Source organism: Spinacia oleracea, chromosome 5, assembly GCF_020520425.1.
Source record: "Spinacia oleracea cultivar Varoflay chromosome 5, BTI_SOV_V1, whole genome shotgun sequence".
Taxonomy (NCBI): Eukaryota; Viridiplantae; Streptophyta; class Magnoliopsida; order Caryophyllales; family Amaranthaceae; genus Spinacia; species Spinacia oleracea.
Window position 1 is genome coordinate 61,209,677 of NC_079491.1, and position 72,089 is coordinate 61,281,765.

At 36.7% G+C, this 72,089-nt stretch overlaps 2 protein-coding genes across 3 annotated transcripts; both read left to right on the forward strand.

The window, feature by feature from the left end:
- The first annotated feature begins 3,572 nt into the window (after positions 1–3,572).
- On the forward strand, positions 3,573–4,685 carry LOC110800016 (uncharacterized). The gene is made up of 3 exons (XM_056829693.1): positions 3,573–3,982; positions 4,136–4,403; positions 4,482–4,685. The coding sequence occupies exons 1-3, from the start codon at positions 3,573–3,575 to the stop codon at positions 4,683–4,685; spliced, it is 882 nt and encodes a 293-aa protein (XP_056685671.1).
- A 13,992-nt stretch (positions 4,686–18,677) lies between these two features.
- Positions 18,678–41,658, forward strand: LOC110800013 (uncharacterized). 2 transcript variants are annotated; one of them, XM_022005306.2, is made up of 10 exons: positions 18,678–18,930; positions 29,280–29,434; positions 29,521–29,655; positions 31,753–31,863; positions 32,117–32,398; positions 32,743–32,942; positions 36,169–36,463; positions 39,171–39,281; positions 40,307–40,495; positions 40,824–41,658. In XM_022005306.2, exons 1-10 carry the CDS (start codon positions 18,747–18,749, stop codon positions 41,169–41,171), a joined length of 2,010 nt encoding a protein of 669 aa, XP_021860998.1. In that variant the 5' UTR covers positions 18,678–18,746; the 3' UTR covers positions 41,172–41,658. The 2 variants fall into 2 exon arrangements, with proteins under 2 accessions (XP_021860998.1, XP_056684001.1); XM_056828023.1 differs by having other exon boundaries at positions 18,679–18,930; positions 32,120–32,398.
- Positions 41,659–72,089: the final 30,431 nt, after the last annotated feature.

A 72,089-nucleotide genomic window follows, 5' to 3' on the forward strand; every position in this document is an offset into this window, starting at 1 on the left:
CCTGACCCTCAGGGCCGCACTAGTTTCAGACCCGGTCAGGCTCATTATCTATTTGTTGGATTTGAGCGAGAGCCTCAACCTGACCTCCAGCCTCAGCCTGACCCTCAGCCAGAGCCCCATCAGTACCAGCCAGAGCCTCGCACCTACTTCAGGAGGGGGCGTCGAGACACGGGGAGGCCCCAGAGTGGCCCGGTAGTTCATGAGGATCAGGGGTCCATTGATGAGAGGTTGAGCAGACTTGAGCTCGGGTTCCGGGAGTTCGCAGCTGATCACCAGAGGACCATGTTCCCATTTTATGATCAGTATGCCAGGCAGGGCTATATTGCCCCAGATTACGAGCACCCTACCTGGTTTACCTATCCCGCAGAGGGATATGGAGCTCCGGGTTCTATGGGCACCTTCACACCCACCCAGTACGGAGGGTGGGGAGCGGGTCCTAGTGGGCATGGTGGCAGAGATGATGGTGATGATGATGGTGATGATGGCCAAGGCCATCAGTGATGCTGATGTTGATGATGAGGTTCGATACCCTTGAGCCAATGAGGACATTGTCTGATTTGGTTTGGGGGGGGTTTCACACTACTTGTACATTGTAGGTATGTCTTTCTTTTATTTTCGCATTTCTTTATTTTGGTGTGTTTATTTTGGTATGTTTAATGCTTTCTAAATTAGTTTATTGCTTTGAAAAAGAAAAAAAAAAGAAAAAAAATATACAAAAATACAAAAAATACAAAAATACGTTCCGATGAATACAATATCATGCTTCCCTGTGCCCCTTTGATTGAAAATTGTTTTGATTCTTGGTATTTGATGATGAGCAATGTGGATGCGTTAGCCATGATTTGATATTCGATTGCTTTGATGCCTTAACATGAGTCAACTCTGACCAACTATTTGTGGACTTGGTGCTTGACTAGTTGATTTGGTTAGGATGTGTGATAGCTTCCTGGTGTGTCATTGATTTTGAGTATTGATTTGCAACTATTAGTAGTGTTTTATGACTCATATACATGCACATTGTGGAGGACGAAGGCATTTTTCTATTTAGGTAGCCTTCAGATGAAATTAGATACATTTGTCCCCTCCTTTTCTACCCATGTTGTTGCTTGTGCCCTTTTATTCGGTGACTAGCCATATTACAAGCCCATGAAAAACCCCATTGGTTACTAGTCCCAAACCTAGCTTGGGGGAGCTAATAGTAGTGAGGTGAGGGAGTTGTAATGTGCTACATTTTGAGCACAAAGTAGGTATCGAAAAAGGAGTTCGTCTTATCATGTTTGTTGTTGAAAATGAGTTGAAAATGAAAAGAGATGAAAGAACAAAACAAATGTGAAGGTTTCGAAAAAGAAAAAAAAAAAGAGAGATTGAAAAGGAAAAGAAAGAGAACAATCTATTACTCTCATAAAAAGTTCAAAGTGTTGTTTCAATCAAGTTCTGCAAATTCATATCCTTATGAGTGATTGGTTACACTTGTGAAAAAAAAAATGCAAGAAAGTATGGTGTTGGCTATTTGTTGTTTTGTCATGTGTTGAGTGGGAGATTATGGTCATTATGTTGATTGATCACGGTTGTTTTTAGGATTTATGCTCCCCAAAGCCAAGGCTTTAAAGCTCACATTATACCCAAATTTACCGCACCTCTACCTAAGCCTATCATTACAAGCTTTGAAGACCTTCCGACCTTTGTGCATAGAGTCATATTGATGTGAAAGTAGTTGTTTATCAATGCAAGTTATGACATGACACATTCCGAGTCGACTACTAGGTTGAGTGCATGTTTTTTTTCTACACACACGAGTGTTGTGAGTTTGGGAGGGCATTGTACACATATATGCTGGGAGGGGAGCGAACGGGTACAATTTTTATCCGCCACATAAATGAGTGACGAGTGTGTGAGCACTAGTCTTGAATTCCATTGTACACTTGTGGTTCGCTTTGCGTGACGATTGTTGAGGTGGATTGGCGGTTAAATGAATTTGATTGGTTGACATTGATGCATGCTTGTTGGATTTTGCCTTGAATCGTATCCATTGTTTTAAGATGTGTTTGGGGTGAAGTTGATTTATGTATTCATCGATGATTTCTTTGCTTAGGGGCAAGCAAAGATCTAGCTTGGGGTAGTTTGATATATGCGTTTTATATAGAGTTTTTACCCCCGTCCCTTAATACTTTTATGTATCAAACGTGCTCTTAGGAGCCGTTTCTAGTACTAATGTGTATTATTGAGTGTGCCTTGAGTTTCAGGTTTGATTATGAGAAATGGGTCGTTTTAGACCCGTTTCATTGTTGATCAAGGCCACTATATGAGTCCGAGAAGTTCGGGACCTCCATCGTCGACTTTCGGGAGCCTTAGATGCTTATGGTTGAGCCCCGGGAGTTAGACTTGGTGATACGGGCGAGATACATTGAAGATTGCAAATCGCCCTGGAAGCTGAGGGCGAAATGCAACCATCGGGCGGAAGTATAAACAAGGCAAGTTCATCAACGCGCGCCCGATCGGGCGCAGCTCGCCCGATGCGGATCGGGCGGTCAATCTGGAGGCTTTGTGGAGATTTCACAATCCGCCCGATCGGGCGGATTTTGGCCCGATCGGGCCGACTATCGAGTGATTCGCCCGATCGGGCGAAGAGCCGCCCGATCGGGCGACGCCAACCCCTTATGCTTTTTCGCGTTTTTTTTTCTTTCCGGTTTTTGGCTTGTATTTTGGGCAAACTATAAATACTAGCCCTTTTATTTTTAGTAAACATCTTATTTTTTTCCAGCACAAAACCCTTAGTTTATTTCTCTAAGTTTTATTTTCTCTCTACATCAATTCAAACACTTAGTTCGATTTATATAAAAATTCAAGCTTTCATTATTCATTGTTCTTCAATTAGGTATTGCTTCTTGTTCTAATTTAGTTTATTGCTTTAATCATGTTTTCTATTATATTAATTGCTTTGTTATTTATTATCATGAGTGAGTAGTTTAATTTCTAGGGTTTAGGGGATCCATGAATGCATGATTGGGATTATATGTGGACATGATATTTGATTGATTGATTAATTTCTATAGCTTATTATTATTGCTCGTCAATTCTGTTCGGCCGGACTATTTTGATTTGAGTTTGATTAACCTTAGATTATGCGCCGAGAGGTATAAATCTGATGTTTTTGGTTTGTGGCTATTAGATAGGAATTATTTCTAGTACGTAGCGAGAGCCCGCTAGTTGTTCTATCCTAAGGAATTCATAAGATTCGAGAGATGCATGTTTTCCTAGTTATGATTGTTAATTGATTGTTATTGTCCGTTGTCCAATCCCGGTCTGCATTTGTGGTGAACCGCTGCCCTAGATTCCTTTAATATTGTTATCTTCCGATTTGATTATTTGCTTTAGTTTAATATACAAACCAATCCAATTCTTGTTACCAATAGTCTAGATTAGTCTTTTAATAGTAGAAAGAACATTGTTTCCCTGTGGATACGATCCCTGCTTCCCTTACTATATTTTTAGTTGGTGAACGTTAGGTTTATCTTTGATAGGAGTGCGATTTAGCCTGTCACACTCCCCTCCTGTTAAGCTATAAGGTGAAAATGATGAGAGGTGGTAGACCTTTTAAAATTTTCAATTACATGGTTGATCATGATCATTTTCTGCAAGTTGTGCAAAAAGGGTGGTCAGATTCTCACATAGGTTCAGCAATGATGAAAGTCTGGCAGAAATTAAAGGTTGTAAAGAAAGAATTGAAAACTCTTCATAGCAAGGAGTTTGCTCATTTAGATGATAAAATTGAGTGTTGCAGAAGAGATTTGGATGAGATTCAATCTACTCTTGTCTCTTCTCCAACTGATAGTGATGTACAGGAAGCTGAGAGAGGATGTTTATCCAAATTGAAATTGTTTCTGAAAGTGCAAAAGAGTGCCTTCAAACAGAAATCAAGAGTTAAGTGGCTACAACTAGGTGACTCTAACTCAAAAAATTTCTTCAGTGCTATGAAGGAAAGGTACTCTATAAACAACATTGATGTCTTATATGATGATCAAGGCACAAAACTTTTAGCTTAAACTGAAATTCAGGGGGAAATTAAAGCTTTCTATGAGAAGCTAATTGGCACTGTTGCTAATTCCTTGAATGGTATTGATGTACCTATTGGCAGGCATGGTAAGCAACTGAGTTCTTATGATGCTGAGTCACTTATTGTTCCAGTAACTGATCAGGAGATTAATGCTGCACTTAAGGGCATCAATGTGAATAAATCCCCTGGCTTAGATGGTTTTAATAGTTTGTTCTTCAATAAATCTTGGAGCATTGTGAAAACTGATGTGTACACTTCAGTTAAGGAATTCTTTAATACTGGAGTTTTGTTGAGACAAGTGAATAACGTTGTTATCACTTCGATTCCTAAAGTCCAAGATGCCTCCAATGTTAGGGGCTTTAGGCCTATAACAAGATTTTAAGTGGTGTATAAGATTATTTCTAAAATCTTGACATCAAGGATGTAGGGTGTGATTGGGAAGATTGTTCACTATGCTCAAGCTGGGTTTATTCCAGGAAGGAACATTGCAGATAATATTCTTCTGGCCTCTGAATTGATTAAATGTTATTCCAGAAAGAACATATCTCCAAGATGTATGATTAAGGTGGATTTGAAGAAATTTTATGATTATGTGGAATGGCCATTTCTACAGAATATTGTAGACACCTAATTCGTGTCTCCCCTAATGGGATAATGACAAAACCATTACCCTTGTTAAGTGGTTGGTACAACTCCATGCGGAAGTCCCAATCGCTATAATGTATTCCAAAATCCAAAGTCCAATTCCCGAGCCCGTTCCCATCCCGGAACTCGGTACAAAATTCAATTTCCAAAAATCAAATTCAAAATCCAAACACAATATCACCCAATGGACCTCTCCATTGGTTTTACAAGGCCATTTCCAGTCTAAATTCCATTAAACAATAAAAAATCGGGCGCCGACCCATAAAATTGAGCATTCCGGGCCCCGTCCCGTAAAACCGAGTCCAAAATGCGAAATACGAATACGAAAAAGGGAGTGTTTTTAGTCGCAAAATTCCTTAGCCTCCAAGCAAAGCTACGTGCCAAAAATCGTACAATTCGTACAAAGGTACAACACTACAAAACAATGCACAAGGACGGTGTCATCGTCCTTGTTTGGCGGAACCTGGGACACATCATCAGCGCCAGGCGCTGGCCTTGCGTTGGGCGCTGACGTGTCTTGGCGTTTAGCCGCTTAACCTCCTATTTAAACCCTCATTTACACACAAAATGGGGAGGCAGATTTCAATACAACGTCGTAATTTCAAAATTTCCTCTCAAATTCCAATACAAAATTCAAGTTTCCAAATTTACAATTTCCACTACAATTTCTAAAATATTAAAGCAATTGGGAGCACAAATCGGAAAACTAACCTAATCCTAAATAGGTAATTCCGAATCCCTAAATCAAATCATTATGATATTTTCTACTTTTCTATATTTCTAAATTCAATATACAATTCCAATGATGTTATCATTTGAATTCATGCTCACGATGAACTAGGAAACATGCCCAAAAGTGCCATCTTTGTGGAGGTTTTCACTCTTGAAACTCTTCTCAAATGATTTTCTAAGCACATTTTCAATATCAATATGCAAGATTCAAGCTTTTATTTCAAAAATGATTAGTAAAGTGAAGAACTTTCATACTTGAAAGGTTTCTCCTTTACAACAATCATCATACAATTTTGCAAAATACAAATCTTTTCAAAGTTCAAGGATGTTTGGAAAAGTGCAAACCCTTTTCCAAACTAGAACACATGAACATTCAACTTTCTATGTTCAAATACAAGTTCTATTTTCAATATTCAATGATGTTTAAATGAGATCAACTCCTCCTTAAACTAGAATCAATTTCAATTTATGGAGCATATTAAAGGTGAGGCCTTTTTCAAATTAAAAGGTCTAATCTTTAGGAACCAAGTCTCCTAATTTCAATATTCAAGTTCAATATTCAAGTTCCATGTTCAAGTTCAATATTCAAGTTCTATTTCAATAATCAAGTCAAGGATGCTTTATAATGAGCAACTCATCTAAAGTTGAGATTTTTTAGAGAATTGAATCCGTGTTGGGAACACTTATTATTAAGTAGTTGTTTGGCGTTCGGATCTCAAGTAAAATAATACAATTTCAATATCGTCATTTTAATATTGTCATTTAAATATCGTCATTTCAATACCGCACTTTCAATAATGCACTTTCAATATCACACTTTCAATAACGCACTTTCAATATCGTACCTCTATTTACATGCTTGCAATTTCTATTCCGCACTCTTTACTCACCTTTTTTTTAAGGTGATGTAGTTTTGTACGCATTTCGATAATTCCTACTATTTGTGATGATGCTTTACATGTTTATTTCTTTCATCACCCTACATGTTAAATACAATAATATACAAAAGGTTACATCACGCTTAACAAAGATAATTTTTGGACAAACCGGCCTTAGGTTCCCTTAATTAACTTTAAAGCAAAGTGACCACGTACAAGTAGCAAATACAATGTTCTAAATGCATGATTCAAGCCGCTTAAGTGTCATGATTAGGATTTCACGAAAATGATCCTTGTCTTGTGTTTGAACGTACTTTTCAAAGTTTTCCAAAAATAAGCGGTTCGTTCCCGTACCCGAGTCTCACCCGTTCGGTTTCAAGATTCAATGCTTTATCCAAAAAGAGTCATACTAAGGTCTTTCCAAACTAGACCTTGAAACATGTTTGGTGGCGACTCCTTCGAATTTCAAAATTTCAAAAGGCGTAGGGGAATCTACGGGAAAATATAAAAAGGAAACCCCCCTACAATCTGGCGACTCCACTGGGGATTTTTAAATTTCAATTCGAGTATGCGGGCATTTCATGAGCATTCTGCCACTGCTGCGCTCAAGTGCTGAGTGCCAGCAGTAGCGCTGGGTGCAGCCCCTGCGTCTGGCGCTGCTGCCTGCAATCAGCACAGTGGCCTACAGTGGCTCACTTCCCATCTTTGCTCAAACACTCGAGTGGGAGTTTAGCTCGGAAATTCTGAAATTCGAAGGGGACTTCCAAACTACGAGAACGAACGCCAAAGGGAAAACTTTTCAAGTACAATGTTCAAATACGATTGTGTTTTAGGCATATCATTGCATATTTTCGAAAACATTTATCTGTGCAAAACAAATTTCTACCTTGCCCAACATGAATGTGTTCTACATTCGGGCTAGCCCCGGGGGTACGGAATGGTCAGTCTCCAAACGGTTCCTGACCAAAGTGTCTGACCATTCCCGCGCCTACCGAAACTTGACATTTTCTTGATGTTCCTGACGTCAAGCATGGAGGTCGTTTGCCAACAAACACTTCCCATTAGGTGGATGTGAAACGGTTGTGGCCGGATCTGCTTCTTAGTCAAGGACCTTTCGACACCCAAGCCGACCACTTGCATCATACAAAACTTAGACCGACCTTAGGTTGAGTACTTTGCATGTCACATTCATATTCATGCTAGTGTGACAATGTGCTATTTGTGCATTGTGATCTCGGGGAAACTAGGTCGTTACTAGTCTCTCCTAATCAAACAAATTACCTAAACTAACCACTAAACACAAGTAAAGCGGTAAGCAAGGGTCGGAATCCACAAGGACTAAGGAGCACTAATCTATGTTAATCGAACAACAAGCTAGGTCGAAACGGGAATTTGGAAAGTCAACTAACTAACTAAAACTAAATCAACTAAATTAAGAAACCAAAAGAAAACGAGATTAGGGAATGGGTCAAACACCAACAAATCATGGAATGGACATAAAAGAATTTAAAACGGGGGAGATTCACAAGCACTACATGATAAGTGTTGAATTCACAAATAGCTCCAACCATCTCCCGATGCGCGAACAATTTCCCTAAGCATCAAGGACGAACTCCCGTTCTACCCTATCATACCTGGGGTGAGTTAAAGTCCTACTTCAACCAAATAGTCAAGTTTAGGTCTTTAATCCCTTTCCAACCCAACTAGCCTACCCCAAGCAATCATGAAACACTTAATTGATCAAGTTAAATGCAACATGTATTGGAAATGCCTAAACATGTAATAATTTAATCATGAAAATCCCTAATTTCCAATCACAAACACCCAAACCTCATACAATTAGGAACTCTAAATTTTAGGTTCGGTCGAACTTAACACGGGTTCGGTCGAACCTGTTTACTCTGGGTTTTTTTTCTCTGCTTTAGGCTGTGATTTTGGGCGTTTTATTGTTGTAATTGGTTGTGTTGATACAATGACAGTGATGATTGAATATTTTGGTGGTGATTAGATGTTGGTGGTGGGCTTGGTTTGATGGTGGTTGAGGGGGGAATGGGCTGGTGTACGGAGAGGAGGTGGCTGATTAGTGTTTGTAGTTGGCGAAGGAAGGAGAAGCAGTGTTGCAGGTGATGGAAGAGGGTTGGAGCAGGAGGTGTGGTGTAGGTTAACAAAAGGTGTGGTTTAGGATAGGGAAGATGGAAGTTTGAGACTCTTCAAGCCGTTAACTTTTCTTGACCGGCCTTTAAAGCTTGTATTTCGATCCCCTAACAACATGTACCTACACAAATAAAAAAAAAGGAAAATAGGAGAGAAACAATAATAGAAACGAAAATAAAACAAATAATAATAAAAATAATAATAATAATAATATTATTATTATTATTATTATTATTATTATTAAATAAATAAATAGGAAATAGAAACAACTAAATAGAAATTAATAGAAATAAAATAGAAAATTAATAACAAGAACTAACATAATTAAACTATAAAATTATAAAACAAATAAAATAAATAAACTACGAAACTAAGACCTAAAAACTAACAAAAATAGCTAAAAACGCTAAACTAAGCTATAATTAATTAAAATGAGAAATCGAGTAAAATAAAGACTAAAAATGCTAAAAATAGAATAAAACCGACTCAAATGATGCTTAAATCACTACCCTATGAGTGACATAAATGTCACTCATCACATAGTGTGGGCGTCTTTGCACGCGTGAATGGCTAACCTCGAGTTCTAGCTTTGCCAAAACCATTAGCCTCCAACTAGGAAACCTAACCCCTAGGAGCATCATCCAAACCTCATGCATTTAAAATCGCCGATATAGGGTCTTCTAGGAGTGTCACTCAATTTGATTAAAAGGTGGAGCGATGTGAATTTGGGCTTGGGCCTAGGTAAAGAAGTCCATCGAAAACATACGTGTAGTTTTTCCAAAATTAATTAAGGTAACTACCAGTAATATACATGGTCATTGTCAATCTTCACTACACTGATGGCTTGGTTGGTCATGTCCAACCTAATATTTGGTAATGACCATAGTTCTATAATTAATTGTAAAATCAACAGGTCTTATCGTATTTTCTATTTCAGCGCACTGTTCATCATCTTCTCCCTCATACTTTTAGTAGGAAGTAGCTTCCATGGCCTCAAAGTTCCGAGAAATAGTTGCAAATTCCAAAAAAAAATCCTAAGAAGCTAGACCTACATTACAACCTTTATTTATAGATATAAAACAAATACACGCTAAATTTGCAATACTTAGATCTAAATTTTGGGACAACCAAAATTAACCTCCAACCACGCAAATTCAAAGGAAATTAGTAGTGAGCTTCACCATGCAAATTGAAATTGTAAATTAAAAGCTTAAATTTGTTTCAGAAAAATAATTTGAGTTAAAAATACCTTGGGAAATTTTAGGAGAGGAAAATTGTTTGGTGAATTTTAGTAGAGAGAAAGTTTTGGCGAATTTTAGGAGAGAAAACTTTTGTAAATTTTTGTGAGGAGAGAGAAAATTTTAGGTTTTTAACAAAAATTGTAGATGGAAATTTTGGAGAATAGCCAAAATACTTGAATTTGAGGAACTTAAATTTGTTGAACCGCCAATTGTAAGTGCATGTAATTTTTGTCCTAGTAAGTTCAGGTAACTACCAACAACATAGATGGAAACTATCCAAAAAAAGATATAATTGACATTGTTGTAGGCTAATATATTGGTAATGTCCATATACGTTGTTAGTAGTTACCATGAATACTTTTTAGATCTAATTATTTCAAAATAAGTGTATTCCCCATTTATTTTCAATTAATATACTTCAATTAATATGCAAAACCAATATATGATTTACATTTCAAATCATTTACAATAGGCCGGGGAACAAATGAGTAGATACTTTCGCGTACTACTCGCAAAGAAGTTCGGTTAAAACTCATCTAAACTTGTTTGTTAAGTTAATAAGCAAGCTTGAACAAAAATGTAAGTTTGTGAAGTAAATGAACCAAGCTCGAACGATTCATTCTCGAATCATTAACGTTCTTCAACAGTTTGTTTGAATTCGTTTATAAGCGTTTTGTGTTTAAATTGAAATTAAAGTCCTCGTTACTATGAAAATTTAGCCATGGTTTTTATGTTGAAATATTGAAGAACCTTGCATTAAATCAAATGAAATATTTTAACAAACTTGATGAAACTAAGTAATTGTTCTAACTCTTGTTCTATAATTTAGCCTTGAAAACCCCTATTTACATCATTTTAAGAATATGATATGAAATGTCCATTGTTAAACATGGAGTAGAAATTTAAACATCAATATTGAATGGAGGAAGCATGTCACAAGTCAAAATAAGCTCAAAATCGTTCTCACTTGGCTCCCGAGCACGTACCTTACATATGATAAGCTGAGTGGAGAACAGAGAAAATTGAATATAAAACAAAATAAACTATAAAACACGTTATTAAAAGAAAATAAAATTTAAGAAAATAAAATAATTTAACTATAAATAGATAAAGCAAAAGAAAGAATGAAATAAATTTATTTTGAAATAAGTTTAGACATGGAGGTTTAATATTTTATTAAAATAATATAAAAATTACTCGCATAAGATGTATCCTTTTTATTTTAGAGGATAAAAAAAAGGCTTAAGGTAATTACCAATAATATAGAAGGACATTACTATCTCAAAATCCAACAAAAATGGCCATCTATATTGTGGTTTGACAATGTCCATCTATATTGTAGGTAGTTTCCTCAAGAAATATTTAGATCGAAGTGTTCAAAAATTAGTGTTCTTTGTATCTTATAAATTATTCTACGAATTATTGACTTGAGTTGATATTCGAATATTTGACTTGGATCCCGAGCACGTACCTTGCATAAAATAAGGGCGAGGGGAGAATCGATAAAATTGAAAATAAAACGAAAATAAAATAATAAAAACACGAGTTACTAAAAGGAAATTAAATTAATAAAAATAAAATAATTCAACTATAAATAACTAAAACAAAGGAAATAAATAAATAACACTTATTTTGAAAAAAAAGATTAGACAGAGGTTTAATATTTGGGAAATTCTCTATGGTAGCATTATACTTTTGCAAATTCTCATTGGTAACAAAATTTCTGCTACTTTTTCTAAAATAGCAATAGGAATCTAATTTTTCTCTAATGTAACATTATTTCACTAATTTCAACCTAATTAACCAAATTAAAGTTAATCATGGTTAACTCATTCCCTCCAAAAGTTCTAGACTATAAACCAACATAACCTCTTTTTTTATACGGCAAACTAACAGACCCCCATTTCCCCTTTATGTTCTTCGTGTTAACCGGTGTCCGGTGGTAACTGGTTATTAAGTTACGAACTACGGTGTCCTACCAATTCATAAAGTCCAAGTCTGAACTCTGAAAACTGGAAAAAAATATATACTGTAGTACTTAAATGTCATAGATGGAATCAGATTTTAACAATACCCAAGTCTCCATTAATAAACTCCCTGGTTCAAGTATCTTGGCAAGACCAAAATCTCCGATTTTAATTCTGCATTTCACAATATTCTCATGATTTAAAGACATTAACAGACGAGTTTCTTCACTCAAACCTTCAACATATTCCCTCATTTCATGTAACTTATTATCTGTTATCTTTGCCTTAGACCATGTAATCTCCATCACAGACGCCCCATCAAACCCCTTGTAAACTGTTTTCCAACCGCCTATTCCTATGATCTCATCGTACCTCACGTATCGCCTTCTCGAATCTGTCTCGGCAATCTCTAAATTACGACTAAAAAAATAGTATTACTAATTAACAGAAAAACAGAATCAAAAAAGGAATTTGGTCGAATAAGGATGATGTAGGTTGGTTTGTGATGAACTTTACTACATTGTTATTGTGCGACTTCGTCCAATTGGTCCGAAGTTCGTTTGAATTTTGGGGAAAGAACGTGGAAACGTCATTGGCTTGAATCGATTTAACGTGAAAATCATCAAATTGAATCGATTTAATGAACAAACAAACAAATAATTGACCAATTGAAAACAGAAAAACTCAGGTCTTCCTGCTTTTCTCAATTACGATCTTTAGATTTCTACCCAAAAAAATTGATCCGAAAATAGAATTCAACACAGAAATTGAAGTAGAAAAAATCGATGAAGGAGGATTATAATTGATTAATTGAAGGAACTTGAATATAAAAATAAATTAGTAAAACTCACGAAAAAATCCAAGGAGATAGAAGAGGATGACAGGAAAACATGAAAAATATAAAGGGGATATGGGGTCTGTTGGTTTACCGTGAATAAAACAAAAAGGTCCTTTGATTTATAATCGAGAACGGTTGGAGTTAATTTGGTTAATTTGGCCGAAATTAGTGAAATAATGTTATGTTAGAGAAAAATTAAATTCCTATTGCTATTTTAGAGAAAGTGGCAGAATTTTTGTTACCAATGAGAATTTACAAAAGTATAATGCTACCATAGAAAATTTCCATAATATTTTGTAAAAACAAAATAAAAGTAATTAAATACTTCCTCCGTTTTTAATACTCGCAACGTCTGTTAGTTTCATGCATGCCAATGCACAACTTTGATAATTTATATCTTAAATTCAAAATTTATAAAAAGTTGATATTTTGAAAATACACATTGAGACGAATCTAACAAGATCCCACATGACTATGTTTTATCTTATATAAAAAACACTAAGGGTGCGTTCTGTTCACCTTAAAAAAAAAGTTTCAGTTCCAATAAGTTCAGATAAGTTCACATAAGTTCAGATAAGTTTCAATAAGTTCCAATATGTTCCAATAAGTTCAGATAAGTTCAGATAAGTTCCAATAAGTTTCAATAAGATTGAATAATAATAATAATAATAATAATAATAATAATAATAATAATAATAATAATAATAATAATAATAATAATAATAATAATAATAATAATAAATAATAATAATAATTAAGGAGTAATAAATAATAACAATATTAATAATAATAATAATAAATAAATAAATAAATAATAATAATAATAATAATAATAATAAATAATAATAATAATAATAATAATAATAATACAACTAATAATTAAATAATTACTCTTATATTATTATTCTTCTTCTTCTTAATATTATTATTATTATTAGTGATATATTACTATTATGATTATAAATAACCTGACACGATATTAACCCGAACCGATAAGAACCCAAATTCGGTGAAAATTGACCCATTACATTCAAACCCGATTTACCCGATCTGACGTGAAGATGATAGATATGATTTTCAAATCCGTTTAAACCCAACCCCTTTTCAACTCGTTCCCGTTTAAACCCGTACCCGTTAATACCCGAAACCGTTTCAACCCGTTCCCGTTTAATCCAGGATCTGTTAAAACCCGAACCCGTTTCAACCCATACCCGTTAAATCCTAAACCCGTTAAAATCCGAACCCGTTTCAACCCATACCCATTAAAACCCGAACACGTTAAAATCCGAACCCGTTTCAACCCGTACCCGTAAAAATTGAAAAAGTTGTTTATTATTATTAATTTTTTTTATATATATTATATATTATTATTATTATTATTATTATTAATTTTTTATATTTTATATTTTATATTTTTATATTTTTTATATTATTATTTTTATTACTATTTTTTTAATTATTATTATTTATTATATATTTTTTTTATTATTATTATTATTATTTATTTTAATAATTTTATTTATTTTAATAATTTTTTTATTGTTATTAATAATAGTCATTATTATTATTTTTATTTTTATTTATTTTTATTTTTATTTTTTTATTATTTTTTATTATTATAATAATATTAATAATAATAATAATTATTATTATTATTTTAATTTAATAATTTATTAATTTAATTATAATAATAATAATAATAATAATTATTATTATTATTATTGTTATTGTTACTACTATTAAAAGTTTGAATAAGTTCAGATAAGTTCAGATAAGTTTCAGATAAGTTCAGGTCAAATAAGTTGAACAGAACGCACCCTAAGAATAGTCAAAATAGATTATATGAATAGTGGCAAAAGTCCAAACGTTGCGAGTATTAAAAAACGGAGGAAGTAAGATTTAGAGAATATAGTAAAAAAAAAAATTGATATTACGAGGGTTCAAACCCAAAGCTGACAAACCTCTGAACTTGATGACGAACCACCAAGGCAACATATTTTTATGGGTCAGTTATTGCAAAATTTTAATTAAGTACTTTTTTTTCTGGCAAAAAAAGAAAATAGTTGGATTTTGGCCCAAACTAGCGAACGACCGCGTTGAAAACCGACCCGTTCCAGATCGAACGCCGACGACCACAACCCAGCCGCGAGTTGGAGTCGGTTTGTGCCGCCGCGAATCCTAGTCGCGAAGTTGGGAGAGATCGGTGCGAAAGGGGAGGGGAGGTGGCGTCGACGGGGGTGGGGGAGGGGGCTGCGACGTGGTGGGACGTCGGTGCGAAGGGGGGAGGGGAAGGGGCTGCGACGTGGTGGGACGTCGGTGCGAAGGGGGGAGGGGGACGTCGGTGCGAAGGGGGAGGGGGCTGCGACGGGGTGGGAGAGGTTGGTCCGGCGAGGTGGTTAAGGAGAGGAGAGAGAAAATCTAAACTATTATTAAATCTCAATGGCATTTCATGCCATCTCGCCACATGTCGCCGTCATTAGATGACAAGTGACATGACATAGCCACATTGACATACATGTTGCCACCATTAGATGGCAAGTGACATGACATAGCCACATTGACATGTAATATTTTCTTAAAAAATATGAAGAAATGCAAATATCAATGCTTGAACCCACGACTTCATGTTCATAAGTTAGAACTTTAACCACTAATCCAATAATACAACTTATGATATTTAAGCAATCGAAAACATATAAGTTATGTTTATTAATACCATGTATTAAAAATTTAATGTCTACCATAATTATGTATTTTAATAATTTTCTTATGAAACTAAACTATACTTAATTTTTTTTTCATTTACATTTTCATTTAGGTTCATTTATAATTATGTTTTTTAGCAGGCCAATTCATGTAAGTTTGCCTAGAGCAATAAAAAAAGAGTATTACACATAACAAGAGACTACTCCATTTTAAATTTAAATTTAGTTTACTAAGATGTTTAACCAAATTTTATATTGAATCACCCTTGCATAAATAAAATATAAAAATAAATTATGCACAAATATTTATCTCATGTTATATGTAAGTATTTAATATCAAACTATTGTAATTATTTTTATTTAACTCAAATTTTATCACGATAAATTCTCAAAATACATATAGTCACCGGGACATCGTCCGGGGCAATAATTAGTTAAAACCCCAAATCTCATTCAAATTGGTGGATTTTTATTTTTATTTTTATTTTTTAAGAGCCAATAGTATATTCTAGCGGGTATGGAACTATGGACCAAATTTGATGGTGCAGGCGTGTGCACCGGAAACAAAACGACATAAAACACACATAAAACGCGCGTGTTTCATTAAATTCCGGGAACAAAAGAACATTTTCCTTGAACAAAAGAACAATACCTTTGAACAAAAGAACATTAAAGGCTCTGTTCTTTCCAGCTCTGTTTTTCGCGTTTTTTATTCGATTTGCTTTATTCTTGCGATATACATTCTTCTAGATTTTATGTTTTGAACTCAAATTGTGAAGATGAGAGAGAAAGTATGAACTAGGTTTTCTAAAATGGTTCTTAGAGAGAGAAAGTAGTAAAAATTCCCAAAATTTCGTTGATTTTTCTGCTTCAACATCAAATTAAATCGAGTCTTCTTCTTCAAATCTGAATTCTGTAACTGATAATCAAATTTTGGGAGGTAATTTTTCAATTTTGAAATAATAAATTCTATGTTTTGATGATTTTGATTTTGTAATAATCGTGTGTTTGATGATTTTGATTATTTTGATGATTTTGTTTTTGTAATAATCGAGTTTTGATGGTTTTGATGATTTTAATGAATCAAATTATGTAACAACACGCTGATTTCGTTGAAATCGCTGATTTTGAAGATTTTGATTATGTAATTACGACTTTTTTTTTTCCAGAAAAGAACAATTTTACGTATTAAAAGAACATATGCTCGTATTAAAAGAACAGTTTCTTTATGCTCGTATTTAAAGAACAGTTTCATTGTAGTAGAAAAATAGACCATTTGCGTTTCATAATTTGTTCTTTCATTCTATTGTGTTCTTCTTTTTTATTATTTTCAATTTCATTTGGGTTTCATAACTTGTTCTTTTTATTTTATTGTGTTATTTTTCTTCTTACTTTTTATTTATCCTTTGTTCTTTTGATTGCGTTCTTTTTCTTGGTTTTATACATGTTAACCTATTATTTTTTCAGATATTATGAATAATGTGCTTGATAATTCATAACAGAATGATGAAAATGATGATTCCGAATCATATATTATTGTTGGACAAGGTACTTGAGTTGTTCTTTTAGTCTCTATTTGTTCTTTTAGTCTTTTCATTTGTTCTTTTTATAATATTCTGTTAAAAGAACAAAATAAAAACACGTGCATAGTTCTCATTATGCACTCTTTAAGAATTTTTCCTTTCTCCTTCTTTGTTATTCTTTGATTCTACTTCCTATTTTTTCATTTTCTATTTTTCAGCAACTTTATATATAATAATTGTTCTTATGAATCATAACCCTTTGTCATTTTATAAATACATTTTAGAGAGAGAAAGAGGAGAGGATTTATATTCTCTCAACACAAGAGAGATTTTTTGAGAGAGAAAGAGTGAGATGGTGAGTGAAAGAGTAAAAAATATATTTTCTCTTTATTCTCTCTCTAAAATTCCTTCTGAATGTTTCTCCTTTGTTGAAAAATGAGTGAATTAAGAAAAATACTAGTTCAATTTGGCTAGTTTTCGAAGCAAGAGAATATCTGGAGAGCGTGATATTTTCCGAGGATTGAGATCAGTTTTTGAAGATTTATTAAATTAAAAGATATTGATGCTCCTGATAAATGTTGATCAAGTGTTTAAGGTACGTTTCCTTGTTCTTTCCTCTAATGTTCTTTTCAAATTGTAATGTTCTTTTCACAACTTTACTTTTACTGTGGCATCAACATAGTTTGTTCTTTTAAATCAACATAGCTTGTTCTTTTATATCAACGTACATAGATTGTTAAAAAACGAACATATAATGGTTTGAAAAGAACACATAAAACTTAAAAAAGAACATAGTCTGATTCGTGGTAAAAGAACGAAAATACTTTTAAAAAAGTATAGATTTAGTTTTAAGTGCATCAAAAAATCGTCGTTTCGTCTTTTTTTAATTAGAACATAAAATTTTAAATAGAACAAATAACACTTAATAAAAAGAACATAGATATGATGCGTTAGATAAGAAAAAAAATACATTTAAATAAAAATATAGATCTAGTTTTAAGTGCATCAAAATATCGTCGTTTTTGTCTTTTTAATTAGAACACTAAGTGGTTTGAAAAGAACAAATACAACTAATAAAAGAACATAGATTTGTTGTTCTTTTCGTCCCTTTCATTCTGTTCTTTTTCATGTGTTTTGTTCTCTTGTTCTTTTTTTTTTAAATTTTTTTTGAGTTTTTGTTATTTTATTTTTCTTTTGATTTTGTTCTTTGTGTTTTCTAAAAAAGTTGTTGTTCTTTTTTTAATTATTTTGTGTTCTTTTAACTTTTTTACTGTTTTTTAATTTTTTTATAATATTATCGATAATATGTTTTTTTTTTGTTTTTTTGTTGCATTTTTCACATGATGTTCTTTTTGTAAAATAGTTGTTCTTTTTATAGTGTATCAGGAGAGAGAATATGTTATTTTTAATTTTGTACATTTTCTTTAGTTTTTTTAACATTAGTGTTCTTTTCAGCTTTTGGTTAATGTTCTTTTCGTTTACTCTATTACTTCCTCCATTTTTTTTTATTATTGCACCATTTTCCTTTTTCGGAAGTTGCATATTAATTGCACCATTTCCTTTTTTAGTAAGTTTACCTACATGAAATGACATTTTTATCCTTGTATGGGTGGTAGGGACCAAACCCCACTTGTTCTTTACCTATAACTTGTACTTAATTACATGGGTATTTTTGTCTATCTCTCACCTTTTACCACCTTTCTTAATTCTTGTGCCCAAGGTAGATGGTGCAATAATAAAAAAATGGAGGAAGTATGTTCTTTCTGTTTAGTTTCTTATGTTTTTTTGTATTTTTTTTCCATTTTGGTGCAGGTGCACGTAGATCTACGTGCAGGCCCCTGCACCATTCGTGCGTTGGGTTTCGAGTTGGGTTGATTTTTGAGTGAGTCTAAACTTCAAAGGCCTAAAGTAAGAAGTATAAAAGACCAACTAAACAGGGACAGTCTATACACTATACAGCCACGAGAAAAGTAATTCTCCAAAATCGCTTAGCAGTTGGCTCTTTGAAGATGATGATGGTTCAGAGCACTTCTATCTCTATACTCTGCTCATCAAATTCTATCTCTTCACTTCCTAAATCCCCGCGCTATCCCCGTCTATTAAACCCATCTCCGTCTCCTTCTCGCACCAAATGGCGCCTCATTGCTCTTCAAGCTACTCATGGGTTCAGACTCCCTTCTTTACACTGCACTGGTACTCCAATTCCACTAGTGATTTTGCATTGCTTTATCTTTTAATAAATATTTTATTTGTTCATGTTTCTGGTTTTTTTTGTTGTTGTTGAAATTCCATTGCTTTATCTTTTATTAAATATTTTATTTACACTTTTGAATTTAAGTGATGAACTTACTGGTGGGTTTCTTAGTATCTTCTTGATTTTTTTATATTTTTTTTGTTAGCTGTGTAGGAATTGATAATATTGGGTTTTATTAATTTATGGAAATAATTGTTTTGGATATTTATGAATATATTTGTGTAATTTTTATATTTGAATGTCTCACCTGAAGAATGAAGTACAAAGTTTGAATAATCAGAATTTCACATTTGTTAACATGTTTTCCCCAATTGTCGAATTAGTAATTTCTGTTTTTTCCTTTTAGGGCATGGATTGAGGGTAATATCTTGTTTGTAAGAATCAAAGATCAAAAGAATAAGAAATAACTCTTCTTATTAATCTCAAGAGGAAATCACTCAAACCTCAAGTTCTCGCAAAACTCATAAGTTATGCTACAAACCAGCATCTCCTTATATAGATGAAGAAAGTAAAAAACAATCTTAACAACTTTAGGAAGTAATACGTAATTAGATGACTCCTCTTCGATCTATTCTGAAAGTTTGAATCTTCACTCCTAGTTCTTGCTCGACCAAGCTTTTAAACCTTTTGAATTTTTCAAATCCCTCATTCTTTTCTTTAAGCAAAATTGACCACATATATCTAGAGTGATCATCTATGAGAACGAAGATGTATCGATTTCCCGCAGCTGTACTTGGGGTTATGGGGCCACAGAGATCACCGTGAATGAACTCAAGTGCTTTGGTATATGTGGTTGAAAGAAGAAATCTGACATGAACAAAAGACCTCCGGTAGAAACGAAGGTCATTGGTCACCGTGAAAGAGCATTTGATAAAATTAATTAGTTTACTTTAAATAACATTTGATAAATTGGAGAGAGGTTGTGAATTAGAAGAGTTTTCATCCTTTTATTATTTACTAAAACAGAAGTTATACAAGTAGTGTTTATTTTCATTGTAAAGAGAGAAGTAAGAAAAAAAGAAAAAAAAAAAGAATAAGGAAAAGGAGAAATATTAGGATCATATTGTATTTGATATATATATATATATTCCGGGTTGTAACCCATATTAGTTTCTCCTTCATTTTATTATTTTATATTCGAGTTAGCAATTCGTAAATTGTGTAACTCCTACATTTGGTATCAGAGCCACGTTATTTTCAATAACTCATAATGTCTACCAACTTTGTTCAGCCACCTGTACCCCAACTATCCAAAGACCAATATGAAGATTGGTGTATTAAAATGAAAGCACTTTTTGGTTCCCAAGATTTATGGGATGTTGTAAGTGATGGTTTTGAAAAACCTTCGGATGAGGTAAAAGCCTCATATACCCAAGAAAAGAAAAATGAGTGTAAAGAGATTCAGAAAAAAGATCAAAAAGCCTTATTTTTGATATATGCAGGATTAGACCGAGAAACATTTGTAAAAATTTCAAATGCAACCACAAGCAAAGAATCTTGGGATACTCTTGCAACAATATTTAAAGGAGTTGAGTGAGTTCGAAAAATTCGTTTACAAGCTTTAAGAGGTGAATTTGAAGAATCAAAATGTCAGATAATGAGTCAATTTCTGATTATTTTTCTCGTCTCCTTACAAATATAAACCATCAAAAGCAAAATGGAGAAAAGATCGAAGACTCTAAGGTCGTTGAGAAAGTACTTCGATCATGCAATAAGAACTTTAATCATGTCTTACCTGCTAAGAATCTAAAGATATTGATACATTATCAATAGAAGAACTTCTTGGATCGCTTCAAGTACATGAACAAAGATTTTTAAAGAATGACAAACCCGTTGTGATAGAGCAGGCACTTGAATCAAAGCTGACTTTAAATGAACAAAGAGGAGGAAATCGAAGAGGCGTTGTTCGAGGATGAGGCGGTAGAGGTCGTGGTAACTACTAACCTCGGTACCTAAATAATGAGAAAAGTTTTGGCCGTGGAAGAGGGTCAAACAGAGGAGGAAGAAGTTTCAATGAACGTGGTAAAACAAAAGACATTCAATGCTATAATTGTCAAAAATATGAACATTATGCATTTGAGTGTTGGAGCAAACAAAAAGATCAGGGAAATCATTTGAATTTTGCTGAATCGTCAAAAAACAATGAGGAAAGTCCTACATTGTTGCTAGCACATGAAGAGGCTAGTAATCAACAAGACATGTGGTTTTTCGATTCTGGTGCGAGTAACCACATGTGTGGCAGAAGAGAATATTTTATCGACCTTGATGAGAAAGTACAAGGCAATGTAAGTTTGGGAGATTCATCCAAACTACAAGTTGAAGGTAAAGGGAAAATACGGATATTTCAAAAGAATGGAAATGAAGAACTCATTTCTAATGTTTATTATGTGCCGAATATGAAAAGCAATATCCTTAGTATTGGGTAACTCCTTAAAAAAGGATGTGTAGTTCATATGGAGGGTAATATTCTTCTACTTAAAGATAATAGTGGAAGAATTATTGCTCAATCACAAATGGCGAAGAATCGCATGTTTCCGCGGCAACTTAACCCCGAGGTACAAAAGTGTTACTATGGTGTTATAGAGAATGAGTCATGGAAATGGCATAAACATTTTGGGCATTTGCATTTCAATGGCCTAAAACTCTTGCAATTGAAGAACATGGTGCATGGATTGCCTACCATAGAAGATCCTAAACAAGTTTGTGAAATATGTACGATGGGAAAACAAGCAAGACTTCCGTTCCAGAAGGGATTATCATGGAGAGCGAAAGCACCATTAGAATTGGTACACACTGATATTTGTCGACCATTGGAACGAATATCTTTAGGAGGTAATCGCTATTTTATTACCTTTATCGATGATTATAGCAGGAAAATGTGGGTGTATATGTTAAAGGAGAAATCAGCTGCATTCGATACATTTATGCAGTTTAAGGCTCGAGTTGAGCTAGAATGTGGATATAAGTTGAAAACACTCAGATCAGATCGAGGGAGTGAATATAAATCAAATATTTTCAAGAATTATTGCATAGCTTCTGGAATACGACAACAATTTACAGCCTCTTATACTCCACAACAAAATGGAATTGCCGAAAGGAAAAATCGGACAATTCTAGACATGACAAGAAGCATCTTGAAAGAAAGAGGATTGCCGAAGCAATTATGGGCAGAAGTTGTTGCATGGACAACTTATATACTGAATCGTTGTCCTACAAAAAGTGTGAAAAATATGACTCCACAAGAAGCATGGAGTGGTAAGAAGCCAAATGTTGAACATTTTCGAGTATTTGGGTGCATAGCCTATGCTCAAATACCCAAGGCAAAGAGAAAGAAGTTAGATGATCGAGGTGAAAAATGTATCTTCATTAGATACAGTTCACAATCCAAAGCTTATAAATTATATAATCCAATTACTAGAAAGTTGATTGAAAGTAGAGATGTAATATTTAGTGAAGGAGAATCATGGAAATGGGATAATCAAGAAAAAGAAAAAGAAAGAGAAAAAATTGTATTTGAAGAATACAACAATAACAAGACTACACAGACGAGTTTCGAAAATAATCAATCAATGACACCTTCGCCAGAGAGAAATAACAATGAGCCAAGTTCAGCTACATCTGAAGGATCAACCTCATCTTCAAGAAGACCTGTTAAGATGAGAATCCTAGAGACATCTATGAAAATACAACTGAAGTTGAAGAAGTTGATTTATTTTGCTTATATGCAGACCATGAACCGATCAATTTTGAAGAAGCTGTTGGAGAAGTAGAATGGATATCTGCAATGAAAGAAGAAATCCACTCAATAGAGAAAAATGATACATGGGAGTTGGCTACATTGCCAAAGGGCCATAAGGCTATTGGTGTAAAATGGGTTTATAAGATTAAAAGAGGTGCTGATGGAAGCATTGATAGATACAAGGCAAGGCTTGTAGCAAAAGGTTATAAGCAAAAATATGGAGTTGATTATGATGAAGTATTTGCTCCTGTAGCTCGCTTAGATACAGTGAGATTGTTAATTTCACTTGCATCGCATCATAAGTGGAAGATATACCAACTAGATGTTAAATGTGCATTTCTAAATGGCATCCTTGAAGAAGAAGTTTACGTAGAACAACCAGAAGGTTTTACTATAGAGGGACAAGAAGATAAAGTGCTCCGTTTGAAAAAGGCACTTTATGGTTTAAAGCAAGCTCCTCGTGCATGGAATGCACGCATTGATGGTTATTTAATACAAAATGGTTTTACCAAATGCCTGTACGAACATGCTGTCTACGTGAAGAAAAATGGTGATAATATTATTATAGTGAGTTTATATGTTGATGATCTACTATTCACTGGGAACAACAAAAGTATGTTTGAAGATTTCAAAATGGCAATGTTCAAAGAATTTGAAATGACTGATTGTGGACTGATGAATTTCTTTCTTGGGATAGAAGTACAACAAAGTGAAGATGGGATATTCATTTCACAGAAGAAATATGCCAAGGAGATTATTGAGAAGTTTAAAATGAAGTCATGCAAACCCACAAGTACTCCCGTTGCAACCGGATTGAAGTTGACAAAAGTTGGAGAAGGGAGATTAATTGATCCAACTTTGTACAAGAGTTTAGTTGGAAGTTTAAGATATTTAACCATCACCAGACTTGATATTGTATATGGTGTAGGGCTTGTCAGTAGATACATGGAGACACCTAAAGAATCACATTGGTGCACTGCAAAGAGAATAGTAAGGTATATTAAAGGTACCTTAGATTATGGGATGTTCTATTCTTTTGGAAATGGAGCAACATTATACGGTTATTCAGATAGCGATTGGGCTGGAGATCAAGATGAGCGGAAAAGTACAACTGGATATGTATTTTATCTAGGTTCAACTGCTTTTACCTGGAGTTCTAAAAAACAGCCAGTTGTGGCCCTATCAAGTGTTGAAGCTGAATACATAGCAGCTTCGTCTGCAGTTTGTGAAACATTATGGTTGAGAAATCTCTTACAAGAACTTGGTCACACTCAAGAAGGATCTACTACAGTATATGTTGACAATGTGTCAGCAATAAAACTTGCTAAGAATCCAGTACATCATGGGAGAAGCAAGTATATTGATACTCGATTCCATTTCCTACGAGATCAAGTCAAGCAAGGAACAATTATACTCAAGTATTGTAATACAAGTGAGCAAGTAGCAGACATATTTACGAAGCCCCTATCTTAAGAAGCTTTTAGAAAATTAAGAGAGTTACTTGGAATGAAAATTAAAGTTTGAGGGGGCGTGTTGAAATTCAAACTTTAATTTAGAAAACTATTTTAAACATTTGATAAAATTAATTAGTTTACTTTAAATAACATTTGATAAATTAGAGAGAGGTTGTGAATTAGAAGAGTTTTCATCCTTTTATTATTTAGTAAAATAGAAGTTATAAAAGTAGTGTTTATTTTCATTGTAAAGAGAGAAGTAAGAGCTGCAGCACCTACTTTATATAATGAATTAATGGAGAATGATATATATATCATATTACTTTGTTATATTATTGTTGTTATATAAATTGATATATCATTGCGATATATATAAGAAATTACAATGCTAAAATAAGAGAGGTAGGAAATTTAATTTATCCTACGCCTTAACCTAATATGTGATTTTTACTATTTCTAATAATAGTGTTTGCCAATCTTTATTTTAGCCTAATATTATAACATTGCAAATTAATTTCTCACAAATTCCCCTCTTAATTTGCAATGTTTACCATAGTCTTGAACTTTTCGAATTTTTCCATGGTTATTGCTTTTGTAAGCATATATGCTGGCTGATCATTTGTATTAATAAACTCAAGCCTTATTTCTTCGTTAGTGACTAAGTCACGTATAAAGTGATGTTGAATCTCAATATGTTTACTTCTAGCATGAAACACCGGATTCTTCGTCATAGCAATTGCCTACATATTGTCGCAAAATATTGTTGTTGGGTTTTCTTGCTTAGTACCCAAATCTTTTAAAATTCTTCTTAACCAAACCGCTTCACATGCTGCTTTAGTGGCTGACATATATTCACCTTGTGCTGATGAAAGTGCTACAGTTTGTTGTTTCTTTGAATGTCATGATATTATCTTAGTGCCTAAACAGAAAATGTAAGCTGATGTACTCTTGCGGTCATCTATTGATCCAGCCAGTCACTATCTGTATAACCAATTAATTCATCGTTTTCTTCAATTCGGTACCGTATGCCTATTTTCACAGTACCTTGAAGATAACGTAAGATCCTCTTTGCAGCAGCAAAATGAAATTTGCTAGGATTATTCATAAATCTTGATACCATATTCACTGCTTGAGCTATGTCAGGCCTCGTATGAGTTAAGTATAGTAGAGATCCTACTAAACTTCTGTATATGTTATCATCGACTTTCTTAGCTCCATCATCTTAACTTAATTTTTCATTCAATGCCATAGGAGTATTCACAGGTTTGCAATTCTCCATGTGAAATTTCTTGAGAAGATCCCTTGTATATTTTTCTTGATTAAAGAAAAGCTCTCCCTTGGTCTGCTTTACTTGGATTCCAAGAAAGTACTTCATGAGTCCCAAGTCCGTCATTTCGAATTCTTGCATCATGGACTCTTTGAACTCATTAGTGAGTTTCATATCATTTCCAGTGTAGATAAGATCATCAACAAAAAGACAAACAATAAGAAATTGTCCATCATTGTTTTCTTTAATATAGAGTGATGGTTCACTTGGACTCTTTTTGAATCCATTATTCATAAAATACTTGTCAATTCTACTATTCCATGCTCTTGGAGCTTGCTTAAGTCCATAGAGCGCTTTTTGCAAACGATAAACTTTTTCTTCTTGCCCTGGGATTTCATAACCTTGTGGTTGTTCCACATACACTTCTTCTTCTAACACTCCATTAAGAAATGCGGATTTCACATCAAGCTGATACACAAAAAGTTCTTTTTGTGCAGATATGGCTAATACCGTCCTGATTGTTTCAATACGAGCTACTGGAGCAAATGTCTCATTGAAATCAACTCCAGGCTTTTGAGCATAGCCTTTAACAACAAGCCTTGCTTTGTGCTTTTGAATATTTCCATTTTGGTCTAGTTTTGTTTTATAGACCCATTTTAAACCAATAACGCCTTTATCTTTAAGACATTCAACAAGTTCCCATGTCTTATTTTTTTAAATCATTGAAATCTCCTTATCCATTGCTTTTATCCAAACATCTAACAAATTTATCCGTTGTTCTTCTTGTTTGTAAGAATCAAAGATAAAAAAAAAAAAAAAAACTCTTCTTATTAATAGCTCGATAAGAAGTGGCTTTTGGGAATACTTGTCTTGTTTGTTTTCCGAATAAGCAGGAGTCGCAAATACTCTTCTCAAACTTAAGTTGTGGAACTCCATCAGCGAGCTCTCTTTGCTGCATCGATTTTATTGTTTCAAAATTGATATGTCCCAAACGTGCGTGCCATAGACTTGAATCGTTTGTTTGTGTTAGGTTCAGATGCACAGGTTCTCTAAAATTCATACGAACTTTGTACAAACGATTCTTGGACCTTATTGCTTTGACAAGCAACCTCCCTTCACGATCGTGCAATGTCAAGAAATCCTCTCTCATCCTCACGTCACATCCGGATTCAGTAGCCTGTCCAAGGCTAATAGACCTCAGACATTGTTCTTGCCTTTCCGTTTCTGTCAACAAACTCAATCGATCCCTTCCCTTTCATATCTATTATGGAGTCATCGCCAAACCGCACTTTCCCGGTAACAGATTCATCAATGTTAACAAAATACCTTCGATCTCCACTCATATGCTTGCTAGCACCATTGTCAAGGTACCAAAAATCATCTTCACCGGTATTTAATTCGTACTTACTTGGCACAATCTTCTCTTCATTCAAGTACACCACCTCGTGTAACAAGAGCTGATCTGCATCTTCAGTTTCGTTAGGTTCATTCTCTTGGGCTTCTTGTAATTTCAATAGACGATCAGGACAAAAGTTTTATCACATTGATAACACTCGATTCACGACAGGTCTTTGTTTCCTCCAAAACGACCACGACCTCGACTCCTGTTTCCGGAAAAACGTCCTCCACGGCCCCTGTTTCTGTAGTCGTTCCAATTCTGATGTCGTTGAGGTTCTGAGTTCACATACATGAGTTTGTTCTGTTCTTCTTGTTCCTCTTCTTCATCAGCTATACGTTCTTCGTATGCCTTTAATCGTCCAATGATATCTTCAAAGGAAGTTTTATTGAGATCCAACATTTGTTCAATGGAGGCCACAATTTGTATGAATTTCTTCCGAGGAAGACTCTTTAGAAATTTTTTAACAATTTTTTATTCTTCAATCTCAGTTCCCAACGCAGCAGATTTTGATGCGATTTCTGATAATTTTCCGGCAAAATCATCGATTTTGTCAGACTCCTTCATCTTCAGGCGGTCGAATTCCGACATTAAGGTTTGTAGTCTCGTATCTTTTACTCTTTCAGCTCCTACATGTCTGGTTTTAATGGCTTCCTAGACCTCCATTGCCGTGTTTAGATCTCCAACCTGTAGAACGAGGCTCTCGGGAATCAACGAGGCTCTCGGGAATCGACTGGAACAACAACGCCATTGCCATGTCGTTTTTGTCTCCGTCGTCTTTCCCTGTTTCAATAATCTCCCACGCTTTATGAACCTTGAGGCAGGTCCTCATCTTAATTGCCCATACGGTGTAGTTTGTTGAGTTGAGCATCGGACATTTGATGGAGGAGGATCCTCCTCCTTCTTTTAATTTTCCTCCTGAGTTTTCATCCTATTCTTCTTTCGCCATCGTGTCTCTGTTTTCTTCCTTCGTCTTGCTCACGAGGAATTTGAAACACGATTTATCACCTTACGGATCCTTGAGGCTCTGGTACCAATTCTTGTTTGTAAGAATCAAAGATCAAAAGAATAAGAAATAACTCTTCTTATTAATCACAAGAGGAAATCACTCAAACCTTAAGTTCTCGCAAAACTCATAAGTTATGTTACAAACCAACATCTCCTTATATAGATGAAGAAAGGAAAACACAATCCTAACAACTTTAGGAAGTAATACATAATTAGATGACTCCTAATTATATAAATGTATATTTAGCTTTTCTCCTAAACAACTTTAGGAAGTAATACATAATTAGATGGCTCCTAATTATATAAATGTATATTTAGCTTTTCTCCTAAACATACTTTCCTTTTTATCTAATGTTGACTTCAAGCTTAAGCCAACATAATAAATATCAAACTAAGAAAAATTAAGGTTATAGGAACTGATGATAAGGGGATGGAGTGGTGGTAAAAGGGAATAAGCTAGTGTTAGTAATAAGAAAGGAAAAGGTTGGGGAGAATAGTTACCGTTAATTGTTATCCACCATTTTTGCTTTCAGTGTGTATTAACTTCCCCTCTTCCCTCTTCTCCTCACAACACCACCACTTCTCATCATAACACTACCACATTCTCCTCCTTACAACCCCTCCATTTACCTTCATGTTCCTTTTGTAAAAGTGGTTTGACTTTTACTACCCCTAATCCATTACCCCCAATCCAAGCATACCCTTATACCTGTATATTACTTGGACTTGTTGTAGTGTCTGTGCAAATTTCACGAACTAAATAAAAATGTAAAAATATATGGATTCCTCAATTTTACCATATTTGTTTATTAGGAGAGAAAACGAAGGGAAAGTAAAACTCTAGAAATATGTGGAAATTTTATTAGTTCTAGTTGGGCCATTTAATTTTCCATAGTTTTTCTTTCAAAATAAATGGAAAAAGTGTAGAAATCTAAAGTAGTTTTTATCATTTCAATAGTTTTCCTCATTACACGAACCAAACTTTGGAAAAATAGATAAATTATTTTACTTTTCAATAGTTTTTCTCATTAAACAATCAAACAAGTGAAGAAATGTTTATCTATATAATTTCCTTTTCTACTTGCAATATTTCCATACTTTTAATTTTCCATAGGTTTCTCTACTAAGTCATTTCCCAAACACACTGTTAGTCTCATGCAGTCATGCCCATGTCCGCTTGTTGAGTATCCGATACTGGTACTTGAGTTGAAATGAATAGTGTGAGTAACATATGTTTTCATGAGAATGAATGTATAACATTTTAAAGTTGACTCATGATATATGTTAGTATAACTACATTTCAAGTTAAACCATTTCGTCCCTTGCTTTTATCATGGAGACATCTTTTGTTTTGAAGATTTGTTATCTCTGAAATAATGTATTGTTTTCTAGGACACGTAATTTATGTATTTCCTTTTTCTCAGCTCTTTCATCTGCTTCAGCTGCTGAAGAGATAGCAGAGACGAGCAGTAAAGACTTAGACTTTGTTGAGATTGGGTATGTATCTGATGTACATGGGCTTGAGGGAGAAATTCGTGTAAAACATAACACTGATTTTCCTGACTTGCGCTTTGGAACGGTATGTACTGTCCTGTTAAACTTGGAATTTGTTTTAGACTTCATTTTTCTAGGGTTTCACCAACATAAGTTCAATATTCTTCTTAGCCGGGCAAAAGATGGTTGCGGCAACAATATTCTGGAAGAGATGAAATTGTTGAAGTTGAGATCGAGGAAGGAAGAGGCCATCCAGGAAGTAAGAGTTGGATAATTAAATTGAGCGGCTTTGACAATATAGACGAGGTTTCTTTTTAACTTTTTGCCTCAAGAATTTTATTAACACTTTTTTTGGTTAGCATTTGTGGACGGATAGAATGAGCTTCCATTTCCCTAGGAGGGAAGAAGAGAGAAAAGAAAGGGAGGTGAAGCGAGGGAAGAGTGAGCTTGCATTTTCCTTCCGACTCTTTCCAATTTCGTAAGGATTTGGTTTTTAAAAAGGGAGGGAAAATGGATCTCTCCAATTATCTTCCTTTCTCTCCGGTTCTCCCCCATAAGCTATATCTAAACAAGGGAAGATTAATCCCTCACTTTCTCTTCCCTTCATTTCCCTCCATATTTATCTATCCAAACACATTGTATAAGGGGAGGGGAAATGGATCCCTCTACTTCCCTTCCCTTATGTACCCCTATTCTTATCTAAATAAGGGAAAACATATCCCTCATTTTTCCCTCCAAATCTTCCTATTCAAACATAGTGTAAATGTATCTTCTCGTTCCATATCGTTGATAAGACTTTTAGGCATATTAGGGGATTAAACCCTAAGGCATAGCAAAAAGAGTTATGCGCTATGCTTCATCATTCTTTTCCTTAGATTATATAACTAAATATGCAGTGATCGTTAAACCATTTGATGTATGCTTTGTCTTTTTGTTGTCTGTCATGGATTCTTCCGTCAAATGTGTGTGTTAGCATAATTTGTTTAATCCGAATTTACCACATATTCTTCATTTGCCTTTTGAAAACCATTCTTCTGCGAGAAATCTTCTTTCTCAAGTTTACTACATTTTTTGCTTATGCTTGAATTCATAGAAATATTGGACTACTTTATCGTAGCTTTCGTCTTCTGACCCAAAAGGTGAGAGAGTATTGGAAGGTCACTACATAATATGCTCAGGTGTATCCATCATAAAAATTGAAGTGCAACACTTGCTCCCCACCCACCACGACAATAGCGATAAAAATATTGGTGGCTGTAAAACTCGTTCGAGTTTGAAGTTTCTAAAATCATACTTCCTCTGCTTCTTATTTAGTTGACACCGTTTGACTTTAGCACTATTCATACACCCTTCTTTAACCGGATTCTATTATGTATGTGTAAGGTAAAATATAGTCATGTGAGATCTGGTTAAACCCGTGTTGAAACTTTATAATTTTTTCTTTACATTTAAAGATATTAATGATAAAAATGTGCATTGACAAACGTGACTAAAAAAATGTGTACTACTAAATAAGAACAGAGGAAATATGCAATAAGGCTGCTGGTTTAGAGTTCAATCTAGTTCAATCTGCAAGGATACTGGTTTAGAGTTATAAAGCTAGTTCAATCTGGCAATCTGCAACCTGCAACCTGCAACCCGCGTGCAGCAGGCAGCATCAGTGGTTTGGGTGGTGGTTTGAATGGAGTTGGCAGCAGCTGTGACCATCTGTCTATTTTTAATGAATGTCAGTGCAAACTGTTCTGTTAAAGTAAACAAAGATGATTAGAAATTACAAGCACCCAGAGCAGTGGTCTCAGAATGGTGCATTAACCTCCCTCATACGAAACCGATGGAGAAATTCCCAATCAAAATACTGAATCCAGTCAGTATCGAAGTTGTCAAAATTCACAACGGATACTAGTATATTTATAGTCTAAACACTACTTAGAGTTAAAGAAAAAAAATCCAATATCCTCGTATTCTATACTAATTTCCTAATCATAATAAACTAATATTATAATTTTTTTGCTAACCTAAGAAGCTACCCCTAAAAATTTGTATAGAAATACATAAAAATTTCCCAATAATATACCAACAAATTAACAAAATAGTTATCAGATTTTCTTCTATTTCCAGCCATCTGCATCACATTGTCTATACATTGCAAAGTTGTTCTTCATTCACACATTGTAAAGGTGTTAGCTTTGCGTGTTCTTTTATGGTTGAGTGCATTGTTAATTTTTTTGTGATAAGAAATTATATCTCTAGACAGTGATGCGTGGTGTAACTCAATATTTATTTCAATTCTTCTTTTCTGATTTTCATTCTCTCAATGTTTATTTCAATTCTTCTCTTCTGATTTTCATTCTCTCATTTCTGTCCTCTTCTCTAAGGTTTTCCTTAACCCTGTACTTATGCCAGGCTCGGCAGCTTGTGGGGTCAACTTTTCTCGTGAGGAATATTGACAGGCCAGAGCTAGAGGAGGGTGAATATTACAGTCGTGATCTTGTTGGCATGAGGGTTATTCTTAAGGTCTGAATTTTCTAATGCCTTCATCTAATGTAGCATTTTAAAAAGAAAATTGCATCTTGTCAGAAGCCTTGAAATAGAATTTTGCTAAATGCTGTATAGACTATAGACATCCTCCCTGTTGTGTGATATAGACGTTCTGTGACTGTAAATTCTGAATAACATTTGTCATGTCATTATCTGCATTAAAGGTGTTTGACCATATCTCTGTGTAAGATCTTCAGGAAGGCAGTTGATGATTTCTTTCTATATTTAGGAGACAGGTGAAGCAGTGGGAACTGTTGTTAATGTCTTCAACAGTGGTGGAAATGATCTCTTACATGTCTTCCTTGAAGCATCCACTGGATCCCCTGATGGAAGTATGAAGCAGAAGCCAGAGAAATATGAATCAGATCATCTTGTTTGGGTTCCATTTGTCGAAGCAATAGTTCCTGATGTTGACATGGACAAAAGAGAAATGCAGATTACTCCTCCAAAGGGACTTTTTGAGTTGAATGTGCGTTCTGATGAGAGGTCTAAGAAGGAAAGACGTCTAATAGTGAGTTATTTGTAACTCCCTTAATTAAGTTCATAAGGCTGGTGAAAAAAAGAAAAGAGGTTCCATTGGCAAGCTACTCTCTTACGCAAGCCATTATCTTTTTACATGGAGCAACTGCTAATTTTCTTTTAGAAGATCGATATTTCATGTGCTTAACTTTCCTTAGTTCAATAATTCTCTTAATCTTGTGCAAAGTTGCTAAAAAATACTTCAATCAGCTGGTGATAATTAGATTTGTTGTAGTCCCAAGTTATATCTGACATACTGAAGTTGAAATTTGGGTTATATCAGTTACCATATATATTTATACTCCTGTTTTATGTTTTTTCCCCCTTTCTTTTTAGGAATGGAGAGAGAGAAAGAAGATCCAGAGGCGCCTTGTTTCTGCAAAAAAGAAATTGCATGAGTTAGAGCAGCAACATATCTTTCATGGGTTTCAACATGGAGAAAAATCCCAGAAGAACTTACTAGCAGAGCAGATTATTTGTGTAAATTTAAATTTGCTTCAGCAGGCACTACAAGCTACACAGAAACCCGTTAATGGGTGAGTTTGAGCATCTTATTCATATTTTCACTGGCTTATACTTTTAGCATTTGTGCATCACTTATTAAAGAATCACTTCCTGTCGCCACTGTTGGTTGGGCGTGATATATGTATACACTTTCCAATGCTGTTTGTTGTGATGTTTAGTTAATGCCTAGTGTTGATTTTTGATGACAAGAGTGGCTCAGCCAATTATCATCGTACAGTAAGGAAGAGACACATTTCTTATATATACTCCATATTATAGGTGTTTGTTATTTTTTGCATTATCCCGTTGAAGTTTGGTGATGTTTAGTTACGGTTGACGTCAAATATTAGTAGATCTCTTCGAAACATACGAAGAACCAACTAGAGGACAGAGAGGATGATCACTTCGGGGCCAATTTTTAAGAATAAAGGATATCCACAAGCATGTTCAAGTTATAGTAATATTATGAGTCACACGATGAAGTAACGGGACTGTCTAATAGAGTATGTTAAGATAAACAAACACGTAATAAAGGCACTTATTTAAGTAAGAATAGTACTACGTATAAAGAAGAAAAATTGTTTTTCATGTGTTTGATGGTTGTTAAGAGTAGCTCCAATTTACAAACTCTTTTTTCAATAAGCATAGCACTTTCAGCTACAACGTCCTAAGGTGAACAGAAAAAGATTATGAATTTATCATAGTTGCCAGTTGGTCTATCCAGCTTTTAACAAGGTAATTATTGGGTTTGGTTTATCACCTAGTATATTTTATGGGTTATGGCATTATTATATCATGTGCTCGTTTATATAGGCTTGGACGCTTGGTATTATTTATATTTTATTATTGATATTAGTGTTTTTTTTAGGGTTTATTTTAGTCTAATAACCCTATATAAAGGACTCTTCTGATACATTTTTGAATGATGATATATGAGAATGAGAATTTGACTTTATTTTCCTTTGCAGAATATTCGAGTGTTAGGAATTACATTCAATCCTTTGTTCTATTTTAGGAGTGAATTAAGATTATTGCTTGATTACTAAGACAAGGACCAGTTTAAGGTAGTCAAAACACTAATCAAGTAATCAATGTGAGAGTTTGATTAGTTTGTCAGAAAAAGAGCTCTGCAAAATCAGTAGATAGTTAGAAATAAAATGGTTGACAATGTGGGCCAAATAGTTTAATGTATTTGTGTAGCTGTGACGTGTTATGAACACTGTCTTAGAAGCAAAATTCTCCCCGACTATGGTGCAATCGCAATGGCGTTGCCCCCCAAGATTTCACACAGCTATCTCCCTTAATGTGCACTCAAATAAGGGAGATTAGGAACTCATAATTATGCTCAGAACTAGAGAGAAAATTCAGTAAAAGAGAAGGGAAGAAGATAGTTTTCTGTATATATTTCTGGACAGCAAGAGTCTTCTTTTTTAAAGCCATAAGAAAATGTAACTGAAGTTTTTCTTTTATGACAGAAATCTGTCAGATTAAAACCAATGGAATAAACCATAAAATCTTTCTGATATTAAGGAGGAAAATCAGCTTTGGGGGCGTGAAATAAGGGACTGTTACAGCACACTAAAAACAAAGTGGAATAGACTTGTAACTGATGAGTTTCATAGTTCTGAACTCTCAGTTACAACATGGCCCTTTTAGCCTATACCACTGTCCATTTGCATTATATCCAACAATCCCCCACAAATGCAAAGGGAAATAAATAAAACAAAAACAAAACACAGTTCTGAGCATCTAAGTAGGCTTGATACTTAAGTATTGGTATCTTGCGATTGAACCAACACATAGTGAAAATTGGACAACTCCTTTATCAAGAGAGTGAACAAATCTGGAACTCTCTTAACTAAGAAATAACTCCCAATAACACGTATCTCACCTTTAAAGATTACGAGTTCCGCGATAACCAACCAACAACGGCCATTAAACTTGGGATGCTTATGAGTGCTCTAGAAAAACTTGCCAAAGTCTTTCATAGAAGGTGGCCAAACCTTCACACTCAAGTAGGTGCTTTCATCAAGTCTATCACATAAACCACCCATACCCTGGGATATGAAATCATTAAGAGCATTTGCTCATCCTCTCAATATATAGGCGGTGAATTCATCAAGTCCGTCTCAATAGGACCACCCAAACCCTGGGATATGAATTCATTAAAAGCAAAGAGCTTAACCTCACAAAATGTACAAGTCATAGGAATGGGAAGTGTACAATATATGAGTCTTTCCATGGCTTCGTTAGTCCACAAGAGACCTTGTGTGAACAAGGTCGGGTGTCCACCATGAATTCCTCAACCAACAGGCTTAAGCCCCATTCCCCTCGACGTATCTAGGACAAGTCTTTTGTTTAGTCCCTTAGTTAATGGATCTGCTATGTTCCTCTCAGACCTCACATACTCCATAGTGATTACACCACTCTCTATCAAAGTTCTCACAGATGCGTGTCTAACATGTATATATCTCTTTTTACCATTATAAGCATTGTTCTTGGCAACACAAATAGCAGCGTGTGAGTCACAATGTAGAGATACCGGTGGAGCAGGTTGCCTCCATCCAAATCGACCTATATTAATTTTGATATCGAGAGTAAGGTTTTTGATCTGCGTTGTAGGGGGATAGAGCTTGGACTATGGACACTTGTGCATGATGCTCAATGTACACAAGTGCATATGTATAACTACATGACATTACGTAATGAACACATGTTCATTTATCATAATGTAATGTTATATACATATGCACTTGTGGTATTTGGGCGCACAATGATCATTGTGCACATGTATCTATGATTTAATGTGCGGAAGGGGGGATTCATTCGTCTTTTACCAAATCAGGTACCATTTTGTGTGGTTAATTTGCAAAAAAGTTATCCTTTGCAGTACACCTTTCTGCCATCGTACTGCAGAAATGCCTTCGCTACTGATACGTTGGAATACTGTGAATTGTGTATTGGTACATTGGACCACTTTTGGGGTAATTTATTTGAACCTTTTAGGATCCCACATTCCTCTTGATCCATATTGGGTAGCTAATCTTGTTGTTTTTTATCCCTAGTGTAAATTTATACAATGTCTGTATTCAAGCTTGGTTGTGTGGCTGCTATGTGTTTCTTTTTCAATGCTTTGCAGATTAATCAGTGAATCCATGGTAGTAATAAGGCCTCTGACAAAATACGATCTTTTAATTTGTATTGTTCTAGAAGGGTGTTTTTTCTCTCACATCTATGTTACAATCTTGATATGTGTAGGTGTAACATAGGGGAGGCTGTTCCAGATGTTACCGCATGGAAATGTGGCAATTCTTTGAAAATATCAGAGAAGTACCTCACAAGTATAAGCATAGAGAAACTTGATACATACTCAGAGCACGGGGAAACTGGGGTTCATCTCATATCTGAAGGCAAATTTGCTACTATCTTAGTCTTAAACAGTGGAAATCCGGAGAAATATTTCGAATCTGATGATGTAGACATTGAAAATGGTGAAAATCCAACAATTTCCCAGCTGGAGACTTTGCTTTCAGACAAGCAAACATTCATTCAGGTGCCTTTTTGTGTGTGTTTATCCTCATCTTGCATATATGGAAATTTACTTTTATGAATCTCTTTGTGATTCTAGTATATTTCGCTTGATTCTTTGCTGCATTTACCATATGATATTGATAATGTATGTTATCTGTGTCACTAATCTTCTTTTACTCTCTGGTTGATCATAAAATTCATAACCAGCCCATACTAGGCCACCTTCTTCAGTGAAAAACTGCTTGCCAATTGTATATAGCAAGTGTCATCATCCTAGATCTATGCAAAGAACTTGTTATCCTCCACCTGAAATTCAAGAAAGAATACCACAATTGGACCAAAAGAGCAAGCTTTGATTTCTGAACTAAAACCAACTGGTACGGACAATACAAACTAGTAGCTTTAGGCTAAAAATCTCAAGGGAGTGACTTGAGGTCACAAATCTCTTTTGTTAATACAAAACACAATAGCTTTCTCTCTCTTGCTCTCTACTATTTATACCCTCGAGCCTACTGCTTAGTACATTTTAATTAAAGAGCTGTTGCTGTCCTTTGTCTGCTAGCAGTAGTGGAAACGCCCCCTTGCTTGGTGCCTTGCCTACTGTTCTGACTTGCCTCCTGTTCTGACTTGAGCTGCTTTTTGTGTTGTTTTTTGTCTCCTGCTGTAAACCAATGGAACACGAGCCACATCAGATTGTTGGTTCATTACAATCTACACGGAATATGCCCATATTTTTGGTTCCTCTAGGATTTTTCTTGGTTACCTTTTACTATGGCTGCTTAGTTGACAGAAAACATTTTACCGAATTTCATTTTCAATAGAGTATATATTATTGGAATCAGTTTCATAATTCATTTTCCTTAGTTTCGTTACTTGATAGAAAAGTTGGAGAGAAAGGAAAAGTGGAAATAGAGGGAGAGGATGCATTAGAGGAGTGAAAGAGGATGCTTTAGGAAATGAGTGAAAAATTTGGCATTCCTTGTCGACAAAAGGAATATATTTTCCACCATTGGGTAAACATTTTCCATCCTTGAGAAACCAAACAAAGGAAAAAGGGAAAACCACTTTTCCTAGAAATTGATTGCCTCTCAACAAAACACACTCTACCAGCTTGTCAAGCTACGTCACTGCTTGGTTTGACAGAAAATATTTTCCAGGAAAATGAATGAAAAACAATTTGCGCAAAGGTGGAATTTTTTTTCCAAGTTTTCCTCCATTTTTCGTTCCTCTCTTTTTCTCTCCTCCCATCCTACCCCTACCCCTACCCCTCCACTTCCATTTTCTTTTCTCCGTAACTTTTTTTGTAAGGAACTGAACAAAGTAAAATTATTTTACAAGTGTGTTTAACGTTGAATTTTTTTTGACATGGAAAATGTTTTCCGTTAAAACCAAACAGAGCCGGAACCATTTACACTTGTCCTTCACGTAATTATTAGAGACTCGGCAATGCAGAAGGGAACAAAGAGGAAACTTGGATTATCTGAAACACTTGAAAGATTAGCAGATCTCGTCAACAATTTGCAGGAGCTGGATGATGGCTCTAATGATAGCAGTGGCGAGGACCTTCTGCTGACATCTTCTATGATTTTTCAGCACAGATGGGATATAAAACGGCGTAAAAAGAAAACCCTGAATCATAGATCTGGCCCCCTTTCCCTTCAATTTAATTATTGCCTGATAACTTGGGATGAATAATGAATTATCACAGTTCTAGGCTTACTAACAGAGAAGTACTCGCCAAACTTGACAAGAAAATGAGCTCGGGAATCTAAATATTTTCCTTTTCTACTCCCCCTGTTGATGCTTGCATGAAGTACAACATGGATATCTCCTTAGTATAAACAGTGACAAAGAAAGCTCTGCTTCTGTTGAATCGAATGTTGCTGAATAAGTGCACCAATGTGTTTGTAGCAATAAAATACGGATGAAATTTAGATTGCAGAAAGGCTGGGATTTGCATGATGAGAGGCCAATGCAAAGACTTCTTTAAGCTAGTTCAGTAGCTGAATCAGTTGGGACTTAGGGTGCGTTCTATTCACCCGATTTTCACTTATTTTTTCTGAACTTATCTGAATTTGTTAGAACTTATCAATACTTATTTTAGTTATAAATTGTACTTCGGTAGCCCTTATTTTTGCTGAACTTATATTATCTGAACTTATTTTTCCTGAAATAAGGTGAACAGAGCCTAAGTGAACCTCAATGTGAAGTTTTGGGAGGATGAAAAATGCCCATTTCAAATGGGTAGTTGAAGATCTGGGTAAAATCTAACGGTTTTACTGAGACTTTACAAGAACCTGACCCGTATTAGAACAGTGACAATGAAATATCCATTTATTTGATCACACATAGTAGAGAAAGGCTTATTGTTTCAGTGGGTTTTGGTTTAACATGTTCTCAGGGTATTGCCAGTTCTCCACGTTGCCGTAATATATCAGCATTCATATAATCAAAGCTAAAGCTGTAATGCATATCTTGATCAAAGTAAAAAGAGGTTGTGACTCCTTTTAAGTGCTAGTACCTTACAATTATTGAAGTTAAATAATTTCAGTTATTTTTCAAAAGAACTAATTGTATGTATCAATTGCATTGCTTTCCACTTCACTTACTAGACATTTATATCTCTTCTGTTGATGTAAAATTTGAAATTTTAATTGAGTTCTTTATATTATTTATGGAGTCTCCTTAATGAAAGATGCCTCTCTAAAACTATCGATGGTTTGTTGCAGGCAGAACAACGTGAATCTGTATCGATTATCTTCATTTCTCCTGCTGAGGAAATTCAATATCTTGAGAAGTTATTCGCTAGTCATGACTTCTTTAGTTTCAATCATGAAAAGGTTGGTATATGTCAACCTTTGCATTTATGATTTTTGTGTGTGTGTGTGTGTGTGGATGATTTTGTTTGCCATGGTTAGAGATTGCCTGCAAATTATCTACATAATTATTTCCCTTTGTATGTTCTTTTAATAGAAAAATCGCTGTTGTATGTTTTGTTATCCAGCAAATTTGTTGGGTTTACGTTGACCCTTGTTCTGGTTGCTGATGTAGACCTCAGTTTGTGTAGCATCTTCATTAGGAATAGCAAGGATGTAATGCTTTTAAAAACCGCAGTTGCCTCATAGAATTAAAACTCAGCTGTTCCGTAACGGCCGTCTGTAACGGGTCTTGGACTTGCTGTTCCGCAAAACCCGTTACATAAAGGTGGGACAGAAATCACGTTTTTCTCCTTGCGTTGTCCGTTACACAACGGTGACTCGCCGCGTTAGAATGATTTTTTTTCCCGTTACACCGTTCTTTTGACAAATTGGCCAAAAATATTTTAGTAATTAGATATGAAGTTTATAAAACATGATATTTTGAGTCATTATTTTTAAACAAAATATGTTACCCACATATATTATGAAATGGTAGGTTATATTGTGGTGAATAATACCTTTTAAACTTAAAAAGTATAACTAGGCCCTGTTAAAATGAATTTCCGCGTTAGCCTAGATCCGTTTTATTCATCTGTTACCAGCCATTTCCGCGTTAATGCGACCGCTACCGCGATTTTATTTTTTATTTTTTATGTTTGCTTATGATTTCTTCTTCTTTCCCCTCTTTCATCTATATTCTAATTGCAATAAGAGAAAATACGGTTAAGGACAGATGTGTAACGGGTCTTGTGATGTTATTTTAGAGCACCAGTCACATGAAACTTTTTATGGATCAGCAAGTTGAAAATCCTTCACGGAATGGCCTAGAATTAATTTTGTGGAGAGCACACAACTTCAGTTAGACTTGTGCAGTTTGTGCATTTTCAATTAAAGTACTTCTTTTATGATTTCGCTAGTTTGATCTCATGTCTTTAACATGCAAACAGGTGAGATTCTTAGAAGAGGAGAAAATTCCCGTCGTTAGCATTTCAGCAGCAGAACAGAAGAGCAAAGTACTGATGAAGTCACCTTGGGAAATGTACCAATCACCAGTCGGATTTGGCGGGGCAATAAGTGCACTTGCTTCTAATAATATTTTGGAAGATCTAGTTAAATCAGGGGTGGAGTACATTGAGGTAAATCATTAGATGTACAATTTTAGTATTAAGACTAAATGCTTCTGAATCTTGTTTCTTTGTTTGACCTGAGTTATGAAATGCACATGCCTTCCTAATTATATAATGTTCCAATCTATGGTGGAATTGTTTAGAAATAATTGTCCACTTTCTTTTTATTGCTATATATTGTACGTAATTTGTAGTGACACCCTTCATTCAGTTAATGTAAGGGTATATAGTGATCGTTGTTTTAAGACCACACAACTACTGATCAATATGATTATATATGCTCGTGTAAAGCTTCTGTTTTACTCACCTTACCTGATTCTTGTCGGCGTTCCTGTAGGTTTGCAGCATAAACCAAAGATGCCTGTGCGGAAACCCTGTTTTTCTGGGCTTTGTACATTCACAAGAAACAGATATAGGAATTATGACTTTCGAAGATAAGATAGAGTCTGAAGATAACTTCCATGTAATACTGCCAATGAAATCTATGCAGAAGTTGGTGAAACAGATGGAGAAACTTCCCTTGCATGCCATCTTGAAGTCGTATTCACATGTTGATTTGATTAACAAGGAGTGGGTAGATATTAAACCTTCCACACCCAACTCTTATGAGTTCCGTAGCCCACTTCCGAGTTTACTGAATGCATGTTCTCTTGAAAAGGCTTGTGTTATGGAGGTTACCAAGTAATTTTGTTAAGATACTTGTCATTTTTTAGATTAGGTTTTGTAAAATTTATTCTAGTTGTAGATTAGGGTCTGTAAAATCTACAGTAGTTGTACACTTCATATATGACGTACAAATTTTGTATGGCCTGATAATCCTATTTTTACGCAAGCTTATTCTTGCCCTTAGACCATGTTTAGATAAAAATTGGGAGGAAACGCTGTTGTTGATTGCTGACACTGTCTTCGAGCATCAAAATTCAGAGTAGTTGATTGCTGATACTGTCTACCATAGAAGAGTTCTTGCTGAGTTTTTGCTGTTGAAGAAGAGTTCAAACTTTGAAGTTCCTGGAAAAGCTGTTGTAATATTATGCTGATTGCAGTGCTCTCTTTGAAGAGTTGAGAGTATTATGATGTCATGGACACATAAATGACAAGAATTTAGTTATATGATTGGGTCAGTTATGTGTCTCTAATGAAATTGTTCTTATAGGTTAAACTTTTTGTGATGAGACTGGCTTTTTATTGGCTTTCTTTTGTTGATGATGTTTCATAGCAGATACGTGTTCTTAGTAGCATAAGCCAGTTGATAATCTCTGTAAATCGAAAACATTGTCAGAACAACAATCTCTTCATTTTACTAGCTTGCATCCCTTATTGCAGGTTGTATGAGACCTTAATGAACTCGTCATTACTTGTGCGTAGTACAATAACTCCCAATTCATGACACCAATAAATTTTCCCTCTTTTTTTTTCTAGCTAGGTCTAAAATCCTTTTATAATCAAAATATTAAATTTACATGAAATCTAAACTATAGTAATGTATAATTATCATCTAAATAGAGCTTATACATATTTTCCTAATTAAAATTAATGATGGATAAATTTGTTATTGTCTCTTTCTGTGTAGTATTTACTAAATCTTAAAATAAACAAGGGTACTTAGATAAAATTATTTTCATTCCCGTTCATAATTGTGTCACACAAATAAATTTATTCTCATCAAACCTTGTTACTTCGAGAGTCATACCCACTTAATATCTGCCTCTCCACAGCATCTACGTACTTTATTAATCTAAATACTACTTCAAGGCGGAGCATGGCAGGTGTGGAGGAACCGCCCATCATGATGGGCACGGTACCCATCCCCATCTCAATCCCGCCTTACCGGTTACAAAATACATTTCATCCACACTCCATCACCCACGCACGTATCCACACCCATCTTAAACCCACCCTTGAACCTGACAATTTATTTTATTTTTAAGTTTTTTTGGCAGGAGAGTTTTGAATTTCAAAACTCTATTACGTAGTATTTGAAAATTTAATATTGATTTATGAAATAATTTAACATTTATCTAATTTACCTGAGTAATAATGGAGATGTATACAATAATAGATTAATCATTAGTTTGTTACAATGTTGTTTACGCACAGAGTACGATATTCCTTAAATAAAATTTAAAAGTCAATATGGAATTAAAAAATTCTTTTTCGCACTCCTATTTTCTTGTTTTTTGAAAGTCCAACAATAAAGCAATATAATTTTCCCCCGACTTACACTATTTTGAATTAAATGAAATATTTTTTATAATAGGGTGGTGTCCTAGTAATTTGCACATACTTGTAAGCTATTATAGACTCTTTTTATGTACATATTAGCGCAGTTTAGATACGTATATGTTGCGCTTAGAGCAAATATTTCTTTGTCTTTCTTTGCTTAGCTTGTTTTCTATGGAGAGCCCCCCTCTCCCTATTTTTAGGCCAAGGCAAAGCGACTTATTGGAATAAAAATGTCCCGCTAATCAAAACGAGAAAATAATCACATTCATGTGAAATGAGGGTAGCCCCGAGGCTTCTTTGTTTCTCTCTCATCACCAGCATCGAAGGACTTACACGAAGGAGGAGTAGAAAATTGAAAACTCCGACCAACTCAAATTCACGGGCCAAGGAGAGCTTATATGCACATGAGAAGAGGAGAAAAGTGGAATAGCTAGGGGCAGAGGTCTGACACGGACCGTGCAATCCTAACAAGAGTCGTATACTGTCCCTTTGCACGAACGTTGCACGGACCGTACAACAAATACTCTTTCACCTTTGACGAAGATGCACAATCCTTTATCACAGACCGTGTATACTTGTTGATGCACCATGTGTAATACCCCGAATTTTTGGGTATTTTGCAATAAATTATTTTGGTAATTTTAAATGATGGTTTTAATGATTTTTTTAACTAAAGGATATTATATAAACAAATTTTTAGATTTATTTAACTTTTTTTCAGAAAATTTATTCTCTAATTAAACCCTAATTAGCCTACACTATATATACTCCCTAAAATTGTCGTGTCGACTATAGGATTTCTCAAACTAAAGCCCAAATTGTCGTGTCGACTATAAATTTTCTCAAAGTAAAACGTCATTACCCTCTCAAATCAGCCTCTCTCATCTCTCAAATCATAAACGTCGTCTTCGTTACTGACGATAGCTACTTTGGTAATTCGCGAGGAGATTACTAGTTTGAAGTACGCACGTACTCCACAAGGTAATTTTCAATGTCCATCAATTTAGTGTCTCTTTAGGAAAATGTTTTTGACATGTTGATGTGCCTACTATGTGAAAGTGATAAGAATATATGCAATTTATGTGATCGTATGCGAGTATGAAAAACATGTTTTCAGAACATATCACTGATGAAATTATTTTTTATTTGAATAATAGTTTGTTATTTTGAGAATTGTGATGATTGTGATGAGAATCAAAAATTTTCTGATTGACCATAGAGTATGTGATGTTCGGGAACCATTATGCAGTTGGTGGTTATAGGGGAAAGCCCCGGCCTACTAGCATAGGAAGTAGGTGGTTATAGGGGCGAGCCTCAGCCTAAACACTCTAGGTAATTTAGGTGGTTGTAGGGCAAGAACCGACCTACATAAATTGTTTAATATCGTAGGTGGTTGCAGGGGCAGCCCCAACCTACATGTGAGTGCCTTCGGTGGTTGCAGGGACTAGTCCCGACCTACTAGTGTTTGTGGTTCTTTCCTTAGTTAATAGGTGGACTTGTTTTGTGATATTATAATTAATGTGATTGTTAATTGGATTATGTGTATTGTTATGTTACTTATGTGTACAAAAACGTTTTCGAACTAAAATTATTTATTTTATGGGATGAAATTGTAATTACTCAGTTTATCTGATTTTGGGGGAGCTTCTCTCTCCTTTCTACTTTCAATCATTTTTTTACGTTGGTAAACGAGACTTGGCCACGAGTGAGGATGCACGATTAGAATAAATCACATAGTCAAGAGACAATTTACAGTTTAATTTAGTTTATTTAATTTTAGAGTTTGCTATTGGATCTGGTTTGTAATGGTTGACTTTAAATTAGAACACTTAGTTAATGATTTGAAATGTTATTGTTTAATTTGTAGTTCCTTAATTACTCTCAAAGTTTGAACGATCTTTTCAATTTAAATGGGGATTATTAAATTAAAAAGGTTTAAATTTTGGGGTTGTTACACCGTGTGTTCTTGACGGCTAGCCCCACTATCCCCTCTTGATTTTCTTTGGGGGTAAGTTTGGATTCTTTTGTGGGATGTAGTAATGCACCTTGTTTGGGGAGAATTCCGGTTGGTTGATTTTCTTTGGGGGTAAGTTTGGTTTCTTTTGCGGGATGTAGTAATGCACCTTGTTTGGGGAGAATTCCGGTTGGGTGCAACGCAGGGCTTGGGTGCAATAGATTATATTTTCTTTCCGTGAGAAGTATATGTGGATTGAGTTCGGACAACTTGTTGGTCGTGGCGGTAATCGGATCTGTAAATCAGGTAAGGTGGTGGGAAGCAGATGAAGTTGCTTGGATCCTAAAGAATTTGGTTGGGTTGGCTTGCCATTTGAGTGTTGGGATAGATGGATGAAGTTTGAAAAGAGGGGGATGGATATGTGTGTGGACGGCGATTTAAGAGCGAGGGTGTTGGTCTGGTTTGGTAGGTGAGCTTGAGGATGTGGTGAGGTGAAGGTAAAGGATTCAGATTGTTTTGGGAGTATGATAGAACTTTTTCTATTTGGGAAATTCTGAAAAAGATAATTTTTTTGATTCATCGGCGTTGTCACTTTTGTCTTCTTAGTCAATGAATGCTAAGTCATCCCTAAGATTACTGTTTCTCTTCTGGAAATTTCCCGCCACTCTTTTTCTTGCAGGTTTTTGCTAACACTTCCACTTTTAGTCCTGGGATCTGTTTTTTTTCTTTTTTTAGAGACAAATTTTCATCCCTCACTCTCTGACAAGATGTGTTTCTGGTATCGTATCTTTTTCTTTGGTGGAGGTCGTTGTTTTCTGGTTTTGTGGAAGTGGATGGGATTGGATGGCAAGGGAGGTTTGGTGGGGAGTTTTTGTTGCATCACGGACATTTCTGGTGGATGGGGATGGGGATGGGGATGGGGAATTATGGCTCGTTTGAAAATCCCCAACCCAGACGGAGGATAGAATTTGAGAATGTTCATCAATTTGGCAACATATACTAATGTATGATGATCTGTTCACCTCTTCCCCTTTGAAATATACTTTAACAAATTTCCCTATCATATTTTCTATAGCTTTTAACACATCAATCATGTGAAATTTGATTGGAAGTTTAGGTAGGTCGAACCATCTAGGGACGAATATGGTATTTGCCTCCGATGGCCGAAATCGAGGCTCCCAGAGTCTTGTAGCAATAAATTATCTTTGATGAACCACATTCCATCCGCGATGAGGCGTTGAGGGCCTTCAATGGTTGGGAATTTGAGCGAGTATAAACCTTTTCAAAGACCTATGAGAGTGGGGTTAGCTTTGAGATTCCACAGCTTCTTAAACTGTCCGGAGATAAATTTGATGGAAAAGGATTTTCCCATGACCTTGAGAATTATGGCTGATTTTCATGAAGATTAGATTGGTTGGAGAACCTCTTCCAAAATGGGAACAATCACACCCGTAGAAGAAAAAAATGCCATGGGTGGTGACTTGGTGGTTTGTGTGGTGGTGGAGGAAAGGGTATGGAGGTTCGTGGTTAAGATATCCTTAAAAGAGAATTTTGTGGGTTTGCTCGTTGTTGGAGAGTCTACTAACATCGGTGTTGTATTCGACGGAGTTGTGCTTTGCTGGCGTAGAGGCTTTAGCTTGCTGAAGAGGGTGTCGTTGATAGTCATGGTTGTTGGATCGGGGTTGAGGAGGGGGGGGTGGGTTCAGGAGAGGGTTCCATTTTTTACTACTTAACTCTAAATTATATGTTATAGTATTTAGAATTCTCCCACAAAAAAACTTTTTTTTGACCGGGAATAAAAATATCATTAATTATAAGCCATATGGTATCTACAACAAAAATATAGATATACTGCGTACAAAACAGCCACATAGAACATTAACGCAAATTTCACAATAGAAACAATTAACCTTATTTCACCGTCATAACATGCCTTATTTTTTTGGGAGGTTCATGACGGACAACATTCTCCTCAGTCGAACTTATTGACAAGATCAATAATATGAAAAGAGTGGATGAATACTTGGCCTCGATTAAAATAGACATGAGGAAGACCTCGTATACACTGGGATTCCCTTCTCTGAATTTAGAGGGTTTATGGGTTTCCTGATCAATGGATTCAACTAATACATCAATATATTTCTACAGTCTCATACAAAGTCCACATTAACGAAAATAGCCCAGGTCAGTTCCGGCCTAAGTGTGGTATTCGTCAGGTAGATCGTTTATCTCCCTTCTTATTCCTTTTCTGCAAGGATGTATTGTTCAGGATGCTTCAGTGTGGGATTGATCGAGATTAGTCTTACGAGGGGATGTCGTCAAATCTCAGATATGTTCTTTGCTGATGACACATTCCTTTTTTCCAAAGGAAATCCGGAGAGTTGTAATATGTCACTAATATTATTAGTAGATTTTCAAGATTCGGGTCAACAACTGAATATTCATAAATCTTATTTCAAACTGGGTTCTAATACACAAACGCTGGAACAACAGACTTTCAAGGCATTTTGCAAATGCAGATGGTTTCAAACTTGGGGCAACATTTAGGAGTGCCTATTGACCCAATGGAGAAAAAATGTACGAATTTTCAATTCATGTTCGACAAGGTAATTAACATGGTTAGTTCTTGGAAACCCGTGTACCTTCCTTAGGCTCAGAAACCGATCCTTATTAATTATATATTTGTTGCAATAGCTTTCCATTTCCTCAGTTTTATGGAAAAACTGCTTTCAATTTTATATAAGGTAGTTTCTATTTGGCACGGTTTTTCTAGGCCAATAAGGCAAAGTCAGAAATTTATTGGGTGAGGAATCCGGTTATCCAACTTCCTAAAGGATTAGGAGGTTTAGGAATTCGTAGCATGCATGTTGTGTCTAAATAAAGATCTTTTAACGAGGTAAGTGTGGCATGTAGTAAATTTTTTTACTATACATTAGCTAGAATTTGCAAGCGTAAGTTTGTGTCCCCTCTCATGACGGGAATCCCAAATGCTACTACAGGCCAATGAATTTCTTGGGGTAAATGGGGTATTTGTCGAGCGAGTAACCTTCTGCTACGAGGTTGTGATTGAAATATTGGAAATGGAAAGACAGTGGTGGTAAGAAGGGATAGGTGGGTAAATGGAAGGGTAAATCGAATGTGACTCTCCTAAGTACTATGACATGGAAAGTTATTCACTTTATCTTTCATATTGGAACTAACTAGGATTTATATAGAGTTAATTCGTGTTTTGGATGGTGCTCGACAGATTGCAGCTATGGAGTTACCTTCTAATGACAATGGTGATTTTTCATATTATCGTTTTCACAAGTCGGAGAAATTTACTGTGAAGACGGCCTATGCAAAATTAACAGTAGAAGACCATAGGTTAGCACCACCCCATCTGACCCTTGATTTTTTAGGGCTCTTTGGGCTCTTGAAATCCTTCCACAATGGAAACTTTTCTTGTGGAAGCTCTTTCACAACGGAATAGCTATGAAGGTTAATATGAATTAGGAAACTCGGAATTCAATTGTATATCATCTGTGATTTTTGTCCTAGTGGTGATGACGACATACAACATATATTCCGGAATTGGGTTCTTGCGAAACAAGTTTGTAAGAGTGGTACTTGTTATCCACTCATAAATATATGACGACCTTTCATTTACAGATTGGTTCCTCTACTACATCCGCCCTTTTCCAACACCTAGATGGCGAAAATAACCCTAGTATTAGAATCCAACCTTGCTTGCCTTGTACTTTTCTTATCTTTCCTTGTATTTTTCTTATCTAAGATTTCTAGGACATTTTTCTTTTAAGTTTAAAGTCTTTAGATAAGATTATTATGTTATTGTAATTCAGTTTTCACTGGAAGTTTTTAGCTAATTCAAAATAAACCTCTATGAGGGATATGAACCAATACCTCTCACCAAAAGTTTCCTTTAATTAATCACTAGCGTTGTTGTAAGCTTTTATAGATATTGTGATGTCGCTTTTTTTTAAAGCTTTCTTGCCTCAACAAAGTCTCCCGAACAGATACACGCGTCGTGGGCCCCACTTGTGACTGGTATGCGCACACAAGTGGCCGATCAACGTCCGCGTCCCTTTTTTGTCGCCAATAAACAAGAGCGCTCCTTTTTAGAAACCTTGCCCGCTCGTGCTCCACGAGTCCCTTTGAATTCATTACGCACAAGGCTTGCACCCCTACTGCCCAATAAGTAGGAGCGCGTCGCACGATCCGGTGCCCAAATATTCGGATCGTGACAATTGGTATCAGAGCCAAGGTTCAAACCTAGGCATCAAGAGACCCAAGCAAGCAAATTGAGATGGGATAAATTGAAGAAATACTAGCCTGACGAGAGGGAAAGTCAGAATCATGGACCCAGATCGAAGAGATTGTCATCAAGCAAGATAAGCGAATAGACGATCTCTAAGTTGAGGTCGAAGAATTGAAAACGGAAAGAGACTCATTGCGCGAGCAACTCAACTATGTACAAGGGATGGTTGATGACTCGCAGGACAAGTGCGCTACTTTGATGCGTGCTAATAGAGACACTGGTGGTGGCGGTACAAGCCGAATCAAGCCACCCAAGCCTCGTACCTTCTGTGGTGCGAGGGACTCCAAAGAGGTCGACAACTTCATCTTCGACATGGAGAAATACTTCAGGATTTTCCAACTGAAGGACAATATGATGGTGGACATTGCAACAATGTATTTGGTGGATGATGCTGAACTCTGGTGGCGTTGTAAGTACGCCAACATCCAAGCCAATAAGGTGATGATTGATACATGAGAAGAGTTCAGGGCAGATCTCATAGCCCAATTTTACCCCGAAAACACCAAATTCATCGCTCGAACAAAGCTTACAACCTTGCAACATAAGGGCTCCGTTCGAGAGTACGTGAAAGAGTACTCCGCGTGCATGCTCGACATTAAGGACATGAACGAGAAGTATCGGTTGTGCAATTTCCTTAAGGGATTGAAGGAGTGGGCTCATCTTGAGATCTAGCGCTCAAAAGTAGACATCTTATCAGGGGTCGTTGCGGCGGCATAAAGACTGGTGGATTACTCATTCGATAGAGATCCCGTTCAGAAGAAGGGGAACAAAAATTCAACAACGAGCACTCCTAAAAATCTAGGGAATGGCTCCCAAGCTAGTTCCAATAGTGTGGGGAACAAGTACCGAAGTGGGGGGAGAAGACTCACGGAAGAACTGTAACTCATCCTCTTCCAGTAAGGGAGGAGCTCATTCAGGATCTTCGCCATGGAACAAAACCCTTAATTGTATATTGTGTCATGGACCACATAAACGGTTTGAATGCAAGCATAAGGGAGAATTTGATAGTTTACAGAAGAAGTTGTCCGCCATGACTACCTCGAATCCGACTCAAGAGGATGACAGAGAAGAGTCGGAGTACGGCGAAGAGGAACCCTCAAAACTGGGCGTTGTCCACATGATGTATGCCATGGGAAAAGAACTCCAAGGAGAGAAACCCCACAGTACTGACTTGATGTATGTGGAAGTCCAGGTGAATGAGAAAGGAGGCCGAGCTATGGTAGATACAGATGCCACTCACAATTTCGTTACTGAAAGCAAAGCAAAAAGGCTCGGGTTAAAGTTGATGCATGAAGGGGAGAAAATGAAAACTGTCAACTCGGCAGTGAGGCTCATTCACGACATTGCAAAGAACATCCCCACAAAGTTGGGAGACTGTAGCGGAAATCTCAACTTCACAGTGGCGACTATGGACGACTTCAATCTTGTGTTGGGCATGGATTTTTCCGTGCCAGCAAAGCCGTCCCGATGTCTTACCTGGGTTCCTTACTCGTGGCAGTAAAACAACCTTGCCTTCTCAAGACATGTACCCCAGGTAAAGAAGAGAAGAAACAAAAGGGGCCTCTTCTATCAGCTATGCAGTTGAAGAAAGGGCTTAAGAGAAATGTGAAGGAAATAATGCCCTTGGTCCAAGTATGCATTCTATGTTAAGTCTAATAAATGCGGTTCAGTATTAATTAACAAGTTAATAATTCAGTGAGATCAAGTGAGCTGAATGCCTAGCTAGAGGCCGCTTCAGTTCAAGTGGAATTAATGATATTAATCCACAGCTTACTCTTGACTGAACCCGTAGGGTCACACAAATAGTACGTAAACGGATCAAGTATTTAATGGCATTAAATACTCCATCTATGGATATTCGGAATCGACGGATCTTGGTTTCAGTGGGAGCTGAGATCGTCACAGGCAAGAAATGAATACTCCGGAAACGATGATATTGCCGGAAACGGAAATATGGATCGTATCGGAAATATAAATATTATCCAAGTCGTAGATGTTGCCGGAAACGGAAACATGGTACGTATCGGAAAATATTATCGGAAATGGAAATATTGCCGGAATCGGAAATATTGCCGGAAACGGAAATATTGTCAGAAACGGAAATATTATCGGAATCGGAAAATAATTCCGGAAACGGAAAATAATTCCGGAAACGGAAATATTAAATATTTGTTCGAAACGGAAATTAATTCCGGAATCGGAAATATTAAATGTTGTTCGTATCGGAAATGAATTCCGGAATCGGGAATTTAATCGGAAGCGTATCGTACGAATTAGCATCGGACGAGGCCCGCTAGACGAAGACCCATCACGAAGCCAGGCCATCGCCCAGCGAGCCGCACGCAACGCACGCCTCGACCAGGCCCAGCGCAAGGCCAGGCCCAGCCAAGGGTGCGCGCGCGCACGCAGCACCGCACATGGGCTGTGCGCTTGTCGTGGGCCGCAAGGCCTGCGCGGGTGCACGGCTTGTGCGATGCGTATGCCGGAAATCCTAATTCTATTGGGATTCGTGCGAAGATTAAAATCCTAATCTTATTAGAATTGCTTTGTTATTTAGAGTCCTAATAAAGTTCTAATTAACAAATCCACATCCTAGTAGGATTAAAATTCCTTTTCCATACCTCTATAAATAAGGGCCTAGGGGTCATTATTTATACATAAGTTTTCAAGTATTCAAAACTAGGATTTTTAAGCAGAAAAATCAGCCATAACTCTTGCCCATTTTAGCCGAAAATAATAGTACCTTAAGGGCGATTCTAGTTGGTCAATCTTAAGGCGGATCCGGACGTGCTGTGGACTATCTACGGAGGGACGACACTTGGAGTCCTAAAGACTTGTTCTTGTTCGGTTCGGGCGCAGCTAGGGAAGGCACGCAACAAAGAGTATGCATCTATTCTATGCTAAATGATTATGTGTAAATAATATGTTTTCCTGGGTTTATGGTTTTTTCCGCATGATTTATGAATTGTCATATGTATCATAACCTAACAGTGGTATCACGAGCCCCTTATTATTTTCATAATCTAAATTGCATGAACATGGTTAAATATTACAAATTTGCAAGAATTAAAAGGGGTGATTAATTTTCGTAATTGTTAATTAATTGCAAATTGCGTTTATTTAATTATACGTACGCAGTTTTTCGGCAGTTTCTTCGTTACTCATCCAAATCGAGTGATTTTTGTGTCAATTCCGCATGTAAAAGGCATTCTAAAATTTTGACAAAATTAGTATTTTTCTGCCGAACCCAGAATTCTCAAATTCGAAGCCTAACTATGACTTTTCGAAGGTTTTAGTTTTTCGAATGCAAAATTTCGTAAATTTAAGATGTTAAATTAAATATTTGCGATTCTTGTTGATAAATCTTGAATTTTTTATTGACCTACTGTATATGTTTAACAAGTTTGAATGCCTAGCCTTCTTAATTATGCAATCTAATTTGTAATTATGATTAATTTGTTGAAAATTAGAATAATTTAGAATTAATTTGATTTTCATAATTAATTATAATTTAATTAGAAACCTATGATTAAAAACCACCATAAAAATTGTAAATTTATGATAAATTTTAAATTTTTATGACCTAGGCTTGAATCCATGATAATCGGAAATCAATTGAATAATAAATTTTCGATTTTTCGCCCTAAAATTGTGAAATTAATATTAATTTATTAATTTGTCATTAATTTTAAATATAAATTTTAAATTTTTATGCGATTCGTTCATATAACTTGCACGCACAAAGCAATGGACGCTTCGTGTTACCCTTAAGGGGTGTTGTATAGTGCGGGCATGCGACGACGAGCAAGGGAGCTCGTCGCCCATGCGGCACGAATGCAATGAGCAGGGGCATGGTGCACGAGCACAAGGCAGCAGCCCTGCCTTGTGTCGTGGGCCACGAGCTATGGATGAATGGGCATGGGCGAAGGCAAGGCATGGCATTCGCGTGTGGGCAGCAAGCGAGCTGCGCCACAACGCGCACTGCCTCGCGCAAGCACGCGCAGCCTCGCGCGCAGCGAGCGCAAGCTCGCGTGCCACGAGCGCTGCGCCCAGCGCTGATCGCGCGCAGCGCGCAATTGCTCGCGCACAGCGAGCGATGGCTCGCGTGCATCAAGCGCTGGAGCGCGCGCAGCAAGCGCTGGCGAGCGCGCACAGCGAGCGATGGCTCGCGTGCGTCAAGCGCTGGCGCGCGCGCAGCGAGCACCACTTGTGCGATGGCTTGCGATGGGAAAATGCAGCAGCTATGCGACGAGCGCATGGGCTGCGCGCACATGGCCAGCGATGGCTGTGTGCGTGTGGCCCATGGGCGTGCGATGCGTAGGGTGTTTGCGTTGCGATTAGATCGTTTTGAATGTTTAATTTGAAATTTTCAGTTTACGTAATTTTAATTAATTTTAAAATTAATAATTTAAATTATTTTCTTGGATTTTAATTTTGAATATTGTAATTATAATAAATTTTATTTATTCTAATTATTTTACTAAAATTAAAATCATGAATTAATTTAAATACGACTGAAATTAAATTAAACTTTTTGGATTCAATTATAAATTTATATGAGCTTTAAATTTTAATTAAATTTGTATGTTTCCGGTTAGACTAGAAATACATTTTTATGTTTAAAATTAGTAAAGCATATGAATTTATTGGTTTAAGTGGGAGCCCTTTTAGTCATAAACTCTTGATTAGGTCTACAAATCCTTAAGGTTAAAACAACTTGATTAGAATTAATAAGGACTGAATAATTGGTAGATTATTGGTGCCCTTGATTAATTGCTGCAAATGTTTACGTGATGCATAATGTGTTTTAACTAACCAGCTATGTGGGCCATTCATGATAATGAATGGGTGAATGGTATATATATTGTATATGTACTGTTTTGCAGGTTATGAAGTGACTAGTATGGCCCAAATAGGATAGAAAATATGGTCTGCGTACCATTAATTTGAATGTAATTGGTCTAAAGTACCAAAGTTGTTTTTCAATTCAAATATGGTCTGCGTACCATCAAATAGTTGTAATTAGTTTTAATTATAGCTTATCCTATTTGAAGAAAATGGTGCCTCCCACGGAGATTTTCAAGACGGACTTTGAAGTTAAAGCTTCAAGATGAAGTCGGGCCATACTAGATCACATTTATCTTATGCATGTTTTAAGTTATTTATTGCTTTTAAATATGTCTTAAAATGCATGAGATCAAAAGCTTGATTATGTTGCATGATTAAGGATTTTAGTTCACTTAAAATCTAACCAACATAGTAAGAGCCTTAAGTTCCAAACTTAAAAATTGAGTTAAAAGGTGCCATGCCAAAATATACACTTGCTTGGATATCCTTTACATCAATCTAGTAATAGTTTTCGCTCAGCGAGGTGTTACTTATTGGTCCTAAAGGGGCAAGGTACACAAATAATTGTGAGTACATGTTAGTTTTGGTGAAACTCAACGATATAAGTAAGGAGTCCTTTTATGTCGTGGCAAAATCGATAGGTTTACCTAATAAGTTCTTAGACGTACCTATCAACCAAGAATAGTTTCTAGACTATTAGCAAAAGGCTTTTGCTTACCTAAGATGTTTTAGGATTAAGTCGACAAACTGTGCTTAGTTCTTCAATGATTTTAGGATCTTGGAATCATTTTATTCACACCTGCCGGAACAATAAATTCGAATAAAATGCTAATAACTTGTTGAAATTGCATGATTGCTTTAATTTTCAAGTTATTACTCATGATAAATGTTTAGACTTTGCATGCTTCAATGTATGTTTTAATTATTGTTTATAATTAAATATCTTGCACTGCAGTAAATCCTTTTAGAAAGGTAACAGTAAATTTCCTCGATTGGTAGTGAATCCAAGAACGATTCACGGAAATGAGAGAAAGTGAGCAATTTAAAATGTACGTTTCTTATAGCGACTTTTATGGTTGTTTTCGAACATCAAAGTCGAATGGCAAACCAATTGGTGCTTGTGAATTTAAAATACACTGTAGTTTTGAGATCATAAAGCATTGAGTTTAATACGCTCAGCTTTACCAATGGTTAACAACCTAATATCTTTGTCCATTTAATTCTCGAATGAGTCTAGTCCCTAGACATTCGAATAGATCGATGCTTAGAGAACTTTAGAAGCTTCTGGTAAGATCATCTAGTTGAAACTTAATATTCAACATAAATGGTAAGAACCTTGTTGGGGTGACATTGGACATGTCTAACAAAGTATAAAAGTCAACACTAAAGAATTCAATTCTTAAGACTATAAGAAAGGGTACAAGAAATAGGAAAACAAGGAACAAATGAAAGGAATTTACGATTCCGTTTCTACCTATAAGTTTATGTTTAAAGAGAAGTGACCTAACAATCAAACTTCCTTGGTATCATATACCGCTTGAGGTTCTTACTTCGGTAATAACTCAAACAATGGAAGCTAGGATACACTAATGACCTACAAGTGGGAAATGAAGCATGGAAATGCTACATTAGTTGTAGGGTCATCTAGTTTGTTTTAAGTCCTTTCAAAGGCTGGAACTTAATGGCTATTTTGTTCCATAATCAACATACCTAAATTTCTGTTTTCAAACACAGAAAGACTCACATTCAAGAAAAACAAAAACAATGTTTGGTTGTTTATTTGAATGAAATGGTCAATTACAAGTTGAGTCAATATGCTTGATTAAAACAAACAACTCTTTAAAGAACTTTACTAGGTTCAAATCAAGCCCTTGATTTGAGTTCCACTAATCTTTGGCATTGTTGCTTAGACCATGTCAACAAGTTAACATTCACAAGCTCTATTTTAATGGACTTTTGAAAGTTGATTGATTTCTAGATCATTTTTAAGACAACTAGTCTTACTTGTTGAAAGTAACAAAAGATATGAACTATTGTTAGAACGCCTAGACAATAGAGTTCAAAGCTAAAGAAAGATTTTATGACTTTATTATTTCACATGGATTTGAGTGAATATAGGTTTATTTACTCAAATGTGATATAAGTTGAAACTGTTTGGCTAGTTCAAAGATTCAGAAGTATAAAATCCACTTGGCAAGAAATCATAAAGATCTAGATCATGTTGATGATTACTTGAGACCAAATATGATCATCAATGATTGTGTGTTGTAATTTCACAATCTAGGTCCATAAGATATGGCATATCTTAGTTGGAATAATCGAAGTCAATTAGTACTTGATTCGATCAATGATGGATCATAAAGACTTTTCCTATAATTTCTAAAACAAAATGCTCAACTACCACCAAACTAAACCAAATTCGTCAAAGCTATTGAAAAGTAATTTCAGAATAACTTTTCATAAAATATATCTAGAGAGTTGCAAAACTCAGTGGAGCTTAGTGTTTGTCATTCGACAAACTAAGGCTCAAGTATAGATATATGTTTCATTATGATTTATTCAAATGAAACACAAGGGTATTGTTTCTACCACGAATTTTTGAGAACATAATGTTTGTTTGCTCGAAATAATGTCCTTTTTGGAAATTCGTTTCCAAAATGACAAGTGGGAGAAAATAGACTTCGAAAGTTTTCGAGGCGAACAACAAACATAAACGAACATTCCGGAGGCTTTTCGAAGTGCTTCAGAAAATCCGAACTTATTCTTTAAGGACTTTAGAAGTGGATTTAAAGAATAGACATCTCTTAGAAGACTTTACAAGTGCTTCAAGGAGAACAGAATATTCAAAGGACTTTCAAGTGGCTATTGATATTCTATTGTTTGATGTTCTATACCCTGGTAGGCATAGAGTTCAAGTCACTGGAACTATGAGATTCTTCTATTAGATAGTGAAGAAACATGGAGTTCAGGTCACTGAAACTATGCAATTCTTCTATTAGATAGTAAAGAAACCTACAACTTGCAGTCAAACAAAAGAAGTGACTTGTAAGAAAGCTATGACGAAACCCAGATTCCCTAAAATGGTTAGAGGCCATATATAGACTATATGTTTAATTGGTTAAAGGCCATAAAACATACTCAATGTTTTGATGACAAAATTGAAATTTTGTTGATTTGCAAGAATAGTTTCACACCTATTGGTTGCAAGTTTGTTTTAAGGATAAAAACCATCAAACATGGAATTGTGTTCACACACAAAGCTAGATTAGTTGCTAAAGGTTACAAGCAAATTCATGGCATGGATTGTGTTGAAACCTCATGCAAAATCGTAATGCTTAAGTCTATAATTCAAGCAATGATTGCATATTGGTACATATGGCAATTGGATGACAAAACGTATTCCTCAATCAAATGTTAGAATATAATATGTACATGGTATGTCATAGAATTTGTGGATCCAAATAAATGCTTGAAAAGGAAAGCTACCTTATAAAATCTAAGTACAGATTTAAGCAAGCAATTGGGAATTGGAACTGTATTTTAAGTGAAGCTAATAAGCATTTTAGTTTCATAAAATATACATGATTCTTATAGATATATAAAAAGTTTAGTGGGAGTACTTAAAACTTAATTGGTCCTATGTGTATTACACACATATCTCTCTATTGTGAAATAACATTCAAATGCTAATGACTTAGATTTGAAATTATTCATCAATGATGGACCATGGCGAAACTTGGTACATACTGGGTATTAAGATCTATTTACAAAGATCTTATGATATTGTTTTGGATTAAGTAATGGCATTTACTAAATCAAACACGAAAGTCTCCATTGGAGATATTCGACCCATGTGAATAAATCTAAGTAAAGGATGTTTGAACTATGTATAAGCATTTACTAAGTTAAACATCAAAGGATCTAAATAAGATTACCTATATTATATGTCAAAGAATTTAGCTGAATTTAGTATTTACTGAAACTAGATAAGCTAAAGTTACATGAATAGAATTCAATTGGGAATTATTCTGCAAAAGAATTTATCATGTATGATATAATATGAGGATCGCCAAAAACGTATCGTATGACTTTAGCCATGACGAACATATACCAATCTCTATTGATCTAAGTAAAGATCAACTAGATTGAGATCAAGAATACTTATGGTACTTGAAAAGGTACATAGGAATAGTTCTTGATTCAAGGAAATAAAGATATGCTAAATATTGATGCTACACGCATAAACACTGGCAAAGGATCAAGCAAGACCCTTTGGAGTTAACCATTGATAAGGACGAGCTATAGAGCATCGTGTTTTGAAAATGGCAACATGGGTTGGAGACCATGAGTTGTTGCGTGGGAAATTAAAATAATAATTTCTATGTTCTAAGATATAGTTGGAGAGTCTTCCACATATCTATGAACTGCTTGGATAGGTAAATCCAAACAAAGCATCACTAGCAACCTATACAGTTGAAGTAAAAGTAATTATTGCCTAAGAAGCAATAAAACAGGGTTGTTTAAAGTTCTTCACTGAACTTGGGTAGATCACCTATCTGCTGGCTTGATGGTTCTTCATTGAAAAATGCGTAGAACCACTCTTGAAGCAAGAAAAACGTCTGCTAACTTGATGGTTCTTCATTGCAAAATGAGTAAAACCACCATCGAAGCAAGAAAGACTAGATCACATAATAAACAAACTCGAAAAGATCTTATCATCATATCTCAAAGAACATTCGATGAAAAGGATGTTAAGATTGGCAAAGCATGATAACTAAACCTATGCAACAAGTGAGAAGCAACACTCACGTTGTAGCACTGGAAATCAAGCATAGCTTTGAATTCCATGAAATGTTTTAAAGATGGGTTAGAGGCCCATGGTTGTAAAACATTGGGGTTGAACATTTATCATATATGAAATGTATTTTCATATTCCATTTAATCTTGGTTTAGTATTAAATGATGAGTCCCTTCAAATTTGACGAAATATTCAAGATAGACTGTCAGGACCAGTCCTGTGACTAAGAAATGTCTATCAAGTGAACTTGAATGTCAAAGGTTGAAAATGGTCCCTAGTCGGAGTTTTCTATAAAATTGGACGCATAGAAAACGTTAGACGATTAGAATGCAAGATGACTAGTAGTTCTGTTTCTTAAACTATGTGGACATGGCAATGTCATAATCATTTGCATAGATACTTACTTTGGGAAGACTAGTATCGGACAAGACCTATGAAACTTTACTGTAAGAGATGAAAATCTGTCATAAGTAAATTTCATTAAAATTATTAGACACTAAATCCTCAATACCTGAGTGATTTGAGATTACTTGTTTGAGAACTGGTTGTGAAAGAATTATTTGCCGTGCTTTCCATTCCTTCATTTCGGTTTCTTATACAACTTTACAAGCCTGATTGTTGGCTAAGATCAAGGCTATAATTAAGGGATTACAATAACAAATATGGCTAGAGTATCTCACGTATCTTAACCATATTAATAACAACATTGACTAAAAATATTTACCATATTTATTTACATAGTCTATTACACCCCCACAGTCGAATCGGTAGGTTTACGAACGGTTAGACTGTCCCGAAAATCATCAAATAGAACGCGCGGAAGACCTTTTGTGAAAATATCAGCAATTTGATAACGGGATGGAACATGTAGAACACGTACCTCGCCGCGTCTAACCTTTTCCCGAACAAAATGAATATCCATCTCAATGTGTTTAGTCCGTTGATGTTGTACCGGATTCCCAGTCAAATATATGGCACTCACATTGTCACAATAAACTATAGTTGCTTTCGGGACGGGACAATTGAGCTCAAGTAGAAGATTTCGAATCCAACAGGACTCGGAAACAACATTTGCAACACCTCGGTACTCAGCTTCGGCACTTGACTTTGAAAGAGTTGGTTGACGTTTTGAAGACCAAGAAATCAAGTTGTCCCCCAAATATACACAATAACCCGAAGTGGATCGTCGAGTATCTGGACACCCACCCCAATCTGCATTTGTGTATGATAATAATGACTTTATAGAGGTTTTATATAAGTACGTACCAAAATTAATTGTACCTCTAATGTAACGCAATATACATTTCATAGCCTCCATATGTTCAACTTTCGGAGCATGCATGAAAAGGCAGACCTGTTGAACAGCATAAGAAATGTCCGGACGAGTAAGTGTCAAATATTGCAAGGCACCGGCCAGACGTCGGTACTTTGTAGGATCTGCAAATGGGGCACTTGTGGTTGCACTCATTTTGCCTTTTGTATCTACGGGAGTGGGACAGGGTTTACATTGTGACATGCCTGCCCTATCAAGAATATCTTCTGCATAAGACTTATGAGACATTAAAATGCTATTTCTGTCTCGGGATACAGCAATACCCAAGAAATAACTCAACGGACCCAAGTCTTTCATTGCAAATTCCGTAGCCAACTTAGACATAATACTGAGTCTGAGAGAGTCTGAAGATGCAGTTAGAATAATATCATCCACATATAATAACAAATATGCAACATCCTTTCCACGACAATAAATAAACAAAGAATTATCTGAAGTACTGTGTGAAAAACCAATAGTGGCCACATATTCCGCAAATCGCTGATACCAAGCCCTTGGAGCTTGTTTCAAGCCATAGAGTGACTTACGTAAAAGACAAACATAATCGGACCGGGCCGGATCACGGAAACCCATTGGTTGATGCATGTACACTGTTTCATTTAAATTACCGTGGAGAAAAGCATTCTTGACATCCAGTTGATGGATAGGCCAAGAAAGGGATAAAGCAATAGTGAGAACCACCCTGATTGTGGATGGTTTAACAACCGGACTGAAAGTTTCATCACAGTCAATGCCTTCCCGTTGAGACCTGCCATCACCTACAAGACGGGCTTTATGCCTCTCAAAAGAACCATCAGATTTCTTTTTATGCCGAAAAATCCACAAAGAACGAATAATATTAGCATTTGACGGACGAGGGACCAATTCCCAAGTCTTACTATCAATTAGAGCATTATATTCATCAAGCATAGCGTTTTTCCAATTCGGGTCATTTAAGGCGTCAACCGGGTTTCTGGGAATTGGAGAGATGGTTGCTATTGTGGCATTAAGAGCATGGTTTTTATACTTCAGGTTCGGTTTGACAATTCCGTGTTGACTTCGAGTGGTCATGCGGGTAGGTGGGGGCGGGGAGGACTGCTGGAATTGTGCAGTGGGCAAGCCTGACCTCTGATGGGGTGGGCAGTAGATAGATGGGCTCACGTCAGTGGGTTGTGGGCCAGGGGAAGGGTGGGCCTCGCTGCCAACAGATGGGGGGGACCTCATTTGGGTCAATGGGGAAGTCATTGGTGCTGTAGTTATTGGAGTGATAGGAGAAGGGGCCAAAGGGGAATTGGGTGTGGTGTTGGGCTGCTGTTGTTGGGCCGACTCATTGGGTGTGTTGGCCATATCAGGATTGGCCATATCATGCAAAATGTGATATCTAAGTGGAGAAAAATCATCATTCAAAAATTCATACGAGGCATTAGATGGGTTGTGGGATTTGGAGAATGGGAAATTAGTCTCATCAAACCACACATGCCGTGCAATAATTAATTTCCGACTTGATAAATCATAGCATATGTACCCTCGATGGTTGGAGGGATAACCCAAAAAAACACATGGTGTTGATCGCGGTTGAAGCTTATGAATTTGAGTAGATGGAAATAGAGGAAAACACAAGCACCCGAATACCCGTAAGTGAGAATAAGATGGAGTCTTTTGAAATAGAATGTGGGTTGGAGTTTTGTAAGCTAGGAGTTTGGAGGGCATAATATTGTGTAAATACGTGGCCATAGCTAAGGCATGGTGCCAAAATGATGGTGGCACGGTAGCATGGGCAAGTATTGTACGAAAATTGGTGTAGTTGTCTAAGAAAAACACATAGTATCGATGGCCAGATGAGCTAGGGACGGGTGATGTCCATAAGTCACTGTGAACAATATCAAAAGGCATAGTAGTAGTCGTAATTGAATCATAAAATGGCATTTTAATCAATTTTCCCAAAGGACAAGAATGACAAACCCCAGGTTTAGCCTTATTACATTCAATAAAATTACTACTACGTAAACAACGAAAAATTTCATCTCCCGGATGTCCTAGACGAGAGTGCCACACATTTGGTGAAATAACAGCAAAAGCACAGGGTGATGTGGACATGGTTTGGACTTTGGTGGCGAATGGGTAGAGGTCACCCATACTTTCACATCTCATTAGATTGTTCCCCGTCCGCAAATCCTTCACAGAAAACCCAAATGGATCAAACTCAACAGAAACCATATTATCAGTAGTAAATTTACGAACAGATATTAGGTTTTTGATTAGTTTGGGTGCATGTAGGACATTTTTGAGGGTTAATGATGGATTAGTGGATGGAAGAGATGTATGACCATAACCGTGAATTGGAATCATGCTACCATTACCAACAACAATGCCATTATTTTTGCTCAATTGAAAGTAAGACGAGAGAGTACCTTGGGAAGAGGTCATGTGGGATGTGGCTCCAGTATCCATATACCAATTGTTGTCGTCAGATGGAGGTATAGACATTGTATGCATAGCTTGTGCAATATCAGTTGGCATATAATTTGGAGGAGAAGCGAAATAAGCTTGAGAGGGATGCTGACCCAGAATACCCTGCTGTGTGGAGGGCTGTTGCTGTGTCGGTGGCCTTGGTTGCCAACCTGCAGTGGGGTATGGGCACGGTGGGGTGGCCCATGGCTGCGGCCCCCACGCAGCCCAAGGAGGGAAGAACCACTGTTGTGGTGCGGCTGCTTGCTGACGAGAGGTGTGGTTGGTTGCCTGATGGTGGTTGCGGTTGCCTCCACCGCCACCGTGGTTCCCGTTGTGCCCTCCGCCGCGGTTGTTGCAGTTGTTTCCGCCGCCACGACCGCGGTGGTTCTTCTTTCCTTTATAGTTGGAATTGTTGCGGTGAGGTGCGGAATTATCCTGTAATTGGTGACCATTGAGAGAAACAGAGTCATTAGGAACATGATGGGAAAGAAGAGCAGTGGTGGAACCTGATTCGGTGGTTAATTCGTCGCCGTTGTTCTCCTCCTCTAGGTCCAGCATCGAACGAACGATTTCAAAAGAGGGCAGAGGGGTCTTATGTTGAACGGTTGTCCGGAAATGTTTGTATTCTTCCGTGAGGCCACGAAGAAGACGAAGGACCAGACGTTCATCGGATACCTTATGGCCAAGGTTGGCAAGGTTGTCGGAGAGAACCTTAAGGCGAGTACAGTAAGCTTTGACATTAGGAAAGTCAATAAGCTTGGTATTGGTGAACTTTGCATCCAGAGCAAGGGCCCTAGCCGATCTGTTACCTTGGAGAAGAGTGGTCAGCCGTTTCCAAGCGTCGGCCGCAGTGTCGTCTTGATCAATGATCGTGTTTAGAAGGTCATTGGATATCGTCCCATAAATCCATTGACGAACAATGTCGTCTAGTCGATCCCATAAAGCTTTGGCCGCTAGCTTTTCCGCCTCCGTTGCAGCGGCCGAAGGTTCTTGAGTGGGCTCCGGGATGATGTGGTCGAGGACAAGATGGGCCCTGCAATGAAGCTTGAAGAGAGTTGCCCAATTGTTGAATTGATTACCTTCATAATCAAGGATGATGGGGATGCAAGTTTTGATATTGGCGACGGTAGTTGCGGGATGCAACTTTGTGGTGTCTGCCATTGAAGAAGAAGGGTAGACAAAGAAGAGAAGGAAGGAGAAGATGCACGAGTAGGCGGCTGCTAGGTGAAAGAGACCCAGACTCGTGATACCATGAAAGAATTATTTGCCGTGCTTTCCATTCCTTCATTTCGGTTTCTTATACAACTTTACAAGCCTGATTGTTGGCTAAGATCAAGGCTATAATTAAGGGATTACAATAACAAATATGGCTAGAGTATCTCACGTATCTTAACCATATTAATAACAACATTGACTAAAAATATTTACCATATTTATTTACATAGTCTATTAGGTTGCTTTGACGTTGACCAACCGTCGCACCGTAAAAGGAGGCTATAAAGGCAACGCTCAGGTAATCACCTATCAAACGAAGTCTAATCTCAAGATCGCAAGATTGGGATTGTCCTCCCATAAATCGGGATGAGATGCTTAAAAGTTGTACAAGGCCACTCGGAGAGCTAGAAACTGTGAAATGCATGGCCGTGCTCGGATGAATCATAGGCTATGATTATCTGTTTATTTGATCAGTTGAACTCTGAAACCGAGGAACACCTCTGGACATAATAAGGATGACAACTCTTACCTTATGTTCAAGAGCAAGCATCGAGCGACAAAGGAATTAGGAAATGCACACTTGTCCCTAAGGACAAGTGGGAGACTGAAGGAAATAATGCCCTTGGTCCAAGTATGCATTCTATGTTAAGTCTAATAAATGCGGTTCAGTATTAATTAACAAGTTAATAATTCAGTGAGATCAAGTGAGCTGAATGCCTAGCTAGAGGCCGCTTCAGTTCAAGTGGAATTAATGATATTAATCCACAGCTTACTCTTGACTGAACCCATAGGGTCACACAAATAGTACGTAAACGGATCAAGTATTTAATGGCATTAAATACTCCATCTATGGATATTCGGAATCGACGGATCTTGGTTTCAGTGGGAGCTGAGATCGTCACAGGCAAGAAATGAATACTCCGGAAACGATGATATTGCCGGAAACGGAAATATGGATCGTATCGGAAATATAAATATTATCCAAGTCGTAGATGTTGCCGGAAACAGAAACATGGTACGTATCGGAAAATATTATCGGAAATGGAAATATTGCCGGAATCGGAAATATTGCCGGAAACGGAAATATTGTCAGAAACGGAAATATTATCGGAATCGGAAAATAATTCCGGAAACGGAAATATTAAATATTTGTTCGAAACGGAAATTAATTCCGGAATCGGAAATATTAAATGTTGTTCGTATCGGAAATGAATTCCGGAATCGGGAATTTAATCGGAAGCGTATCGTACGAATTAGCATCGGACGAGGCCCGCTAGACGAAGGCCCAGCACGAAGCCAGGCCATCGCCCAGCGAGACGCACGCAACGCACGCCTCGACCAGGCCCAGCGCAAGGCCAGGCCCAGCCAAGTGTGCGCGCGCGCACGCAGCACCGCACATGGGCTGTGCGCTTGTCGTGGGCCGCAAGGCCTGCGCGGGTGCACGGCTTGTGCGATGCGTATGCCGGAAATCCTAATTCTATTGGGATTCGTGCGAAGATTGAAATCCTAATCTTATTAGAATTGCTTTGTTATTTAGAGTCCTAAAAAAGTTCTAATTAACAAATCCACATCCTAGTAGGATTACAATTCCTTTTCCATACCTCTATAAATAAGGGCCTAGGGGTCATTATTTATACATAAGTTTTCAATTATTCAAAACTAGGATTTTTAAGCAGAAAAATCAGCCATAACTCTTGCCCATTTTAGCCGAAAATAATAGTACCTTAAGGGCGATTCTAGTTGGTCAATCTTAAGGCGGATCCGGACGTGTTGTGGACTATCTACGGAGGGACGACACTTGGAGTCCTAAAGACTTGTTCTTGTTCGGTTCGGGCGCAGCTAGGGAAGGCACGCAACAAAGAGTATGCATCTAAATTATGCTATATGATTATGTGTAAATAATATGTATTCCTGGCTTAATGGTTTTTTCCGCATGATTTATGAATTCTCATATGTATCATAACCTAACAAAATGGGCCTATATTCCTCGTAACTCTGTCGATGAAAGACGACGAAACACAAGGAGATACCCCTCCAAATCTCATGGACCTACTTGAAGAGTTTGTTGATCTCCTCCTAGAGGAACTTTCAAAATTCCTCCCGTCGAAGAGGACCATTGATCACGAGATTGAGCTAGTGCCCGGAGCCAAGCCTCCCGCACGAGGTCCATATCGAATGGCACCTCCTGAGCTTGCTGAACTGCGAAGACGTTTAGATGATTGATTTGTTAAAAGGTGGATTTTTCTGCCCTTCTAAGGCTCTCTATGGTGCTCCTGTGATCTTCCATAAGAAACAAGACGATAGTCTCCGATTGTGCATTGATTATTGGGCGTTGAACAAGGTGACTGGTAGAAACCACTATCCAATGTCGCTAGTGGAAGACTTGTTCGATCAGTTGGGGGATGCAGTCTACTTCACTAAGTTAGACTTGAGATCGGGGTACCATCAAGTTCGGATGGCTCGAGGCGACGAACCAACGACAACATGCGTTATGAGGTACGGAGCTTTCGAATGGCTCGCATTCCCTTTGGTCTGACAAATTCCCCAGCCACGCTCTGCACACTCATGAATCAAGTCTTCCATGAATACCTCAACAAGTTCGTAGTGGTATACTTGGACGACATAGTGATCTATGACAAGACACTTGAAGACCACACTGAGCATCTGAGAAAGGTGTTCGAGAAACCGAGAGAACATCACTTGTTTGTGAAGCGAGAGAAGTGCGCCTTCACGCAGGTAGAAATTGGTTAACTTGTGCACTTGGTGGGGGCTGACTGTATCAGAATGGATCCGAAGAAATTTCAAGTTATACGTGATTGGAAAATTCCAAAGAATGCCTCATAATTACGTCTTGGGACTAGAAAATTACTATCGACGGTTCATATAGGGGTTCTCAGAGATAGCTAGCTCCCTCACTGACTTCTTGCCAAAAAATAACTCTTGGCAATGGGCGGAGACCCATCAAGCGGCATTTCGAGAGTTGAAAGATGCAGTGATGAAGGAACCAGTACTAGCTCTCCCCGACATCAATAAAACTTTTGTGGTAGAAACAAATGCATCAAATTTTTCTCTAGGGGGAGTTCTCCTGCAAGAAGGGCACCCAATTGCTTTTGCGAGTCGAAAGTTGAATGGGGCTGAGAGGAAGTATGCGGCACAAGAGAAAGAACTTTTGGCCATTGTTAATTTTTTGAGAGGATGGAGAATTATTCGTTAGGCTCGAAGTTGATTGTCCGCATAGACAACACAACAACCAACCACTTCCTCACCCAGCCCAAGCTGACAGGTAGGCAGACTCGATAGCCAGAGTTACTTGTAGAGTTCGATGTAGCGTTCACATACAAAACTGGAGTGAGCAACAAGGTTGCAGATTCCCTAAGACGACATGTCGACTTTGCTCCTTTGCGCAGTCTTGATCCATTGTCCGCGAGCAACATAGCCACATCTGTCAAAGATCATGTCAAGCAGCACCTAGCGGGGTGAAGGAAATAATGCCCTTGGTCCAAGTATGCATTCTATGTTAAGTCTAATAAATGCGGTTCAGTATTAATTGACAAGTTAATAATTCAGTGAGATCAAGTGAGCTGAATGCCTAGCTAGAGGCCGCTTCAGTTCAAGTGGAATTAATGATATTAATCCACAGCTTACTCTTGACTGAACCCGTAGGGTCACACAAATAGTACGTAAACGGATCAAGTATCTAATGGCATTAGATACTCTATCTATGAATATTCGGAACCGACGGATCTTGGTTTCAGTGGGAGCTAAGATCGTCACAGGCAAGAAATGAATACTCCGGAAACGATGATATTGCCGGAAACGGAAATATGGATCGTATCGGAAATATAAATATTATCCAAGTCGTAGATGTTGCCGGAAACGGAAACATGGTACGTATCGGAAAATATTATCGGAAATGGAAATATTGCCAGAATCGGAAATATTGCCGGAAACGGAAATATTGTCAGAATCGGAAATATTACAGGAATCGGAAAATAATTCCGGAAACGGAAATATTAAATATTTTTTCGAAACGGAAATTAATTCCGGAATCGGAAATATTAAATATTGTTCGTATCGGAAATGAATTCCGGAATCGGAAAATTTAATCAGAAGCGCATCGTACGAATAAGCATCGGACGAGGCCTGCCGGACGAGGCCCAGCACGAAGCCAGGCCATCGCCCAGCAAGCCAAGCGCGCCGCACAAATAGCAAGGCCAGGCCCAGCAGAGCGCGCGCAGCGCGCAGCGCGCGCGGGCGCTGAGTGGGCTGCTGCTCGCGCGCACGCATGAGGCCCATCGTGGCTGTCGTGCGTGTGTGTGCAAGTGTTTGTGTTCGTGCACGTTTCCTAAAACATGCAGAGTTCGGTTAATGATTAAATTCCTAATTCTATTTGATAAATTAATTAAATTAGAGTTCTTGTAGGATTCTAGGTTTGATTAATTTGTATCTGAATAGGATTTCGATTCCCTTTCCATACCGCTATAAATATGAGGCTAGGGCTCACAATTTATAAAAAAAAGTTTCAAAGTATTCAAAGTGAGTTTTTGAGAGAAAATTCAAACACACATCTTGCTCAAATTGCCGAAATTTTCTAGTACCTTAAGGGCGATTCTAGTTGGTCAATCTTAAGGCGGATCCGGACGTGCTGTGGACTATCTACGGAGGGACGACACTTGGAGTCCTAAAGACTTGTTCTTGTTCGGTTCGGGCGCAGCTAGGGAAGGCACGCAACAAAGAGTATGCATCTATTCTATGCTAAATGATTATGTGTAAATAATATGTTTTCCTGGGTTTATGGTTTTTTCCGCATGATTTATGAATTGTCATATGTATCATAACCTAACAGTGGTATCACGAGCCCCTTATTATTTTCATAATCTAAATTGCATGAACATGGTTAAATATTACAAATTTGCAAGAATTAAAAGGGGTGATTAATTTTCGTAATTGTTAATTAATTGCAAATTGCGTTTTATTTAATTATACGTACGCAGTTTTTCGGCAGTTTCTTCGTTACTCATCCGAATTGAGTGATTTTTGTGTCAATTCCGCATGTAAAAGGCATTATAAAATTTTGACAAAAAAAGTATTTTTCTGCCGAACCCAGAATTCTCAAATTCGAAGCCTAACTATGACTTTTCGAAGGTTTTAGTTTTTCGAATGCAAAATTTCGTAAATTTAAGATGTTAAATTAAATATTTGCGATTCTTGTTGATAAATCTTGAATTTTTGATTGACCTACTGCATATGTTTAACAAGTTTGAATGCCTAGTCTTGTTAATTATGCAATCTAATTTGTAATTATGATTAATTTGTTGAAAATTAGAATAATTTAGAATTAATTTGATTTTCATAATTAATTGTAATTTAATTAGAAACCCATGATTAAAAACCACCATAAAAATTGTAAATTTATGATAAATTTTAAATTTTTATGACCTAGACTTGAATCCATAACAATCGGAAATCAATTGGATAATAAATTTTCGATTTTTCGCCCTAAAATTATGAAATTAATATTATTTATTAATTTGTCATTAATTTTAAATATAAATTTTAAATTTTTTATGCGATTCGTTCATAAAACTTGCACGCACGAAGCAATGGACGCTTCGTGTTACCCTTAAGGGGTGTTGTATAATGCGGGCATGCGACGACGAGCAAGGGAGCTCGTCGCCCGTGCGGCACGAATGCAATGAGCAAGGGCATAGTGCACGAGCACAAGGCAGCAGCCCTGCCTTGTGTCGTGTGCCACGAGCAATGGACGAATGGGCATGGGCGAAGAGCGAGCCAAGGCAGTCGCGTGTGGGCAGCAAGCGAGCTGCGCCACAACGCGCGCTGCCTCGCACAAGAGCGCGCAGCGAGCGCAAGCTCGCGTGCCACGAGCGCTGCGCCCAGCATTACTCGCGCGCACAGCGAGCGATGTCGCCCGCCCAGCGAGCGATGGCTCGCGCGCTCAGCGAGCGATGTCGCGCGCCCAGCGAGCGATGTCGCGCGCCCAGCGAGCGATGTCGCGCGCCCAGCGAGCGATGTCGCGCGCCCAGCGAGCGATGGCTCGCGCGCCCAGCGAGCGATGTCGCGCGCCCAGCGAGCGATGTCGCGCGCCCAGCGAGCGATGTCGCGCGCGCGCACTGCGAGCGATAGCTCGCGTGCGATGAGCGCTGGCGCGCGCAGCGAGCACCAATGCGTGCGGAGGCTTGCGATAGGGAAGCAGCAGCTATGCGACGAGCGCATGGGCTGCGCGCACATGGCCAGCAATGGCTGTGTGCGTACGGCCCATGGGCGTGCAACGCGTAGGGTGTTTGCGTTACGATTAGATCGTTTTGAATGTTTAATTTGAAAATTTCAGTTCACGTAATTTTAATTAATTTTAAAATTAATAATTTGAATTATTTTCTTGGATTTTAATTTTGAATATTATAATTATAATAAATGTTATTTATTCTAATTATTTTACTAAAATTAAAATCATGAATTAATTTAAATACGACTGAAATTAAATTAAATTTTTGGATTCAATTATAAATTGATATGAGCTTTAAATTTTAATTAAATTTGTATGTTTCCGGTTGGACTAGAAATACATTTTTATGTTTAAAATTGGTAAAGCATATGAATTTATTGGTTTAAGTGGGAGCGCTTTTTAGTCATAAACTCTTGATTAGGTCTACAAATCCTTAAGGTTAAAACAACTTGATTAGAATTAATAAGGACTGAATAATTGGTAGATTATTGGTGCCCTTGATTAATTGCTGCAAATGTTTACGTGATGCATAATGTGTTTTACTAACCAGCTATGTGGGCCATTCATGATAATGAATGGGTGAATGGTATATATTGTATATGTACTGTTTTGCAGGTTATGAAGTGACTAGTATGGCCCAAATAGGATAGAAAATATGGTCTGCGTACCATTAATTTGAATGTAATTGGTCTAAAGTACCAAAGTTATTTTTCAATTCAAATATGGTCTGCGAACCATCAAATAGTTGTAATTAGTTATAGCTTATCCTATTTGAAGAAAATGGTGCCTCCCACGGAGATTTTCGAGACGGACTTTGAAGTCAAAGCTTCAAGATGAAGTCGGGCCATACTAGATCACAAATATCTTATGCATATTTTAAGTTATTTATTGCTTTAAATATGTCTTAAAATGCATGAGATCAAAAGCTTGATTATGTTGCATGATTAAGGATTTTAGTTCACTTAAAATCTAACCAACATAGTAAGAGCCTTAAGTTCCAAACTTAAAAATTGAGTTAAAAGGTGCCATGCCAAAATATACACTTGCTTGGATATCCTTTACATCAATCTAGTAATAGTTTTCGTTCAGCGAGGTGTTACTTATTGGTCCTAAAGGGGCAAGGTACACAAATAAATGTGAGTACATGTTAGTTTTGGTGAAACTCAACGATATAAGTAAGGAGTCCTTTTATGTCGTGGCAAATTCGATAGGTTTACCTAATAAGTTCTTAGACGTACCTATCAACCAAGAATAGTTTCTAGACTATTAGCAAAAGGCTTTTGCTTACCTAAGATGTTCTAGGATTAAGTCGACAAACTGTGCTTAGTTCTTCAATGATTTTAGGATCTTGGAATCATTTTATTCACACCTGCCGGAACACATAACTTGAATAAAATGCTTAATAAACATTGAATTATGCATGTATGCTAGAATTTAAGTTTATTAAGAGAAACTGTGAATGGTTATTTATTTGTTTATTCTTTTCAATTGTAGTTTTTTTTAATATGGCAAACAACAATTCATTCAACATTCGATCAAATCTCGAAAAGGAGAAGTTGAACGGGAAAAACTTCCTTGACTGGCAAAGGAACTTGCAAATAGTTCTTATGCAGGAAGAAAAGGAGTATGTCCTAGATGAGGCGATGCCCGAAGCTGCAGGCGACGGGGTCACTCAGGCAGCCCTCAATCGTTGGATTGATGCCAACAAGGATGTGAAATGTCTAATGCTCGCCACCATGAGTGCGGATCTGCAGAAAACGTTCATCAACTCAGATGCTTTCACAATCATCAGTGAGTTGAAGAACATGTTCCAAGATCTGGCTCGAGTCGAAAGATTCGAGACTCATAGGCAAATTCTTGAGACCAAGCTTAAGAAAGGCGAGCCCGTAAGTCCACATGTTCTCAAAATGATTGGACTCATTGAGAATATGAATCGGCTGGATCAGCAATTTTCTCAGGAAATGGCTATAGACACCATCCTCCATTCTCTTCATAGCGGGTATGATCAGTTCAAACTGAACTACAGTATGAATAGTCTGGACAAAACGCTCACTGAGCTTCACGGTATGCTGAAGACCGCTGAAAAGACGCTCAAAAGTGATAAGCAGGATGTGCTTATGGTGCGTGGGGGCAAGTTCAAGAAATCTGGAAAGAAGAGGAATGCTAAGAAAGGTGGCAACAAGGCCAGCCCAACTAAGCAAACTGGCGCCAAATCTGCAAAGAGGAAGGTCAGTCAACCC

Excerpts from the sequence above, each read along its gene's own strand:
- LOC110800013 (XM_022005306.2), top strand. The coding sequence starts at position 18,747 with ATGATGATGGTTCAGAGCACTTCTATCTCTATACTCTGCTCATCAAAT. Across the intron at positions 31,864-32,116 it reads GCATGAGGGTTATTCTTAAG|GAGACAGGTGAAGCAGTGGG; the intron begins GTCTGAATTTTC and ends TTCTATATTTAG. Across the intron at positions 36,464-39,170 it reads ACAAGCAAACATTCATTCAG|GCAGAACAACGTGAATCTGT; the intron begins GTGCCTTTTTGT and ends GGTTTGTTGCAG.
- LOC110800016 (XM_056829693.1), top strand. The coding sequence starts at position 3,573 with ATGATGAGAGGTGGTAGACCTTTTAAAATTTTCAATTACATGGTTGAT. Across the intron at positions 3,983-4,135 it reads TTCAGTGCTATGAAGGAAAG|GCATGGTAAGCAACTGAGTT; the intron begins GTACTCTATAAA and ends ACCTATTGGCAG. Across the intron at positions 4,404-4,481 it reads AAGTCCAAGATGCCTCCAAT|GGTGTGATTGGGAAGATTGT; the intron begins GTTAGGGGCTTT and ends TCAAGGATGTAG.